Source organism: Eupeodes corollae, chromosome 3 (genome assembly GCF_945859685.1).
Source record: "Eupeodes corollae chromosome 3, idEupCoro1.1, whole genome shotgun sequence".
Classification (NCBI taxonomy): domain Eukaryota; kingdom Metazoa; phylum Arthropoda; class Insecta; order Diptera; family Syrphidae; genus Eupeodes; species Eupeodes corollae.
In genome coordinates, this window is record NC_079149.1 from 97,251,144 (window position 1) to 97,314,710 (window position 63,567).

At 38.0% G+C, this 63,567-nt stretch overlaps 1 pseudogene; it reads right to left on the reverse strand.

Moving 5' to 3' along the window:
• Positions 1-11,353: 11,353 nt before the first annotated feature.
• On the reverse strand, positions 11,354-58,486 carry LOC129950693 (60S ribosomal protein L8-like; annotated as a pseudogene).
• Positions 58,487-63,567: the final 5,081 nt, after the last annotated feature.

The window sequence follows — 63,567 nt, forward strand, 5'->3', positions numbered from 1 at the left end:
TGCTTCGCAACTTTGAAAGCTTTTACGTGGCCAGGAAGTCACCCCGACGCACAACCTCCAACCTGGAGGGCCAGATCCTAAGTATAACTCCAAGGATGGGGAGCCGGATAAAACCGCTCCTTACAGGCCTGGGCTCCGAATAAGTCGAAGAAGCCCTATAAGGTGTTCACTAAGTAGTTCAACCTTATTGGAACTACATGCTGAATGCCTGTATTTAAAAGACTACTTGAAACTTAGTTGACACGAAAATGAAAAAATTGAAAACATTCTAGAGCTTTATAATTTTTTAAAAACTAATGAAATTGAATATGAATTTTCAAATGTTGAAATTACACTAAGAATTTTCTGCAGTATGATGTTGACCAATTGCAGTGTGGAAAGTTCCTTCTCTAAATTAAAAAGAATCAAAAACGAACTCAGAGCTAAAATGATTCAAGAAAGATTGACATGTTTGTCGCTGATGTCAAGAAAGCGATATCCTCAGAGGCATAGATTTAAAGGATGTAATCAATGATTTTGCTATTCTCAAATCAAGAAAAAGACCCCTTCATTAAATTTTGTTCATTTTATTTTGAATTTTTATATGAAATATTTATTTTTTGTTTTTATTTTTACTTTGTGTATGTTTATGTTTTAAATGCTGCAATAACTAATTATCTTTTTAATGAATTAAAAAAATGTATTTATTTCAAAAACAAAAGGAATAAATATCAATTCAAATAAGCTATGTGATTTTTTCTGTATACCTTTATTACATAACTTAACATTTTTATACAATCATAAATGGGCCCCATTTTCAAAAAGTGCCCAGGGCCCTCAAAAGGGTAAAGACGGCCCTGTACACACGCACGCACAGACATCTTTCTAAAAATCTTTTATTTCGACTCTAGGGACCTTGAAACGTCGAGAAATGCCAACATTTTCAATTTGACAAATCGGACCAATTACAATAACTTCTTTCACGTTCCATTTTCATAATGAATACCAATTAGTTTTCTTAAGCTCAGAAGAAGCACTCAAGATCCATAAAGAATCAAAATGGACTAAGATTGTTCTTTTAAGAAGAACCAAATTTCATGATCTGAAGGCCTAAAAGCTATGGAAAGCATTACAACTAAAAATGTCGATAAAGTGAATTATGAATAAAGAAATATTCCATTGCATAAAAAAAATTCTTAAGACAACCACAAACCACCACTGCCCTAAAATCCAACACAAACAATGTCACATTGATAGAATTAAAAAAGTCAAAGCTTGGATTTATTTATTATTAGGTATAATAATCATCATCACCTAATAAATAGATATGTATATTCAAAAATAATTAAAACTAGTGAAATTGTAAGCCTTTAATAGTCTCAAAATGTCTCACTCGTCAAGCAATCACAATACCCTGCGATAACTTAAAAACTTAATCGCTCTTATAAAGCCGGTCATTTGGTAATAGAAACTTAGATAGGATTAACATTATTATGTATACCTATGCACTGTGTAGTGCTGGGGTATATCAACCCCTCTGTATAGTGTGTTGAAATTTTCGAGAAATTCCTCTGTTTAATTATTCTTGTGAAAAGTCCAATTTTCAAATATAATCTTCTATCTCTCTCAGTCTTCTTTTTCGAAACGATGTAATTTGACATAGCTCGACGTCGACCGAATGAAAAAAAAGAGAGAGGATTTCATAACACCACATCCAATCTTGAATACGTAATTATCATCATTTGCTATCATCATCGTCCTTAATGCATTATCCTTTTCTCTTTCCCAAAGGAGCTGATGATGCCCTGATGTTGTTTTAAACTATACCCCTGAGTAGCTGATAGTTGAACTTTTCCAATTCATGACACCATTAGGGGTAGAGAACACCCTTTAACTCCTACACAAATGAAGGAGTTGAAAAAACCAAAAAAAACATCAAAACATAAAACTCATCCAACACATTAGCAAATAGGAGTATTTAATTCCCCCCTCCCCCTTTCTCTATCCTTATCCTGATGTGTTACACTGCACTGCATGCATATATGCTTCAGACCACAATCATGTTGTACCTATAGCTGATGCAATGAGAGACAGACAATTGCAAGAATCGACTCTCTGGATGTTAGGACCCAGGTCCTAGGTCCCAGACCCAGTAGCCCACTAGTACTTCAGGAGATCCTTTATAGGAAATTAAGTAAAACCAGAGCCCCGACATATGGTGGTCGGTGATGGTGATGTTGATGGCGATGGCTATGGTGATGGTAATGCTGCTGGCTATAGAGTGTTTTTGGAGCCGAGAACCTCTTGCCTGACCATCATCACAATCAATTTTGTTGCCAAACCTCAGTTAGTAATTTGAAACAAGTTCCGCTCTTTTGGGAGCAAGCAGAAAGCAGCAAGGTAATGGTATATCTCAAGTGGTGAGAAGCAAGTGGTAAGTGGCTATGGCGACTGATGGTAAGTAAGCCATATTACATACAATTCCCTCCAAAGAGAAACTAGCTGGCTAGGCTACTAAGCAATGCAACTCCAATCTAAAGGCAGCTCATTAATATTTCACAAATCTGAACCTCCCTTTGGCAAGTCCGATTTCATGAGTTTCCAGCTTTTGCTTCAGCTTCAGATTCAGATTCAGCTTTAGGTACAAAGTCCTTTTTTTCTCTTCTGTGTCTTTTTTTTGTATTTTCTTGGCTTTGGCGAGATTGGAGTTGGTTTGGCTTGGTTTGGCATTGGTAACTGGGAATTTGCATAATAAACCTATGAAGCATCGAGGCGATGACGTACGATGGTGAATGCGGGAACAGAAGGTGTTTTTGTCTACAAGAACGTACAATGCATACCTTCACCTTAACATACATCGTATATAGAAAGTATATTAAGCTCATTCCTAAAGTTATTTTCTGGTTGGTTAAGTGGTGGGTGCAGGAGGAGCACATGGAAAAGTGGGGTTCCAAAAGTATTTTAATTAAACCTCTTTGAAGTAGGTACATTCACAAAAGGGGATGGGATAAGAGATTTGAGTTTGAGTTGAGAAGATTATAAAGCTTTTTCCTAGGAATCAATCTTTGCATATGGAAGGAAGGTTTGGTACAATCCGAAAATGAGTCTCTATTTTTCTGGGAATGATGCGGGATTTCTTTGTTTAGGTATATATATACGAATATATGTAGGATAAGGTTTGATGTGAAGTTGTTGCAGTCAAGTCGGCCACAAATTGTCGGCGTAGTTTGTGTTGTTGGATATGTGTTACCACAACTGCAACCACAAAATAAATTACCTTTTGTCTGATAAGTTCATACCCAACTACCAAATGATGCTACATCAATGTACATTCCAATAACAACAAAAACAAAAACAACAACAACAATAAATAGATATCTGCAACAACATTCACCTACATTTCATCGGATTTGGTTAGATCTTGAGATTCCTAAAACCACTAAGTTAATGGATGACAGGTCCTATCAAGGATGATGTATGCAATATTCATATACATATACATAGATGTGTGCATGAATATAGTATGTGCTGTGAAGTGCATATTTACCAGACACATATCATTATGTATGATGAGAGGATTGGTCGGGTCGTTCGTTGATGGGGCATGGAGCATGGGAATCTCTTCAATTTCATAAAATTCCTTTTATAATTCGGTTTTAATTTATTGTTTTATTTGAAAATTAAAGATTGCAATTTTTTTATTGTGTAATTGTTGTGGATAAAAGTATAATTATTTTATTTGTAATATTTTTTTTTAATGCTTTCAAGAAGAAAAACAAATTTTTGGTTTGGAATTTATTTAATTTTCAAATTCATAAATAAATGTTTGTGGCTAATATAATTACCTTGGATAACATGAAATTTCTCCTTGAGATTTGGAATATGCAATTTCATTTGAAGATAAATTATTGAAAGGTAGAACTACTAAGTGAACACCTTATAGGGCTTCTACCTTCTACTTATTCGGAGCCCGGGCCTATAAGGAGCGGTTTTATATGGCTCCCTATCCTTCGAGTTATACTTAGAATCTGGCCCTCCAGGTAGGTGACTTCCTGCCACGTAAAAACCTCATAGTTGCGAAGTGACTGCTACCACGTAAACCAAAAGCGCTTATTTGGATGCGGCTTCGTCATTGGAGCCAGACTTAGGCAAGAAGTCTTGAGCTATAGGTGCATCAATGAGCGCCTCATGACCATACGCATCAAGGCTAAATTCGGCAACATTAGCCTGATATGCGTACCCACAGAAGAGAAAGACGACAACACCAAAGATATGTTCTTCGAGCTCCTAGACAAAAGATATGAGCAGTGTCCTAGCTACGATATTAAAATTGTGCTGGGCGATTTTAATGCCAAGCTAGGAAGGGAAGACATCTTTTTTGGAAGACGGCCTGCACGACAACACTTTCGACAACGAATTCAGTCTCATAGATTTTGCTATGGGGCAAAATGTCATGGTAGCCAGTACGCGTTTTCCACACCTCAACATCCACAAAGGAACTTGCACTTCTCCAGATCAATCTAGCGTTAACCAGATTGACCATATTGTAATCGAGGATAGACACGCTTCCAGCATCATGGATGTACGAATTTTCTGAGGAGCTTACATCTACTCGGAGCACTACCTTGTTGTAGCCAAGGTAGCACTTCGGATTTCCACACCCAAGGCAAAACAGGGAGGTGCAGGCAGAGATCGCCAAATCCTTTTCCGACCGAGTTACAAGTAAACTCTCTCGAAGTTCTCTGCCACCAACACAATGCATCGAAAATCAGTGGCAACATTGCTAAGATGCAATCAGAGAAGCCGCCTCTGATGTGCTGGGTTTCAAGCAGCCACCAACAAGGAACCCCTGGTATGATGAGGAATGTCGGCAGACAAATGCAACAAGAGGCACGCAAAACGGTGGTGCATAAAATGACGAGAGCTGCTCATGACCTCTATGAGCAGAAGAGGCGAGAGGAACATCGACTTTTCAGAAGGAAAAAGAAAGGGCGAAGATGTTGGAAGGGAAGGAATAAAGTTCGAAAGTTTTATGAACAGGTGAAACGAAATTCACAGGTACATAAACCCAGAACCGAAGGCTGCAAAGACGAAAGTGGAAACATCATAGTGGAACCCCAGTTAATTCTGAGGATATGGAAGGACCACTTCTGAAGACTGTATAACGGTAACTGATTTACGCTATCAGGCAGGACGATCTATTCAACACATACGATGAAAGCCAACAATTCCGTCCTCCCGACTTACTCGTAGACGAAGTAAAGATTGCCATATCTAACCCAAAGCATAATAAAGCCACTGGAGCGGGTGGCTTGAATGCCGGGCTCTTTAAAGCAGCTGGAGATAAGTTCGTTAGGAGCATGCACCAACTTATCTGTAAGATATGGTTGGAAGAAAGCATATCCGATGTATGGAACCTCAGTATTGTTTGCCCGATCCTGAAAAAAGGAGACCCTTAACATTGCCTATAAAATCTTCTCTGCCGTAACATGTGAACGTCTTAAGCCCATCGTCAACAACCTGATAGGTCCTTATCCGTGTGGTTTAGGATTAGGAAAGTCCACGGTCGATGAAATATTCCCACTGCGGCAGATCCTGGAAAAAACCTAAGAAAAATTGATTTCAAGGCCGCATATGACAGAATCTACAGGGACGAGCTGTATAGAGCCATTCTAGTTTTGGCATCCCTGCCAAACTAGTCCATTTGTGCAGGATGACCATGGAGAATTCACGCTGCTCCATTAAGATTGGAAACAACTTAACAGAACTTTTCGATGTCAAAAAAGGTTTTAGACAAGGTGATGCGCTGTCATGTGATTTTTTCACATCGTGCTTGAAAGAATAGTGCAGAGCTCATACGTCAACACTAGAGGTACTATCTTTCAAAAGTCTGTCCAATTACTAGCATATGCTGATGACATTGACATAATCGAAAGAACTCAGCGTGATACAAATGGCGCTTTTGTGAGTATTGATGCAGAGGTGGCAAAAATGGGTTTAACAGTTAATAAGGGCAAAACAAAGTACATGCTGTCGTCAAGAAAGGACAAACAACACCGACGTCTTGGTCAAAACGTCACAATCGACAGACGTAACTTTGAGGTAGTCAAGGACTTCGTCTACCTACGATCCGCTGTAAACGGAGAAAACAACACCAGAGCTGGGATCAAACGCAGAATAACTCTTGCTAACCACTGTTTCTTTGGACTAAGAAAGCAATTGAGTCCTCCCTCGAGGGAACAAAGCGTTGATATATAAGACCTTGATCATCCCCATCCTGCTATACGGTGCAGAAGCATGGACTATTACAAAAGCGGATGAAAGAACCTTGGGTCGGTTCGAGAGAAAAGTTCATCGTGTGATCTACGGTTTTTTGTTTGTGGACATTCATCCAAGATTGAATCTTTTCAAGGATGCATTAAACTGATACCTACTGTAAACAATACTGAATGTCCATTTGGAATCAAGTTTGTTAAATCGGGAATAAAGAGGCACAAAAGTGTTGGTCCAAGTACACTACCTTGTGGTACTCCCATCTCAACTGGTTGCTTATGGCTGTTTAGTACGTCCATAAGCGTACTGATATCGATTTTCGAGGTAAGAATTTAACCAATTAAGAGAAAAAGCAAAAAGCTTTCGTAGCAGGATATTACGGTTGACGGTGTCAAATGCTTTTGACAAGTCTATGAATAGCGCGCTGGCAAGGTTGCGATTGTCTTTATTACTTTAAAGGTGTGATATCATGTCTACCAGTGTTGTTTTTGTGCCGTCGGGGTGACTTCCTGGCCATGTAAAAAATACCTTTAGTTGCGAAGAACCAACAAGCCTCGGATACGGACGGATTCACTGTTGACAACCACCGCAAGCGAAATAAGGACAAAGAACTTAGTGGAATGTTAGGTCCCTTAACAGACCACGTGCAGCCGAACAATTAACGGAAGCCCTAAACTGTTGCAAGGTAGATATTACCGCTATCCATGAAGTGCGATGGGATGGACCGGGCAAACGCAAACTAACTGCGATATATACTACGGCGATTGCTACCGAGAACAAAGACAGCGTCTATTTGGGTGTGGATTTATTGTTGGAACTAGACTCAGGCAAAAATTCTTGAGTTTCAACAGTGTGAGCGAGCGCATCACGACAATCCGCATCAAGGCTGAATTTGCCAACATAAGCCTAATATGCACGCATGCCCCAACAGAGGAGAAAGATGAAGACACCAAAGACATATTCTTCGAGCTCTTGGACAAGACATATGAGCAGTGCCTTGGCTATGTTATTAAAATTGTCTTAGGAGATTTTAATGGCAAGCTAGGAAGAGAAGACGCCTTTCGTGGCATAATCGGGAGATACAGCCTGCACGACACCACCTCCGACAACGGATTCAGGCTGGTCGATTTCACTGCGGGGCGAAACGTTCTGGTAGCTAGTACGCAGTTCACGCATCTTAATATCCACAAGGGGACATGGAAACCCCTGGTTTGACGACGAAAGCCGACAAGTGCACGCAGCGAAACAAGATGCATACAAAACGGCGCTGCACAAAAGGACTAGAGCTCCTAGCGAGCTCTACGAGCAGAAGAGAAGAGAGGAACATAAAAGGTAAAAAAACCTCTCAAGGGTACCAGCCACGAACCAAAGCCTGTAAAGACGATCAGGGGAACATCGTAGTAGAACCGCAGTCGATGCTGAGAATATGGAAAGATCACTTCTCCAAATTATATAACGGCGATGACGAACCGAATTCCGCTGTTAGGGAGATAGAACCCCTTAACCTCGGCGACGCAGATCAACAATTCCGTCTACCCGACTTTGACGAAGTGAAGATAGATAGTCAAACAAAGCTGCTGGAGCTGACGGCATCGCAGCCGAACTATTCAAAGCAGCAGGCGATGACTTGGTACGGAGCATACACCAACTCATCTGCAAAATATGGTCGGAAGAAAGCATGCCCGCTGAGTGGAATCTCAGCATAATGTGCCCGATACATAAGAAAGGAGACCCTCTAAACTGCGCCAACTACAGAGGCATCAGTCTTCTTAGCGTTGCATATAAGATCCTTTCTGTCGTGTTATGTGAACGTCTGAAGCCGTGTGGTTTCAGACCAGGAAAGTTCGATACCAAATATTCATACTACGGCAGATCTTTGAAAAAACCCAGGATCTTCAAATCGATAACCACTATTTATTAATCGATTTCAAGGCTGCGTATGAAAAAGAAGAACTGTAGTGGGCAATGTCGTATTTTGGCACCCCTATCAAACTTGTCCGTTCATGCAGAATTTCAGAATGATGATTGCACGCTGCTTTATAAAGTTCGGAAAAGATCTCACCGGTACTTCTGATATCAAGAAATGATTTAAATATTTGACTTCTTCAAAATAGCTTGCAATAGTGAACACTTGAGGCACAATCTTCCAAAGGTCCATCCAATTACTCGGGTACGCAGATAATATTGACATAGTTGGAAGGTCAAAGCGTGATGTCAGTGGAGCGTTTTTGAGCATTGCGACGGAAGCGAAGAAGATGGGTTTATTGGTCAATGAGGGCAAGACCAAGTATATGCTGTCATCAAAAAAGGACACTGAACGACGACGTCTTGGACAAAACGTCACCATGGACAGCTATAACTTTGAGGTAATTAAGAGCTTTGTCTACCTAGGCACCGCTTTTAATACAGACAACGACGCCAGCACTGAAATCAAACGAAGAATAACTCTTGCAAATCGCTGCTTCTTTAGACTTATCACTCATCATCAAAGTTCTCATTAATGGCGCTGCGGCCTGGACCATGTCAAAGAAAGACGAGAGCGTCTTAGGATGCTTTGAGGGAAAAATTCTTCGGGTGAATTTTGGTCCCGTACGGATAGATGGAGAATGGAGAAGAAGATATAACGACGAACTGTACGGGCTGTACAGCGACACTGACCTAGTTAGCAGAATTAAAGTCCAACGGCTTAGATGGCTAGGTCATGTAGAGCGTATGGACATCAAAGCTCCAGCCCGGAAGGTCTTCGAATCCAATCCCGAGGGACGGCGCAGTAGAGGAAGACCGTGACTCAGGTGGCGCACCCAGGTGGGAGAAGACCTCAACCAACTTGGCGTGCGAAACTGGAGACAGCTAGATAGGGCATTCCTCAATAAATGGGCTACTTAACAATGAAAGCATTTTTCAAATCGGAGCAAGAGTTTCTGAGACAAGTGCGTTCAAACAAAAAATGAATTCTTCATACTTATAATATTAGTATAGAAAAGAGAAGAATTTGCATTTTGGCTTTAACTCAATTCTTTTAAAATAATTTTGTATGTTGTTTTAATTAACGGTTTTTTGATGGTCATTAATTCGAAATATCAAAAAAAAAAAACAAAATTTTATCCCTCGAATTTGAGTCATGAATGTTTTACATTTTAAGTATTAACGTTAAATTTGAACTTTATTCTTATAATTTCTATGGCTTTGCGGTACTTTATAGTATCATTTGACCAAGTGCAGGATTTTTTCTCAGAACTGAACATTCTACAAAAAAAATTCATTACTTTTACCAAAAGTTCATATAATTCTCATTTTTTTGTCATTTACTTGAAAATGACTTTTCTCAAAGAAAAAATGTATGAACAAATTATATACTGGCAACATTCATAGTTTTTGAGATATTAGTCATTAACATTTTAATACCACCGAATTCCCACAACACATTTTCGAACTAAACATCAGAAAATATCAAAAATTCGAAAGATTTTTAACTCGAAAACAATTAATCGTAGCAGTATGGTGCTAATGCCTTTTTTGCAAGTCCTGAATACTATATATTAATATCAAAGGATAAATTTTGGGATATTGAACTATAAACTTTCCACCATACGACCGAAAAAAAATTAAAAATTTATTATTTGATTTTTTAATATTGTTCGAAAAGAAAATTGAAAATATCGAATTAAAATTTGTTACGACTAAAACCTTTATTTTAAATATTTTATAATATGTATATATCAATCGAATAAAACGCTACCATTCTTCGGATAACTCTTTTTCATTAACAGTCCCCACTCCCTCTCCGACGGTAGTTTGTGGTATAATGGTGGTGGTAGTGGTCATGTCATAATTTCATCCTTCATCTGCCACTTTTCCTGATTGACTCTCCATTCTCCAACTCTTGTCAGTACTACCGCCCGCCAAGCAGCTCCATCGCACTGCCTGAAAATATGTTCCTGGAAACGAACATAATCAACAATCCATAGAGCATAATATTGCCAATTAAACTGCCTGAAAAAATTTCATTTTCTATAAATAAAATCTGCGAGTTAATCAGGACCTCTCATGTCAACAATTAAAATTAACTTCGGTAATAAAAGGAAAGAAAACAATTATTATATCCTTTTCCTGGTTCTACCACGAGATTATATAACGTATATGTCTGCCAACACAACGCTCCAATACTTGAACTCGTCGCGGTCCCGGTATCATTCCCAGTCTCATTGTCAGATGTTTCGTGTAGGGTGGGAGGGTTCGCGTTCGGGCGTACGGTTGGTCCATGATGTTGTTTTTTGGTTTATTTTTGGGCCAGCGGCATTATTTGCCGTTGTTCCGTCACTATCATCTGTCAGTGGCTCATCACATGCAGCCCCAGCAGGAGTTGTATGTATACATAAGTATAACCAGAGAGTTCAGAGAAAACAGCAGCAGACGGACAAATAAAACAACTATGTACCTATCTATAACCTACTATGCGAAAGATTGCCTCTGTGCGTCTATAGAGTAAACAAACAGGCGTGAGCAATCAGCAATAAAAACCACAGCAGCATCAGTCTTTCTACGCACGGACAAACCGCATACATACAGATACAGAAGCACATTTATTATCCTATTCAATTCGTTATACCAGGAACGAATACTTGGGGAGGGGCTTAAAGCTATTGTTTTCAATTCCAGTCAAATTAAAGTCTTTAAATTTAAGTCAAACGAAATTCATTTCAAATATTATCGAAATATTGTAAAGCTTTTCTAATAGGGTTTTTATATCTTTACAAAATGTCAAAAGTCTGCATGATGTCCCCGTGAAGTATCCCAGGTGATAGAAATATAGCTTTTATATACGAAGATAACACCAGAAAACAATACGATGTATCGAAGACAGCACAAGTTTTTGGCCTTTTAAAAAATTGGGAAGTTCTTAACCTTCCTCGATTCTTGATATTGTTGTCAGGATAACTTTTTTTGGAAGCTCTTATACTTTGCTACAACTTAACGATTTCATTGGACCTTCTTTATCTATAGAGTCTAAACAAAGCCTGACAATACAGAAACCTACTATTTTTTTTAAAAAGATGTTTCAAAATCTTTGCAAATCCACAACAAAACTCATGGTGCACTTGTCTCTTTTTTAAAATAAAAGTACACAACTTTATTATTTACAGAAATAAATCTACTTAGCATCCTTCTTGGTGTCAACCTTACCACCACGTATCCTACCGGCACGATGGGCAGCAATGAGACTGACATTACGACCGGCAGATCTACCTCGCTTAGCGGTGGAAGCTTTACCAATATGTTGATGGTTATCACCTCCTTGGGGATGTTCCAGCGGGTTCATAGCAACACCACTTACCTTAGGCCAGATGATAGTCTTCACCTTGTGCTTGTGCTAGGCACTACCAGCTTGACAAGGGTCTTCTTAGTGTCTGGGTTATGGGAAATGATCACCGATCGTCTCTTCCTAGTTGCAAATGATAGTACCTTCAGGCTTCTGGGTCAGAGGCATAACTTTTCCGACTTGGAGGGTGGCTTTGCATCCACAGTACACGAACTGACCAGTGTGCCTACCCCCGTGGCCGATAAACATCTTCTTGCGGACCTTGTAGCAGTAGGGATCAAGGAAGTGAAGAACTGACAATGGAGCACCACTACCAGGATCGTGAATGATTTCTTTAACTATACCCCTGATGCAGCCATGACGTTCAGCGATGTCCAAATTCCTAAGCTTGGCGGTTCCCTTGCGCCTTTTAGCGTGGGCTTTATAATTGGCTTTTAATAGCGAAAGCCTTTTGAAAAACAACAGTTGAATATATGTAAGTCGTGCAGGATGGGTTTATGCTTTGATACTCAAAAAATAAACGATGGTGTGCCACAGGGCTTTGTCTTGTCTCCGACACTCTTTCGCATTTTAAATAATAATTTACTATTTCAAATTTCGTATTTATTTTCTTGCTGCTTGACTATAAATTCCATCTCTGGGCTTATGAACTAGTTACTTAAGTATCTTAATCAATCATTCATTGCATGAACTTTAAAGAATTATTGCATCTTAAGGGGATTCGTATAGTCATGAAAAACGCGTTCTTCCATTTTTAGGTCTCTCTGATCACAGAAAATGGTTTTTCAATTATCGTTTACCTTCAGCCCTTACTTACTTAGGTCTTCAAACCTAGTGCGAGTTTTTGTGCGCTCTACCCGAATCTTGACAATTGCTTTACGTCTGTTTTTCTCAATGTGCTTCTTGGTCCCCCTATGCTTCTGGGTTTTGGAGAGTGCCGTGAAATAAGACCAATTTTTAAAAATTGACTTTAATGCACTTTACAAAAGTGAAATAAGGCCAATTTTCAGCAGTTGGTCTTAATACAATTAACAAGAGTGAAATAAGGTAAATTATTTTGAGAAATAAGAGCAACTTATTTGTACGGTCTGGTATATAAGGCAAGCAGCCTGCTTGGGCACATAATAGGGTAGGTGCGAGGTTGAGTGTATGCAAAGTTTTTTTTATATTCATGACAAACCAAACTGTTGAAAGTGTCCAATTCACTGCCACTTTCGCCTTTATACATAAATGTCAACGGGTTTCTGACCAGTTATCATAGATAGTAAGATCCGCTTAACACGCGCCCCACAGAAGCCCCTTCAGCGGAAGGAAACGCTTCACTACCACTTATAATAGAAGTCGATGTAACACCACAAGCCTCAAACAATCCATCCGACGTGAAGGCTAAGACTTTAGTCGACAGCAACTCCGACATGGATACTGAAGACGATACCTTAAGGATCACTCTGTGTGAAGAAGACCTACTTCAGCCCTCCTCAGACGATGAAAACGCCGACAAAACAGTGGTGGAAGTTGATCTGACTAAAAGTAGCAATGCTGCGATTAGTACAGATCAACCTCCATCACGGCATCATGGCCGCAAACATCCCATCTTCTCCAAAATGGTGGCAGCCAACTCATGGAACAGTAACAATACTGGACATACTGCTATTTTAGACAATTTCAGATCTATCCCAGATCGCTTAGACTATACCACCCCAAAAATGGTATTCGGTAAAAGCTTCCATGTGTCCATCCCTACAAGATCCTCCTAGTAAGAGAAGAGAGACCCCTGGAAGACGATGCTGTACACTTCTATACAGTCGGTTCAAAGACCGATCATGGAGTTGGAAGTGGTATCTATTCGGAACAACTGAATCTCAGTCTATCATACAGACTTCCCAATCAATGTAGTAGTTTCCGGGCAGAAGTAATGGTGATTAAAGAAGTACTATCCTGGCTCAAAGAAACGTTATATCAGTTTAATATTCACTTCATTTGGGTGCCGGGCCACAAAGACATTCCGGGAAATTGCAAAGCCGATGAGCTCGCCAAAAACGGAACCCTTCTGCCTAATGTAAGACAAAAACATAACATAGGAACACCACTTGCTACATGCAAATATCTTCTTCTTCTCAAGCAATATGCTCTAGAAACAAAAAATTCTAGATGGTCACAGAGCACCACCTGCCTAGCAACCAAGCAAATATGGCCAAGTATAGACTTAAAACGGTCAAAAGGCTTGATAACCCTGAGCAGACAAAGTATAAGCTCTACAATTGGAGTAATAACAGGACACTGCCTCGTAGGAAGACATGCTCTGAGGCTAGGGGTCTACACAAATGACTTCTGTAGAAGCTGCATGGACGAGAAGGAAGAGGAAACAGTCCAACACCTTCTATGTACATGTCCAGCACTCTCTTTTAGAAGGAATTATTTTCTCGGTAATCCCTTCTTCGATAACACCAATGAACTGGCAACGATTGAAACAAAACGTCTCTCTAACTTTAATAAAAGTACGAAATGGTTTGTTTAAGTTCATTACTCTCCCATGAGTAACCTCATTAGTGGTATCACAATTGACCCTTGAGGTCTGCGTGCGTAAATGACATCTGGACAGCCACTCCAACCTAACCTAATCATATATAGTTCTTCATTGGACAGATGATTGGGCCAGAAAACCCTTTTCAATCTAACGATTTCTGCTTCTCTCTTTATGCTTATTGTCATATGATGGATATTCATTATCCTATGAAATAGCAAGCATTATGTCATCTGCTTAATCCAGATGATTCAGGTATGTTTTCAGAGTCCACTGAGTCCATATTATTCCTCCGTTTTCTGTCAAAATTTGCCCGCAACACACCACTGATCACCAATAAAGCAGCTTTGTCTGACTCCAATTCGGACTTCAAACTCTTCTGATAACCTAACACCTTGTAAGACCTTACGTTATGGACCCATTATAAGTAGGAATAAGTTTATCTGGGATATCGCTCCTTTGCAAAGCAAACCAGATAAACTTCCTATTGACACTATGAACAGCCCTCTCAAAATCGAAGGTGAAGTGGTAATTGATATTTGACGCATTGCTCGATGGCGATATACAAGTTGTTGATGTGATCAATGTTGAATTTTTTAGGGGACAAGTCCAAGTTAAGTTTCTAAATTCATCATGTTAATACCTGCGAAATGTCTTACAGACACTGACAATCTTTTTGGTATATCCGGTGATTGTAAACCAAACTCCGCAAGTAGATAATCATTTCGGTAGGACAATTATGAGGACTCCAAAATTGATGAAACAGGATAATTGTTTACTTCGAGAAGTATCCTCACGACTACCAAAAAATTGCCTACGTTCCTGTCTTTTACTATGCCCCAACCTACCCTCTATTTATAATAAAGTACGAGTACATGTATAACAATCACCACAGATGATGGTAGGGATGATGATGATGCGAAAGGATATAATGGGTGGGAAAATTATGTTCATATTGCTTGAACGAAGCTGATGCCTCGGTGATGTTTTTTGTCCCCCTAAATGATTTTTCATTCATCCGCACCTCTTACCTCCCACCCATAAACACCATCGCTGCCGTAGGGTATAAACATTTTACCATCATCATCTCCTTCCGCACTCTCACTGATTATTATTTGTTTTTGTAAACATTATAAAGTTCCGTACTTTGATTGGCAAATTTTTTTACTATCGCATGGTAAATTATCTTTCGATTCAATATCAACAATAATAATATTGTCCATCTGTAAGTATGTCATTCGGTTGATGGCAGAGAATTTTCAATCGATAACATCGAAGCCTATAAAAAGATAAATTTACTTGACGGACACCTCGCACTCTCCCTCTTCCTCTTATCAACATAAAACCACGAAAACTATACTGTCAATCTTAATGAGTCAATTACCTAGGACAGAAGAAATAATAATAATGCCAACAACAACAACTCCATCAACACACACACACATACACACTCATACAAAAACATATAACAAATAAACAAACAACAAACATACTCGTATATCCTGACAAATTTAATCAGCCAAAGTTGCCGCGTAATATCCTTGTGCGTTATAGTACTCGTTCCTCTATAGAAATGGGAATTATACGTCAACTGGAAAATACAATTAAAATTATTGAATTATTCAGCATTGTCGATTAAAATTCATGGCACCAGCAAGCCAGCACAACCGATAGCTGCAATAGCGTGGTAACCGTACAGCGAGTCCTGTTTATGGTTTTTGGCTGTTGGCTGTGCTGTGCAGGGAATCCTTTCGAGCAGAAATTCATTTTATAAAGTAAAAAATAAAAATAAAATTACGAGTAAAAGAAAAAAAAGGACACAAAAAAAAAAACAACAGAAAACATAAAGTAAAGTAAATTAAATAAATTGCCTATAATTATATAGGTGCGTGGATTTAATGCGCGTGTAATATAAATACAGTAATACACCTACAATCTACATGCAACAACACTTTCACATAGAAAATGATTTATTTTGACCAAACGTGATTGCTTTTAAGGACTCAATTGACTTTAGCTACCCCATCCCCAATTTTATATTGTCAATGTGTGCAATGTATAGTTTTACTTATATCCTTCATCATAAAATTGGAACACACCAGGAACAGGATCAGGACGACATGAAAATGGACAGAAAGAGGTCAAAATAATAACAATAAAATGAGATTCTATAGATACATTTATGAAGGTTGAGTGTCTGTTTTGATTTTGATCATTGCTTGTCACCTCCCATGAAGTCCACCCACTATCAAACCCACCACCCTCTATAGACTGCAAAACGTCATTCGCGTCGTCGTACAATTTACTTAATCGAAGGTGTAAAAATAAAATCTGTGTCACCGTAAAATTGTGGCAAATTTGTCAGTTGGAAAAGGACCATCGATTGCTGATGGTGGACAATTAGCGGGAATTACAGGCAATAATGTTCAAATTGCATATTAATGATGGTGTGGTAGTGAATCAACCACGAGAATGTCACCAAACTGGAATGCCTTAAAATGTATCTATATATATATATATATAAAATTGGATCATGCTTGTACATACATATGTACAGATATTAAGTTCGTCCTTTGTATTAATATAGGTACATAAATATGCATACTTTTAACAAAAAGCTAAAATTGAGTTTTAAACGGAGTTATTCAAAGTTAAACTATGTTATAAATAGAGGTGGATTTTTTAGAATGTTTGGAGGCTAGCTGAAAATAGTGACACAGTTTCTGGATTTTCGGATCGAATCAATAAATACAAATTATATTATTTAAAATGTTTAAAAAGTATATTAGACTTTATCTTCCAACCTTCTTCTGTCTAAATCTTCTTTCCAAAAAAATTCTCGGAGTTTCAAGGTCCCTAGAGTAGAAATAAAAGAGTTTCAGAGATATGTCTGTGCGTGCGTGTGTATGTACGTCCTCGTTCGTCCGTACGTTCGTTCATCCGTACGTTCGTGACGTTTTTTCGTCGTTCATAGCTAAAAAACCAAAAGAGATATCGACTTCAAATAAATTTTATTATACAGACAAAAAGGCAGAAAGATGCAGAAAGGGCTTTTAAGAAAATTGCGTGGGCGGTTTTTTTTACCATAGCAGTTTAAAAAAAGGTGAACATTTTGGTTAACACTAAATATCTTATGAATCGAAAACGCTAAAAAATATTGTTGTCAAAATTCAATAAAATTCTAAGAAAAATCGAATTGAGTTTTTTTTACCAAAAATAAAAACTTAAAAGAAAATTTAGCAAAAGTTGGTAAAAATTGATCTTTGATTGAAATATCTTTCCAAAAATTTGAAGCTATGGCTTTAAATAAATTTTAATTTATAAGAAATATTGTTTTCAACTTTCGGAAAAATTTTGAGAGGAATCGAATTGACAGTTTTTTTTACAAAAAAAATAAAAACCTTTACAAAAAAATTATTAAAAGTTGGTAAAAATTGATTTTCGACTCAAATATCTTTACAAAACTTTGAGATATTCGCTTTAAACTACTTTTATACAGTTAAATTTTGAGGAAAATCTATTTTTTTACAAAAAATAAAAGCCTAACAAAAAAACAATAGTAAAACTTGGTAAAAATTTACTAACGACTGAAAAAGCTTTTGAAAATTAAACATATTTTCTTATTTCACAGAAAGTATTTTTTTCGATATTCAGCTTTTTTTTTAAATACAAATCCAACAGTCCTTTTTTTCATAAAAAAATAAAATCTACAAAAAACAGTACACAAATTTGGTAAAAATTGATGTTTGGTTCTTAATATCTCTCAAATTATTTTCATTCATCCAATTTGTAAAATTTTAAGAAATGCTTCTAAAATTGGTAAAACAAAAAAAAAAAAACTAGATTTTCAAACTTAACTATTTATTTATATGAAAAATATTATTTGTAATAATAAGAATAATTCAACTAACAACTTTTTTTAACCCAACACGAAAACGTATAAACTTTTAAACAAGGCAAATAGACAGAAAGGATTAGAAGTAATCAGTGTGGGTCGCATCCTAACCTCTTTTAGAGGATGAGGATAATTTCGGATTTCTTCCATTGTTCTGAGATATCCTCGGTGACCAAAACTTGGTTGAAAACATCAATACTCTGCAGCAATTCCATCACTTTGGTTACATTTCTTGCTTTTTAAGCTTTGAATCGCATTTTGCTCTTCGCTTTTAAGAAATATGGAAACTATTGCTTTTCTTGCATTCACTGCTTGAGGGAGCATTCGACGGTAAATAAAACTAAAAACTATTAAGTAAGCTTATTAATATCTTATCTATTATGAATTTTGCTAAAATTATCGGATAAGGCAATGATCCCGTCCTTATGAGGTTGAAAGAAGTATTTGCTTTTTTAATTAATTTTGTTTTATTGAATTAGATAAAGAAACTTGCCGTTTAAAGATTGTATAATTTCTTAAGATTTTTTGACTTTTTTATCTCAATCCTGCAAATTACGTACTTGTTCACGAAGTTACTAAATTTAGTTTAAAAAAATTAAGTTAAGAAATATGTGGTTTGATTTACGTGTAAAAATACTTTTCAAATGAAGGTAAACTCAGGTAATATTCACATTACGGCAGATCCTGGAAAAAACCCAAGAACACCAAATCGACACCCACCATCTTTTCATCGACTTCAAGGCCGCATATGACAGCATATACAGGGACGAGCTGTATACAGCCATGTCTAGTTTTGGCATCCCTGCCAAACTCGTCAGTTTGTGCAGGACGACCATGGAGAATTCACGCTGCTCCATAAAGGTTGGATACAACTTAACAGAACTTTTCGATGTCAAAAAAGGTTTTAGACAAGGTGATGCGCTGTCATGTAATTTTTTTAACATCGTGCTTAAAATAATAGTGCAGAGCTCACACGTCAACACTAGAGGCACTTTCTTTCAAAAATCTGTCCAATTACTAGCATATGCTGATGACATGACATAATCGGAAGAACTCAGCGTGATGTCAATGGGGCTTTTGTGAGTATTGAGAAAGAGGCGGATAAATGGTTTTAACGGTTAATGAGGGTAAAACAAAGTACATGATATCGTCAAGAAAGGACTTACAACACCGATGTCTTGGTCAAAAACTCACCATCGACAGACGTAACTTTGAGGTATTCAATGACTTCGTCTACCTAGGCTCCGCTGTAAACAGAGCAAACAACACCAGCGCTGAGATCAAATGCAGAATAACTCTTGCTAACCGCTATTTCTTTGGACTAAGAAAGCAATTGAATGGTAAAATCCTCTCTCGAGTGACCAAAGTACTGCTATATAAGACCCTTATCATCCCCGTACTGCTTTACGGTGCAGAAGCATGGACCATGACAAAAGCGGATGAAAGCACCTTGGGTCGATTCGAAAGAACAGTTCTTCGTGTGATCTACTGTCCCGTATGCATCGAAGGGGAGTGGAGGAGAAGTTGGAGCGACTAGCTGTACGGGCTGTACACTGTACAGAGACGTAGACTAAGAAGAAGATTAAAAGTCCAACGACTTTGATGGCTGGGTCACGTAGAGCGCATGGAAACCAATGCTCCGGCCCGGAAAGTCTTCGAGTCCACACCCACAGGGCAGCGCAGTAGAGGAAGACCGTGGATCAGGTGGCGCGCACAAGTGGAAGGTGACCTCACCCAACTTGGAGCGCGAAACTGGAGACATCTAGCTAGGGACCGAGCTAGATGGAGAAGTTTGTTTGGTGAGGCCCTAGTTCACACAGGACTGTAGCGCAACCTTAAGTAAGTAAGTAAGTAAGTAACTCAGGTAATTTGTTTTTATATGTATCTATAGACTTCATGATGGAAATAAGGATGTTTTTGTAGAAGAGCTTTCTTATTTATTGAGAGATAAATCTTGCAGTTATGTTGAATATTGACATTTTAACTCAGAACTCAGTTACGGATATGACAAGATTAAAGGAAATTTCAAAAACTTGTTTAGATCATATTTTTGCTCGTTTGGATAAAAAATCAGTTTTTGCTATCACAAGTTCTATATTAAACCTTAAAATAACTGATTGTTGTAAAATCCGAAAACAAATAATAGTAGCCTTAATACTCAAACATCACAAAAAATTGATTTTAGTTCTTTAAATAATCGATTACTTCATGAAAATTGGTCAGAAATTTACGGACGAAATGATCTTTCTTTTGCATTTAAATTTGTTTTCTAAGGTTTTAGATTATCATGTTAAAATATGCCTTAATTCAAATACAGACAAAGTTCGTAGACTTCATAAATTGAAACCTTGGATGTCAGATTATTTATTAGGTAAAATACACAGGAGGGATAAGTTGCACTCTAAATGTAAAAAACAACTTAATAATCTTTGTCTGCAGAAACAATATTGAGAGTAATTAAAGGAAGTTGCTACTCAGGTAATCCTTGTGTAAATTCTCAAAAAATTGAAATAGCTAAAGGCGATCTCAAAAAATAGTGGGGCATCATTAACGAAATTTTCAATTAATGTTTCTCTTGATTCACCCAATATTATTTACTATTTAGACCAAGAAATCCACTCTTCTTTAGATAAGTCTAACATATTTTACAATTTTTTCACAGGGGTTGTCCTCGATACGCTTAGACTGCTGATTTTCCAACCTTAAGCGAAAGTTTCTGTTCAAGACATTGTTCTAAAAAAGAAAATAGGTCTTAAAAAAGCTTTTTTTTAGCCTATCGATTCTTATGAGCTAGATAAAATTATTAATTCCCTATATAGATCAAATTCTGCAAACCAAAACAGTTTTTCTAACATTTTTTTTTGAAAAGTATTGCTTTTAATGTCGTTGATGTATTAGCCCATATATTTAATAATTGTGCTTTTAGTGGAATTTTTTTCAAATGGCTGATGTTCAAATAAGTTTTAAAAAAGGTTATTCTATAAATCTTAATAATTATAGGCCAATTTCTCTCCTTCCTGTTTTTTCTAAACTTTTTGAAAAAGTGATGAAAGTCAAAATTGTATCGCATTTTGATAAAATTAACTTTTTTAGTAGCAATCAGTTTGGCTTCAGATCGGGCAAGATCAACGGAAGTCGCACTTCTTCAATTTTGCAGCCAGATTTTTACCCATCTTAACAGTAGAAATTCACAGCTGCTATCTATATTGATATTACCAAGGCATTTGATACTGTGGATCATGATTTGTTACTAATTAAACTTAAACTTGGGTTAAGAGGATTCATTATCAAATGGTTTTGTTCGTATCTTAAGGGTAGAAGGCAAAGAGTTAAAATAAGAGATTCGTTCAGTGGACCTTTAGATATAGCTATTGGCGTTCATCAAGACTCCGTTCTAGGTCCCATTTTATTTTTAAAATATATAAATTCTATCTTCTACTTCGACTTGAAGAGTTCTGTAATAGGTTTCGCTGATGATATTGGTTGTTCATTTTCGAATAATTCCATTGTAGACTTAATAGCTGATATTAATTACGATTTAAAGGTTCTTAGGCATTGGCTCGGTATGCATAAGCTTGTCATAAGTGATAAAACTAACTAACAGAATAAACAATGGGCATAAGAGATTGTTTTCAAAAACTAAATTGCGTGGCGCAACATTCCGTTGATAACTAGGGCCTAGTGACTTACAACTCTCAAGCATTCCTGTGTGCGAGTAATGTTGTCAGGAATGGAGGGGAACTACAGTTTATATGACGATTCCGAACGGCTAATTTGAGAAAGCACTCTTTCATGACAAGAGTTACTCTTGGAGAATTTGTCAATTCCTTGCAAGAGGCAGTACCCGTGAAAAGACTTTAAATGACATAGGCAGGGATCGAACCTTAGACCTCTGGCATGACAGTACAACGCACTAGCCGTCATGCCACGGGTACTACTAAGAGATTGTTTGGACATTTTTAATACATGAATGATGCCACACCGTCAGAACTGTTATTTAAGTTTTCGTGAAGACTCAGAATTTTGTCAAGAATAGAAGATTCAGAGATTCCTAGTTTATGTTTGTTAAGTTGGGAAATTCACTAGTATTTGTAATAAGTGCCTAACTATGACAAGTTTGAAGAGTCTTCATAGGCACTTTTATAGGAATAAGCAAAGTGCAACTTATCTGTTATCTGTCAAATTGGCTGTAACGATAAAGCTTCTAATATTGAATCTGGGACTTGAGTACAAACTACATAAGGACCTTCCCAGGCAGTCAAATTCCGAAATCATATTATGTTACAAACCGATTCTTTACAGTAGGGAACAATCAAAAATACACGGAACTAAATAAAATTGAAGCCGGTGTACCTCAAAGAAGTGGCTTAGGACCAATCTTGTAACTTTAAAATAAAAGGGATATTCCAGTGGATCCGTTGCAAAGGCTACACATAACTTGCAAACTGCATTTGAAAAAGTGAACGAAAAACGAAAAACTGGCGTATCAAACTAAACTAAAAAACTGTTTTCTTATTTCTGTAAACAGTTTAGAAGCAGAGCTATTCATTTTTAGAAGACAAATTCTGTATTCTTCTGTTTCTCAACTTAAATGTTCAGGGATCTTGCAAATATTGTATGTTACAAACTCAAAATTTTGCTATTTTATTAAATTTTCTGGATTCAAGTTCAAAACAATCCATTTGAGTACATGCTTGCATTTTAAGACCAATGTCAAAACTAAGAGTAACTTTCCATCATAAACAAAAACGGCCAAAAGCAAAATGCACATTTCAAAGATCAAGTTTTACGGACGCTGCCTGAACGACGCTGCCTGGTTATGATTATAAGTGATGCACTCGAGTTTATAGCCCCACACTGACGACAAAAACAACAACAACAAGAAAAAACGCATCCATATTCCAATTCAAATGCGAACTTGATTAAAATGCAACGCAACATGAAGCAAAAAAATCAGTCTGCAGAAAATTCAGAAAAATATGCAGCAATCTAAGCTGAAGTTGCAAGCTTCGATGGACTTCCATTCAATGCAACAACAAAACAAACAAAAATCCATGACCACATACTCATGTGAGACGCGGCTAAAACGACAGCAGCAGCAGCACCAACAACAACGACAACATTGCCGATACACAACACAATATTCAGGTTTTTATCCCGATGATATGAGGTCATGTAACGGCACCATGTTGATGAGATGGCTGCAACCACTTAACGACTCCACCATCGCATCGTTTAGTTCGTATGTCCGTCGTCGTCGCTGTAGTCGCAGTCATTCTCTACGTCGTCGTCGTTGGTAGCCAAAGCCGTGCTTGTGAAAGCATCGAGCCTCAACATCGCCACATCAATATACACAATTTTCATGATAAGTTTACTCACTCACTCACTCTTGCCTTGCCTTGCCCTGCCTTGTCTGATGTTGGACTATCATCGTATAGGCTATGGACCTCCACCACCACCGACGAGATGAAGCTGGAACTGGACTGATGCTGCACCAAGCCAGATCCCCTTGGTCGTCCGATGTTCCACTTTCAAATGAATGAATGCCCTTGTGGTTACATAAAATTAAAGCTTCATCTGCTACGCATAAATTAGCGACGCGACGCAACGCTTCGTGGTCCAGCAATCCAGTTTCCAGTTTTTTGTGTTATTGTTGTTTTGTCGGGTTTTTCTCCCCGAACTTCGATAACGAACAGGAGGCGTGGTGGAATTTAACGGTGCGGTGGTGTGGAGAATGGAGAAGTGCGTTTTGGAAATGAGTGTTAAAAATCACTAACTCCAGGAAGCATTTGGGACACTGCGATTTCGTGCAGTGCGATGATGGACCCTGGTGATAAAATGCCAATACACGCACGGGCGCGACGAACCCTCCCCAATTCGCTCCAAAAACTCCAACGACAACAACAAGTACAAAATATCGACAGTCCAAAAAAATAAGCTCCTACTGCATTCAAAGACGGCATCAGGAATGCGTGGAATAAATTAAAACCAAGTGCCACTGGGTGCAACGTGTTGGCCCCATTTTTTTATTTTTTTTGAAATTTCAGATTTTTCCTCTTTTTTTCTTGTCCTTTTTGTTGGATTTTTCGGAACGAACGGGCCAGGCCAGGACCAGTGGATGTTGAATGTTGTAGTTGTGTACTTGCTTGCCTATAAATCATCGTGTATAGAGCGGCCGGGCAACGGCTATTGCGGTCAGGCGAAACTACAAATTGGAATTGGGAGGAGATGTAATTTTCTTTTCTTATTTTTCACTGTTCTGTTCCAGAGAATGAAAACAATCACGATTTAAAAACTGAAACGCTTGATGATCAAAATGTGGATGGCGATGGCGATGATGATGATGTTGTGTGTGTGTGTGTTGTTTTCTGTTTCTGCACGAGTATTGGATTGTAATTTATTGAAAATTGTTTGTAAATAAAAATAAGACCGTGAGGAGGACTACAACCGACTGTCATTACGATGACCACCCGTGGATGTTGAATTAATCAGGATTAAGGACGGGGGAATTTTTGTTTCTCTTGCGGAAATGTAGGAAAACAAAATCATTAAGAGTTCTTGTTTTGACAGTGTTTTTAATTGTAACCAAGGAAGGGATTTTTCACACTTGTGGGTATTGGTTTTGTGTAGAAACAAAATTACGAAATTTGATTTGAATTCAAATGTCAAAGACGCATTGTGAGCATTATTAGGAAAGGTAGAGAAGGTTAGAAAGGAGCGGTGTCAGTGGATAGTGGTTTTGAATTCCTGAATATTGAAAGATAGGGAAAAAAAGATGCTAAAATACTTCACATTCACGTAGTGCAGCTAAAGAACAAATCTCTGTGTTGGGCTTGGGCTTGAGGACATACTTCGATTGAATGGTAGTTTTGCAATTGGCTATTTGATAACAGCAAAATAAGTTAAAAAAATAGTGAGATGAGAGACGGTGTTCCAGAGACGAAAATGGATCAACATTGTTGCCACCTCTTATTTGAATATTATAAAGAAGACTTATTGAAATTACTGGAGTACCAGCTCAGAGATGAGAGTTAACTTAATTACTAACTTAAGGTGCCGCTACAGTCTTGTGTGAACTAGGGCTTCACCCAAAAAACTTCTCCATCTAGCTCGGTCCCTAGCTAGATGTCTCCAGTTTCAAGCTCCATGTTGGGTGAGGTCACTTTCCACTTGTATGCGCCACCTGATCCGTGATCTTCCTCTACTGCGCAGTCTTGTGGGTGTGGATTCGAAGACTTTTCGGGCCGGAGCATTGGTTTCCATGCGCTATACGATGTTACAATGTTAGACATTGTTCATTCAAGAGGACACAAGCGTCCACAGGTTTTTCTCAACACCCACCTATGTCTATCAACTCCTACTCTCACCTCCCCGTGGTGAACATCGGGTGCGTAGTACCTCAACTGGAGATTGGGTTCTAAACCCAGTGAAAAGTCATTGGGGGTTGTAAACGAGAGATGGGGGAGAGGTGTTTCAATTAAGGCACCTCTCCTTATCCAGACTGCAGCGGAGGAATTCCCGAGATGGAATCAACAGTTACAGTAAGATAGAACTACTTAGTGAACACCTTATAGAGCTTCTATGACTTATTCAAAGGCCAGGCCTATAAGGAGTGGTTTATCCGACAACCCTCCTTGGAGTTATACTAAGACGCTGGCCCTACGGGTTCGGGGTTGTGGCGTCTAGGTGACTTCCTGACCACGTACAAATATCGGAGTTACGAAACTAGTTTTTTATAATCAGCGCACATTCAAAGGGTTTTGAAAACCCTAAATATGATAGAGACACAGTTTGATCATTAGGAAAACAGCGAGGGGTTGTAAAGGAGATGTCGTTGTACATTAGTTAAAAGGCAAAGACAGTGTTGTAAGGCATTCCACATTAGCGTAATACGGGTAAGAAACGCTTATCTGTAGTTCACAGTACGACCGACGTTAGACTCAAAGGTAAACTGATAGGAATTTTTAGATGAGTGAGTATTACGGTAAAAAAAGGATGAGGCATGATACATTCCGATGATGTTCGAATGTTGTAATTTACTTTATGGCATTCTTATTATGAAGCATTTCGTTATATACTGTCTAAAAGGCTAAGGGTAATTAATGGATCCTAGAGTTGGGAGTTATAATTAAGCTTTGGACGTATTTATGAAACATAGATTGATGCCCGATCAAAAGGAGGGAAAACATTTTTGAAATGGAGAGAAATGTAATTCTTCGTAGTTAAACGGTATTCTGAAGGTATTGTAATTTTTTTCGTTAAATGTTCGATATGGCAAATATTTGGTTCAGTTTTTTTTTTTATATATAAAAAAGTCGTTATTTGGTTATTTTCTCAAAGTAAAATATGATTGAAAATACCTTTAGTTGCGAAGCACCAACAAGTCTCGGATACGGCCGGATTCACTTTTGACAACCCTTTCACACGAAATAACTACAACGAACTTCGGATCTGTACGTGGAATGTTAGGTCCCTTAACAGACCACGTGCAACCAAACAATTAGCGGAAGCCCTAAACTGCTGCAAAGCAGATATTACAGCCATCCAAGAAGTGCGATGGGATGGACCGGGCAAACGCAAACTAAAAGACTGCGATATATACTACGGCGACTGCTACCGAGAACAAAGACAGCGTCTATTTGGGTGTGGATTTATTGTTGGAACTAGGCTCAGTCAAAAAGTCTTCAGTTTCAACAGTGTAAGCGAGCGCATCACGACAATCCGCATCAAGGCTAAATTTGCCAACATAAGCCTAATATGCGCGCATGCCCCAACAGAGGAGAAAGATGAAGGCACCAAAGACATATTCTTCGAGCTCTTTAACAAGTCATATGAGCAGTGCCCTGGCTATGACATTAAAATTGTTTTAAGAGATTTTAATGCCAAGCTAGGAAGAGAAGACATCTTTGGTGGGATAATCGGAAGATACAGCCTGTACGACAACACCTCCGACAACGGATTCAGGCTGGTCTATTTAGCTACGGGGCAAGACATTCTGGATTACGGATATCCCGATCCAAGCCAAAACAAGGAAGTACTGTGAGAAGATTCGACGTTAGACGGCTACAATCGCAAGAGACTGCCATGTCCTTTGCCGATCGAGTCTCTAATTGCTTTTTTTATAAAGTATGTTAAAATTACAAAAAATTGTCAGTTTTGTAGTTTAAAAATATTCATCTTTTCAAGCAAAATAATAATTAAAACCCATCACTAAATATTTATATACATTTGTCGCTCATTTATGAATTTATCTCTACATTAAAAATAATACTAGTAATACTTGTTTAGGCCTCTATTTAAATGATATAAGATAATATGATATGAAAGCGGTTATTATTTTAAAGAAAATGGTCTTTGTAACTAATTTAATGGCTAAGTATAGGTAATCTAATTCTTAAAACATATCAATAATTTACAAAATAAGAGTTCTGCTCTTTGTTCAGTCTCTATGAATATTCAACATTTTTGTCTTCGAATTTTTAATTACACACATAGCAAAGACGTCTTCTCGTTCTATAGGAATGAAATGAGTTTGAAGTTCTTTTTTCAGCTAATTTATATTTATCACTTATGTTTGTAAACTAAACTGAAAAAGCCATAAATTAGAAAACAAGCTTCTCATTAACAATCATTTATATGTAAGCAGTTTTTTCACTTTCAATTAATAAACAAAATATCTTAAAAAAATAGAACAAACAAACATTAACAAAGACCAAAAACCGAAAACCAAGAATCAAATGGAACACGTCAACTCATTTAATCAAAAATGAAATCCATAGTTCATCGGATTGTTTTTCAGTGAATACACAAACCATTTCCAAAATGAACTTGAAGATCGAATTTGAAACCTGTTGCATACTATTGGGCTGTATGCTATGACACAACTCAGGTTTGAACATTATTGAATAGTTAGAATAACATTGCTTGCATACTTCAGGAGTAATAAATACGTGAGTACAAAAAGTTATTATTGAAAAGCTTTGCAGACCAAGAGCTGTAATTAAAAACAACTTTCCTAAATTTTTTACTACTAGGAAGCATTTAGAAGAATGGTAGGTGTCGATTCGATGTTCTTGGGGTTGTCCCAAGATTTATCGCAATGTGTATGCTCGACTGTAGACTTTTCTAAACTAAAGCCAAATAAATAAAGACCTTTCAGATTGTTGAGGATAAGCTTAGGACGTTCACGTATTACAGCAGAGAAGATTTTAAATGCGATATTAAGGAGACTGATTCCTGACTGATTGGTGCAGTTTAGAGGATGTCGTTTTTTCAGTTTCAGTCGAACTGAAGTTCCATTCATAGGGCATGGTTTTTTTACGAACATATTTTACAGATAAGTTCAAACTCCAAACAAGAAAACCTTGTCATTTAAGCCATCTGGTCGAACCGATTTGTGAAACTTCAGCTTAGAAATGGCAATCTTCACTTTTTCTAAGTCGGGAAGATGGGATTATAGGCTTTCATGGTCTATATTGAATAAATCATCCTGCCTGACAGTGGAACTCAGTTCTTCTTCCCCATAATACAGTCTGCATATGTAATTGGTCCTTCCATATAGTCAGCATTGACTGGGGTTCTACTGTGATGTTTGCACTTTCATCCTTACAGCCTGCCCATAAAACTTTCGAACTTAATTTCTGGTTCAAAACTGCTCAACATCTTCTGCCGCACGCTTCTCATACTCTCTCTTTTTCTTCTCAGTAAACTTTGAGGTTTGGGGGAGTGAACGTATATTAGGCTTATGTTGCCGAATTTGGCATTGATGCGGATGTTCATGAATCTCTCGTTGATGCACCTATAGCCAAAACTTGTTTCCAAGTCTAGCTCCAATAAAAAAAAAACCGCATCCCAATAGGCGTTTTTTTCCAGTGGCATTCCATATAATTTATATCGAAGTTTCGAATAAGTGTTAGAGAGAGTAAAGTGGATCAAAAGTGTTTGCGACTGAGCTCCGTTGTTTATAAAAAAAATACTCCTTAAAATGCCGAAATAAATTCGCTTAAGTGCGCCAATTGAAACTTAAACTTATATCCTTGTAAGGGTGAGTCGTAAACGTTTCATATTGTAAGTGAAATCGCAGTTTTGGAGAGTTAAAACTTTTAAAAAATGGAACGAACACCGCCACCGAATAAAGGCTTGGAATTTTCCACTTATACCATTCAACAACCGAAACGGGGGCTGCACCATACCTCGCCCAAATTCCCACCAGTAAAACAACGGGTAGGATCAGGGGAAGTGGCGAAAAAGAAGGAAGTTTAACATTATTAGGGGTGCTGCGTGCTCAACGATAGATTACTGCTTCATTAAAGGGATATGACTTGAGTGTGTCGATGATTTTAAGGTGAATGATTTAACACCAATATCTTCAAATATGATAAACAGCTCTGATGATGGCAACACCATCGATCGCAATTATCTATTATTAAAGCTATTGCAGGAGAGAACATATAAAAAAGAGATACGGATTAAACCTAGATGAAGAACTTATGTTAGTAAATCAGAGACTGATCGAAACCATTAATGGAACAGGCGAGCTAACAGCCTGCATAGTTACAGCCGCAAGACCACTCTAATCGAGACAAAGGGAAAAGGGAAAAGAACCTTGGTATGATTGGGAATGCGAAGCAGCCAGAAAAAAGTCATTCGCATTCTTAAGGATACTGAAAAAACTGGAACCACAAACACGAAATACCTGAACAAAAACAAAAAGCTTACACTCTCACACTAGCATTGAAACTAAATGATGTTAACGATATCAGATCCTTTTGGAAGATCGTGAAGACAATAAACGGCACAACTCTTGGGCAGAATATAAAAGTTGATGCTTCTATGTTAGCAACCCATTTCGAGAAACAATCTCAATGAAAACGACCTTCGCTTTGCGCTGCCATTTTTAGGAGTAGAAGAGCTAGATCGCCCAATAACTGCCAAGAAGTAAGCAGAGTCATTTACCGCTGCAACACTAACAAAGCCCCCGGTGAAGACCGTTTTCCATATGAATTCTTCATAAATTTAACCGAAACCTTTCTAGAAGAGCTTACAAAGGCTTACAACTCTATTTTTAATTTTGGAAAGGCACCGGAAAGCCTTGTTGGAGAGACTGACGAACTGGATCGGAGACAACGATCTAATCAGTGAGTTCCAAGCAGGTTTCCGAAAAGACTACTCCACCTTGGACAATATTTTCTCCCTTACCGCATTGCGCAATCGTTCTTGGATAGAGGAAAGAAACTTTACGCATCCTTCGTTGACTCTTAGGCTGCCTTCGACTCGATAGATAGGAAAGCTCTATTTTTGAGTAACCTAGAGATGTCAACGAAAATGCTCAAGGTATTGCAGAATCTGTATGAGGATAATCTTACGGCGTTATGGGATGGAAACACTTTGTCTAGTTGGTTCCAGACGAAAACAGGAGTCAAGCAGGGATGCCTTCTGAGCCCAATACTCTTCTCAATTTTTCTTGATGATCTCAAAGACTCCCTAAATGGTGGTATGATGTTTGATGTTCTTGCAATAAAGCTGTTACTATATGCTGATGACATTGTTATAAAAGCAGAGAGCCCCAACATGATGCAGTTGCTACTTATGGAATCTTCAACTCAATACGAGCAAATCGAAAATCATGATTTTTCGCAACGGAAGAGGACGATTTGCTGGAAACGAAAAATGGACTTGGAACAATGAAGTCAAGGAGTATCTTGGTGTACTCATGACACTACAACTTACTTACTTACTTAAGGTGGCGCTACAGTCCTGTGTGAACTAGGGCCGCACCCAACAAACTTCTCCATCTAGCTCGGTCCCTAGCTAGATGTCTCCAGTTTTGCGCTCCATGTTGGGTGAGGTCACCTTCCACTTGTGCGCGCCACCTGATCCGCGGTCTTTCCCGGAGCATTGGTTTTCATGCGCTCTACGTGACCCAGCCATCTTAGTCGTTGGACTTTTACCCTTCTGGCTAAGTCTACGTCGCTGTACAGCCCGTACAGCTCGTCGTTCCATCTTCTCCTCCACTCCCTTTCGATGCATACGGGACCGTAGATCACACGAAGAACTTTTCTCTCGAAGCGACCCAAGGTGCTTTCATCCGCTCTTGTCATGGTCCATGCTTCTGCACCGTATAGCATTACGGGGATGATAAGGGTCTTATATAACAATACTTTGGTCCCTCTTGAGAGGATTTACCACTCAATTGCTTTCTTAGTCCAAAGAAACAGCGGTTAGCAAGAGTTATTCTGCGTTTGATCTCAGCGCTGGTGTTGTTTTCTGCGTTTTCAGCGGAGCCTAGGTAGACGAAGTCCTTGACTACCTCAAAGTTACGTCTGTCGATGGTGAGGTTTTGACCAAGACATCGGTGTTGTAAGTCCTTTCTTGACGACAGCATGTCCTTTGTTTTGCCCTCATTAACCGTCAAACCCATTTTTGCCGCCTCTGCCTCAATGCTCACAAAAGCCCCATTGACATCCCGCTGAGTTCTTCCGATTATGTCATGTCATCAGCATATGCTAGTAATTGGACAGATTGCCTCTAGTGTTGACGTGTGAGCTCTCCACTATTCTTTCAAGTACGATGTTAAAAAAATCACATGACAGCGCATCACCTTGTCTAAAACCTTTTTTGACATCGAAAGGTTCTGTTAAGTTGTTTCCAACCTTTATGGAGCAGCGTGAATTCTCCATGGTCATCCTGCAGAAACGGACGAATTTGGCAGGGATGCCAAAACTTGGCATGGCTCTATACAGCTCGTCCCTGTATATGCTGTCATATGCGGCCTTGAAATCGATAAAAAGATGGTGGGTGTCGATTTGGTGTTCTTGGGTTTTTTCCAGGATCTGCCGTAATGTGAATATTTGATCAACTGTGGACTTTCCTGGTCTAAAACCACACTGATAAGTACCTTTCAAGTTGTTGACGATGGGCTTTAGACGTTCACATATTACGGCAGAGAAGATTTTATAGGCGATGTTAAGTAGACTGATTCCTCTATAGTTGGTGCAGTTTAGAGGGTCTCCATTTTTCAGGATCAGGCAAACAATACCGAGTTTAAATTCATCGAGCATGCTTTCTTCCGACCATATCATACAGATAAGTTGGTGCATGCTCCTAACCAACTTATCTCCAGCTGCTTTAAAGAGCTCGGCATTCAAGCCATCCGCTACATCGGCTTTATTAGACTTCAACTTAGATATGGCAATCTTTACTTCGTCTAAGTCGGGAGGACGGGATTGTTGGCTTTCATCGTCTATATTGAATGGATCATCCTGCCTGACAGCGGAATTCAGTTCTTCGTCGCCGTTATACAGTCTGCAGAAGTAGTCGTTTTATATATCCTCAGCATTGACTGCGGTTTTACTATGATGTTTCCACTTTCGTCTTTGCAGCCTTCGGTTCTAGGTTTATGTACCTGTGAATTTCGTTTCACCTGTTCATAAAACTTTCGAACCTCATTCCTGCTTTTATACCTCTCTACATCTTCGACCGCACGCTTCTCATGTCCTCTCTTTTTCCTTCTGAGAAGTCGGCGTTCCTCTCGCCTCTTCTGCTAATAGAGCTCACGAGCAGCTCTCGTCCTTTTATGCAGCGCCGCTTTGCGTGCCTGTTGTCTGGTTGCATTTGCCTGCCGACATTCCTCATCAAACCAGGGATTTCTTGTTGGTGGATGTTTGAAACCCAGCACATCAGAGGCGGCTTCTCTGATTGCATCTTGGCACTGTTGCCACTTGTTTTCGATACATTGTGTTGGTGGCAGAGAACTTCGAGGGAGGTTACTTGTAACTCGGTCGGAAAAGGATTTGGCAATCTCTGGCGATTGTAGCCGTTTGACGTTGTACCTTCTCCCAGCACCTCCCTGTTTTGCCCTGGGTCTGGAAATCCGAAGTGCTACCTCGGCTACAACGAGGTAGTGGTCCGAGTAGTTGTTAGCTCATCGGAAAGTTCGTACATCCATAATGCTGGAAGCGTGTCTGGCGTCGATCGCAATGTGGTCAATCTGGTTGACCGTAGATTGATCTGGAGAAGTCAAAGTACCCTTGTGGATGTTGAGGTTTGGAAAACGCGTATTGACTACCATGACGTTTCGCCTCGCAGCAAAATCTATGAGCCTGAATCCATTGTCAGAAGTGTTGTCGTGCAGGCTGTTCTTCGCGATTATTCCACCAAAGATGTCTTCCCTTCCTAGCTTGGCATTAAAATCGCCCAAGACTATTTTAATATCGTAGCTAGGGCACTGCTCATATGTTTTGTCTAGGAGCTCGAAGAACATATCTTTGGTGTTGTCGTCTTTCTCTTCTCTGGGGCGTGCGGGCATATCAGGCTTATGTTGCCGAATGAAGAGCTGGAACAACTTCTAAGATATTTTGTCAAAAAAATCTTCAGATTAAGATACAACACTCCAAACAACATGGTACATCTGAAAACAGGTTTACCTCCACTTTATATACACACTCTCTTACTTCATTTCAGCTATATGCAGAACGTCATGGCACTATCGAGCAACCGTCTCCCTCACAAAGTACTGAAGTATCTCCAAAGGGGAAATCTGCATTTTTTAATGAAGAAAAGCAGCGTCATTTTGGAATACAATAACGAGATGCCCTCGAGGAGTAAGATACAAGATCTAATATCAAAAATAGAAGAGTCTACACGAAATCAATTTAAGAACCAAAGCGAACAAGGCCAGTCAAGAACAATATACAGACTACTGGAGCATGACCTTGGTCTGAAGAATTATTCTGATGATAGATTTAACCTAGATATTATATCTACCATTTTTAAAACCAGGGGATAACTACTATACCTAAATTACCTGCCATACATCAATGAAACAGATGTGGAGTGCACTATGTGCAACTTAAGAGAAAGGAAAGATGTACAAAACCTCGTGGGTTACTGTCCCATACTAAGCCCAATAAGAAGAGCAATCTGGGACAAAAATACACTGTCGTTGGACGAAATCCTGCAAATCTTCAACGGAAAAAAACTGAAGTCTTCTATATAGCTTCTTAAAAACTGCTACTAGGGGCTATCCAACATTAACTTGATTTAAACTTTAAGGCAATTGCCGTGATCCGAATATGTCGTAGAAGCCCTATAAGATGTTCACTAAAAATTTCAACCTAGCTGGATGCCACTTCGGGAATTTTACTCTGCCACTGGTTCGAACCCAGTCTCCAGTTGATGTACTAGGCTCCTATTGTTCAGACCGGGAAGATGACACTAGGAGTTGGTAGACGGGGTAGGTTTTAAAAAAAAAACCTGTGGACGCTTGTGTCTTCTTGGGTGCACATATGTATCTATCATTTGAACATCAAATTATCAACAGAACACACCTTAATAGCTTTTTTCAAGTTACTTTTTATTAAATTCAATATATTTAAATAAATAAAATGTAAAACTTAAGGAACAAAATATTTGTTCAATTAAATTTCTAATGAATCGCAGTAAATTAAATAATTTAATTTCAGTAACTCTTCTGCTTATTCTGACTATAAAAGCGGACTTTGGCGTTTTTAATTGAATTTTGAAAAATTCGTTGGTCCAATTGAAATTCTGCACTATCGTTTCATAGAGAATGTTAAAGGTCAAATATAACCTATGTGTGATTTATTTTTTATCAATTTTTTCTATAATTGTTATTCCATGTACAAAACTCATGTAGTTTAGTCTATTGTAAAATTTAATAACAAAAGCATTTTCATTCTATTTTTGCTTCAGCAATTTTAAATCAACAAAAAGATATTGTTCCATTCAGAGTTCATAAATAATATCAACTGTCAAAAACAGCTGTGTGCGACATTTTGATTGTTATTACGGATATTTAATTATTTTTTATTATTATATTTAGTTTAATTTCTAAAAATCAATTTATGAAGATATTGTACTGAGAATTTTTGTTCCTTATCAACAGAAAAAATAAACCAACAAGTCACTCTCTTTGATGTCAAACTCGATTCGTCAAAAATCATACAAATCCCTGTGATGCCCAAATACAATTGTCCATTTTTTCTTCGTTTTTTTTTGGAATCATAACATCTTCAACATCATCAACTTACATCATATATACTCGTACCTATACTGACTTTCTAATTGAAATTCAATGAATTGCTTCTTTAAGCAAAATAAAAATAAAATATAAAACATACAACAATAAAACCAAACTCTCATTGATTTTCTTCTTTTTTAAAAAATCCTTAAGAAAAATTTAGCATTGTCACAAATTGATTTCTTGTCACAGGCAGGTTCCTTCCTAGTCTTTGTTTCGCAGTTTCATATTTTTTTTTTTTTAAGTAAGCCTCACAGCCCCTGCCCCATGCGCATCAGCATGCCACCGCCCGCGGGCTTCACAACTATAACAAGAGAACCTATTTATTCTATTTGACTTAAAATGTGCCATGCCATCCTGCACCACCTCTGTCAGTCACTCAAAACACCCTGCGAGACAAATTCAATGAATTTGACTGACGCTTATGTCCTTTTGGGCAGAATAACAACCTTTGACAGATAGCTCCTGTTATGGCTGCCAACATCAGTGTTGGTGGCAATGGAGTGGGTGGGGTGGGGTGTTGTGGTGGAAGAAGCAACGAAGTCGTGGCTCTGGTTTCGTTGGACCACATCAAAAAATACCAAAGAATAAGAAGGAACAACAAAATAAACTGATGGCCCAGCAGCCCTCCACAGAAATGTCTCCTTGGATATATGTATTTTTAAAGGCCGAACCCAAAATAACAAGCAATGTGATTGACAACTTAAGTACTGCCTTGCTTCCAGTATTTCTGTTTTTTTTTTTTATTTTGCTTCAGCTTTTCTCGCTAGCGAGGCCGTGAATGACGTTTATAATAATTTTCTTAGGGCATTCTAAGAATAACAATCCCTGAGCTTTAAAAAAATATACAAAAGCGATAAAAAATATTTCAAATGTCATGTAAAAGGGCGATATTTCCCTTGCCTAACGCAATTAATAATAATTTATCTCTCAAGCCCGCAGAGAGCGAGAACGGGTGTTGCAAAAAAAAGCTTGGTACCTATCTGCCCACGTTATGAAGGTACACCAGTTATACACCTCTATACCTTCATTACTGATGGCAACCGAACCTAACAAGGCGCATAATTAATGGTTCGATGTTCATCAACAGTCAGCATGTTCCCATCCACACACTCTCTAAATCTGACTCTATACCCTCACCCGCTGTCTAAACTTACCCCTGCATCGCACCTATATGAAATATTATCCACTTTCACATTCAGATTCAGATATAAGGGTAAATAAGGGATAGGAGTATCCATTTATAGGAAGGTTTGAATATACAGGTTTGGGGTTAAGAGAGAGAAGGCGGCCGCTTTGGAACTTTTGAACGGAGCCATTCGTATAAAGTAGAGGTACATAGCGGAACTGGCTGATTTAGCTTACCCTTAAATTCAAGCTGAAATTTCCTTCCGGCCAGCATTATGGCAGGTAGAACATAATTTTGTTCTCGCCCTCATTTATATAAACCATACCTGTAGTTGAAGCTCAGGGTATCCAATCCACCCCCTCCCAAAAACAGAGGTAAATTAATTTGCATATCTGGCGGTTGGTCGTTAAAGGTTTGATGCAAGTCGTGTTGCGATATGTAGTGTATGGGGCTTTATAAAATATCTATCTCTGATGTAAAGTACAGAGTACAGTGTGTGCAGAACATTACATTATAGGTACATACTCGTATATGAGTGAAATGGGTGGTTTTATCTGGTGTATGTAGGCGTAGGGTGTGCGTTATGGTTTCAGGGTATACGCCACACCATGTCGAGCTGAGCTGAGCCGAACAGCAGCACCGTGCTGCTTGGAACGTGTCAGTTAGCACTTGATTCCCCGGTTGATGGTGCAAAGTTAATATTTTGTGCATTTCGCCATGATGAGATGAAGCTGCTGACCTGGAATTCAAAATCTATTGAGGTAAAGGATTTTTACATAAAATTGAAGTTGCTTTTATTTTGTTTCTACTTAATGATAATGGATGTGACCTACAGGGTGATCTCAAATAAGGCGTGAAAAAGACATTTGTTATTTTTTGACATCAAACGCAAGGTTCACGCTAACACTGTTCAAAAATGATTATAAAGGTCTTTAATTTTTTGTTCTCTGTTAAGAAAGTTCAAAGCAAGCTTCTTCGGTTTTTTAGGCCGATTAGGCCTATTTTAGCGGCTACTTGGGCTACTGTGACTTAATTTCGCACCTAATTTATTTATAAAAGAAAGCTTAAAACATTATGAAGTAACCAAGTTTACTAGTGAAAATACGCAAGCAACAACTATTAGTATTGGTATGAAAAAGAAAGAGTTTAAGAAAGCAACTATATACTGCCCACGAAGCGCTCCACGACATAAGATGACTATACAGATCTATTTAATCTTCTTGGGCATAACTTTCTTTTTGGTGGAGACTTCAATGCGAAACACACCAATTGGGGTTCAAGACTTATATCAACAAAAGGCAAAAGACTTTTCCAAGCAGGCCGTAAATACAATTGTGAATTCTATTCCTCCAGGTTGCCAACTTACTGGGCTTCCGATACTAACAAAATACCAGACCTTATTGGCTTTTTCGTAGCTAAAGAAATCAAACGAAATCACATTAGTGTCGAAGGTAATTATGACCTGTCATCAGATCATACTCCAGGGATTCTATCACTAAGTGAATCGGAAGTAGGTACTAGAAAAAAGTAATCCAAAGTTTGTAAATAAGAAAACAAACTGGAATGAATTTAGAGAAATGCATTTAAGCTTTATAAATTTAAGATCTCCCATGGATACAATCGAACAAATTGACCATGAAGTGGAACAATTTATTGCTGATGTGCAACAGGCCGCTGATAAAAGTGCTCCAACATTTTCTAATAGAAGACAAAATGAAATAAAATATCCTTTAGAGATAAAAGAGTTGATAATAGAGAAAAGAAGAGCTCGAAGAAAATGGCAAAATACTAGATTTCCACATGATAAAACAACGGTTAACCATATTAGCAACAATCTTAAAGAACAAATTTACAAATTCAAAAATGAATCACTCAGTACATTCCTAAGGAATTTAACGACTGATGCTTCAACCGATTTTTCGCTATGAAAAGTAGCCAAGCGCCTGAAAAGACCGCAGTTACAAAACTCGCCCTTGAAATCTCAAGATGGAAAATGGATCGGTAACCCGAGAGAAAAATCTAACCTTTTCGCTGAACAACTTGTGAATGTTTTTAAGCCAAACTCATCAAACGCTGTTGAAAATAGCTTACAGTTTGTTGATAAGATAGATGAAAGTGAAATATCAATTGTAAGACTTCAAGATGTAAAAAGTATGTGATTACATCAACTATCAAATAAAAAATCACCAGGTTACGATCTAATTACTGCTCAGGTTATGAAAGAAATGCCATTGAAGGCCTTCATAAAACTCCAATATATAATAAATGCATGCCTCAAGCACCGGTATGTCCCGCACCATTGGAAAATTGCTGAAGTAATTGTCATACCAAAGCAAGGTAAACCACCTACAGAAGTGACGACTTACAGACCAATATAGCTTATAGCAATTATGGCAAAAGTTTTTGAAAAACTGCTTCTGAAGAGACTTAGCAAAATCATAGAAGAAAGAAGGTTAATCCCAAACCATCAGTTTGGCTTTAGAAATAAACATTCCACGATAGACCAAGCTCATAGAATATCGGATGTAATAGAAAAAGCATTAGAAGAAAAACAAGTATGTTCAGCTATTTTCTTAGAAGTTTCGGTAAGCTTTTGACAAGGTTTGGCACAATGGATATTCCAGTTGGTAATCACACTATAATGGCAACTTTTGCAGATGATATCGCAATTTCGGTACCCGACAAATGCGTCTCTAAGGCAGCAGTAAAACTACAAAATGCCGTCGACACAGTGAGAGCTTGGACCGAAAAATGGCGTATCAAACTCAATGAAACAAAATCTTCACATATAAACTTTACAAATAAAAAGATAAACAATATTCCAATAATCATTAATAATCAAGCTGTACCTTACCCCAATACAGCCAAATACCTTGGAATGACTTTGGATGCAAAGCTTAAGTGGAAAGACCACATGAAAAAGACAAGAGAAGAACTAAACTTGAAATACTTGGTACTAAAGCCTCTTTGGACCTATGGAATCCAATTATTGGGCTGTACAAAGAAAACAAATACCGAAATCATCCAAAAAATCCAAAACAAAGTCCTTCGTGGAATAGTTCATGCACTTTAGTACATAAGAAATACCGATCTACATCGTGACTTAAAAATGGAAATGGTTACAGAAGTTGTTAAAAAATACGCAGTATCGTAAATGGAGTCCGTCTTGAATATAAGAAACCATATTCGGAGATTAAGAAGAACCAAGCCTCATGAGCTTATGGTCTAAAAAATACATGGGAAAATATTAAAAGTTTAAACTTCCCCAAAGTGATTGTACAAAGTTAAGACAGAAAAATCGGGAGTCGATCCTTCAACATTGGTCCTGATGAAGAGGTGGTTTAGTGGTTAAGAGTCCTGTCAAAAAAAAAACAAGATCATGCTTCCGTAGGAGGCCAACTGAGAAAAATGTACAATGCATCAGCCAGTTTTAATGATGACCATAAATTATCGATTCGGCACCGTTTGTAGACTATTTTGCGGATGGATTTGGTTGATCCCAAGACCGTCCGAAACGCTCAATTTTTGGTGAATCGGCTCCCGAAAAGTTGGCCGAAGATTCGAAAATGTGTTTAGCGACCATATCTGATTCAATGGATATGTGAATAAGAATAACTGCCGTATTTGGAGTGAAGGTCAGCCAGAGCTATCAATGCATTCGTTTTGATTTATTCAATAACATTAGAATTTTGGAAGAAATTACTAAAGAATTCCGTTTGTTTCAGTTTCGGTGCATTGATAATACTAATCCAACATCGTAACACCATCAAATGACTTCATCAAACTACTGTTGCATCATAGAAATCACGGTTTCAAAACGCATGTGTCTTGCAACAATAGCTATAGATGTCGTCTCCACATCCAAAAAAAAAAGTAGAAGCACATCCGTAAAAGGATTAACAGAATTGGACCAAATGTTTACTCTTGGGGTACATCGTTCTTTCCTCTCTCCATGAAATTCCAACTTTGACCTCGAACGTTATTCCTACGAGGTAAAAAGGGCTATAATGTCAATTGTTTAAAAGTCATCAAGAAGTTTTTCGTTACTTAACGACAAGTCCGAGAACATTACATAACATATTAACAAAATTCTCCCAAAAGTGTTCCAGTACTCTTAGATTGTTGAAAAAAAAAAATATTGATTTGATTGCAAAAATCAGTATTTTTCTTTAAATTTGTTCAGTCACCTTGCAACAAACTTCTTCCAAACAGTTTAAAACATACTGAATTTTGTCCATAGTTCTGAAGTTCGCTATTTCTTCCACCTTTATTGATGGGAAAAATAAGTGATATGCTTCAAAATTTAGAAACGCACCCTTGTGTGAAAAAGCTTTTCGCAATCTTATGAGTGATTGGTGTTAGAAGGTTAGCATTGGTATTTCCGTGATGTTTATAAATTACAAATTTGTGCAACTTAAGTTGCAAGTTCTACTGTTTTTGATAACAATAACGAGGCTTTTCGAAGATATAACATAAAAACACTTTCTCGAGATTGCGTTATCAAAATCTTTCGTATCAATAATTATGTCTCTAATTATAAACATTTTTTTTAATGCAGCTCTCCCTACAAATTGTCAGTAACATTTTCTGCCTTTTTTCTTGGAGAGCAAAATCAGACAGACAGACGACTCTGACGATATTAGAGAGTCAGCCAAATTCAAACTACTTTAAAGTCAAATATGAGTACGTCCAACTCAAGTTTTTTATGTAAGTTAATGAATCACCAACAATACAACATCCAAGAATACAAAAATCTTAATCTCAAGAAGAGTTACTCTACGAAGCAAGCAACAATTACTTGACCAAGAAAAAACTAAACTAAAAGAATTAAGAAAAACTATCAAACTAGAAATAAGGAAAGATATCAACAAGTTCAACGAAATAACAGCTAGAGATACGATAAGACAAACAAAATCAATAAGGAAAACAAAATCATTACCTTACAATCAACAGGAATGAATTATTAGCTTAAAAAGCAAAAAAGCAAGAAACATAACAAATAGAAAAGAGTTAGACTAAAATGCTACTAAGTTCTTCGAAAAACTATTCTCCTCGACCAAGCATATAACTGAAGAAGAAAATATTGAAATCATAGATTTCAATCTCCTAACAACGCAAACTCCCATGTTTAACAAAGAAAATATTGAAAGGACCATAGATGATTTGAAAAAGGACAAATGCACTAGAAATGATGGAATCTCTGCAGAAATGGCAATATATGGAAAAGAATCGCTTTCTGAAATCTTAACATTTACGTTTGACGAACTCATAAGAACTCAGCAAATCCTTAAGCAATGGAGAGAAACAACCATTACACTTATACATAAAAAAGGATAAAAATACGATTTGAACAACTATAGACCTATAAGTAACATTTCGACAATTTTTGTTTTTAAAAACAATCTACAGGAACAAGCTGGATTCAGAGAAGGTTTCTCAACAACAGACCACCTACAGACGATGAATCAACTAATAGAAAAGTTCAATGAATTTCAACAACCAATATATTTTTTATTCATAGACTTCAGTAAAGCATTTGACAGCGTTGAACACGAAACAATATGGACATTGGACATCTCTAGAAATTCTAAATATGGGCCCAAACGTTATAAGGACTATCAAAAACATATACAAAAATAATGTCGCACAAACAAACACAAAGAGTACAGGACGTAAATTTAAAATAACAAGAGGCGTCAGACAAGGAGACCCGCTTTCACCACCACTATTTAGTGCAATCTTAGAGGATATTTTTCAAAAGATGAACTGGAAGACAAAATATGGTATAAGGATATGTGGACAACTTCTAAACAACTTAAGATTTGCGACGATATAGAACTAATATCTACAATAGATAAACATATGCAAGAAATGACAACAGAGCTTACTAGCTTGTTCAAGAACTATGGACTACAAATCAACAAATCAAAAACTAAAGTGATGACAAAACACATCAGAGAAAATATAATTCTGGACCATGAAGAAATAGAATACATAGAGGACTACATAAACTTGGGACAACTGAAATCTTTTAAAGACCAAGAGAAAAAAGAAATCAACAGACGCATCACAAACAGCTGGAAACAATTCTGGAGCCTCAAACAGATTTTAGAACTGGGCCAAAGTGCAGAAACACGAAAATATCTCTTCGACTCCTCCATTTTTCGGGTGCTTACTTATGGACTACAAAGCCTGAGCTTGACTACAAAATCTCTTGACCAGCTAAGGATCTGTCAATCCAAAATGGAAATGGACCGAACAAAAGATGAAGCGACGATCTTTGCCAAATAAACGAAAATTGGTACAGTGAGGCGAAAAATCGAGACCTATGGGCCACTTTGGGGGAGGCTTACCACAAAGTAATAATAAATTTTTAGTTAACAATTAAAAATTGTATCTATAGATGTATTTAAAAATATTTAAAATGATAAGGCAATAAAAAGCTTATAATAATAACGAATCACCCTGTTTAATAAAATTCTTATGCTTGTTTTTGTTTCACCATTGATGCGTAAGTGCTTATGATCGGGAAAAAAGTGTTTTTTAATGTTGGGTTGGTAGTATAAGCAATAATTATGTGGTTTCAAGTGTTTTTTGAACATGTTTTATAAAAATTAATTATTAAATATTTTTTGAATTTTTTTTTTTAAACCACATCAACAGTTTACGTATAAATGAGCAATAAAATATAATACATCAGCTATAAAAGCTAGGTACCTACTTCAATGCATGTGAATAAATATTGCTATAGTGCTTTTTTTAAGAGCAATGCAAATTAATAATATGTTTTTTTTTTTAATATTAAGGATTAATGTTAACCCTTAAATGAAAAACTTTGTATTTATCTTAAAAATATCGTATGGAGTTTGAATACTCAGGAAGAAGAAGTTGTTGCATAATCTTTTGAATAAGAGCCCCTTGTCGGCTTTTCTTTTGTTGGGTTGTTGCGATAAAGGCTTTAACAAGCGTCTTAATTTTAAATAATTCCGAAATCAAGTTTTATAGAAAATATAATTAAAAAAAAAAACTATTTTAAAATAAATTTTGATTCGGGGCAAAAAGTCTTGGTGCAAAGTATAAGCGTTTTACACCTCAATATCGACAAAGAAACTTAAAAGCTCTCTATGTCAATCTGCATTCAACTTGTTTCACAGTATACCTCTTTACACGAGGCACGTTTCAAGCATGAGGAATTTCCGAACATTCTGAGGAAAAGGAGCATCAATTCATTGAAGCTAAGGTAGAATTTCTTGCATATCCAGACCAAACGTAAGGATATGCTGGAAGAATCTCTGAAATAAGACGTTAAATCCTTCTGCAATCGAGTAAAAAGTATATCAAGCATTGAGAACCAAATGCAATACTGATAAGATGTCATCAGGAAAGTCACCCCCGACGTGCCACTAACTAGAAACTTCTGTTTTACTGAGAACTATCGGCATTCAAACAACAGGTAATCAAAGCGTTGTTTCATACAAGGATGAGAGCTGCTCACGATCTCTACACGAGTCGAAAAGTCACTAAGATCATCGTACATAAACCTGGACCCTAAAGCGACAGAGAAAAATTGGAAACATCACAGTAGCATAGCAGTCAATTTTGAGGATATTAAGGAACCACTTCTACAGACTTCTGCAGAATATTTATCTCTACCAGACTTAAACAGAGTTAAGCTAGCCGAATATAATCTGATGTAGAAACGACCCCTATAGCTGATGGCCAAACATGTAGAACTTTTAAAAGTAAATGGAGATAATTTGGTCTATTAAATAAAGTTGGAAAAAAGCAATGAAAGCCAAATGCAAGGACACTCACTTTTGTTTGCTTCTAAAGTGCAATGACTGTAGAAGACTTAGTATTCTTAGAAACTCCTCTTCGTAAGCAAACATATAAATCCCTCCTGCTTCCTTTTAAATGTATGTAGTGTTCTCATTTCGCCAAAAACCCAAGAACACCAAACTGATACTGCACTAGTTTTTTCATCTCTGTCAAAGTTATTAGTTTGGGTAGGATGGCTTTGAAGGCAGCTTTAGCGAAGTTTTTGATGTCAAAAAATGGCAGAAAAATGTACAAAACATCAAATCTTCGCAGCCACAAAACTCATATAGCCTTCACTGGACCTAAAGCGCTCTAAAGACTTGTTATCCCAAAGCAGACTTCATATTGCTCCCTAATAGGTGTCCTTACGGGACTCTGTCTTATAGGCCGACACGCAATACGACTTGTTGTAGCCTCAAATTACGTCTGCAGGAGCTGTATGGACGAGGAAGAAGAGGAAACAATCTCTCACCTCTTCTGAACTTGCCCTGCTCTTTCCTTAAGACGCAAACTTCATCTGGGAGATTCTTTTGATAATCCCAGTGAACTAGCTAAAAAGGATATCAAATATCTTCTTCGCTTAATAAAAAGCTCAAAATGGTTCGACTAGTAAGAAGTAATTGTCTAGATTCATGTGGTATCACAATGGGCCTTTCTTTTGGCCTAAGTGTGTGGATTATAAATCCACAGCCACGTTTACTTAACCTAACCTAACCTAAACATCAAATCTAGAGGCGGTTTTTTTCAAAACTCTAAATGGCGTCAAAATAGGTTCAGTTGTTAAACAAAGAAGACAAGATGTCATGAGAAAAGTAACATTAACACCGACTTCAGTAGTTTAGGACTAGGTCGACCTGGGACCCACTATAAATACTCCGACGTTTCTTCAGGCCTTATTTTCAAAAGTGACAGTTTTCAATTCGTTTTTTGACGATTTCTACAATCGCATAAAATACTCTGCTTTAAAATAACAATGTCTTCTGGTTTCGTTTACTACCGAAATTTCGGAAAAATTGAACAATTCCCTGGAAACGAAATTCGAGAGCAGTGTTGTATTGGCGACTTTATGATCTTCTCTATTTGAAATAGCCAACTAAGGTATGTGGGGTTAAGCTCCTTCTGTCTAGAGGTTCTTAACTTTTAACAAAAAAAAAGCACTAATAATTAATATTTAATGAAATAAATAGTTCTTTATTTAATTCGAGCAAAACTTCGAAACGACTGATCCTCTGGGCGGATGGATTGTGAATGCGTGACGGCTCTTTTTATTCTGTCTTGCTGATGCTATATACAAAATACGAAAGGATAGAAATAGAAGGGACACTAGTTTTCTGCACGAAGTAAACACTTTAAAAAGCTGTTCACTATTTTTGATTCGAGTTTAGACACTTTAAGAAATAAGATATTTAAGGCCTGCTTGAAGTCTTTTTGACCTATTTAAACCTTTTGTACTTTCAATTAATTTCTAATTATGAGTCTGATATAAGAATGAACACCCAAATATTTGGAGTTACATTATTTTATTATTGAACGTACATTTGAGGATATAGAGGAAGTATGACCTTTCTCCTTCATACTATCATTTATGTCTTATATTTCTTATTGTTTTTTGTTTCTTTCAACGAGTCTCTGAAAGTTAACTGATCTTTGGAAATATTCGTATTAAAATTCTCAATTTTATTCAGGTGCATTGGAAAAACATTCTCAAGTCCATTGCTTCTATACAAACTTTACCAAGGTATTTGACAAATTAAGTCATGAAATTCTTCTTAAATAAAAAATGGAATTAAGGCCTGTTAAGCTAGGTGGATTGCATCTCAAAGATAGGTATTATACAATGTTCAGGAGTAACTCTTCATATCAATTTAAAGTCAATTCTGTGATACCTCAAGGGAGTCAGTTTGGTCCATTGCTGTTTATTTTATTTATTTATGATTTGTCTTCTGTTTTAAATAATTGCATATTGGTAATTTCGTAATTTTGGTAAGTCGTAGCTTTGTTCTTAAGCTGATGGAGTTATTCCTCCAAATTTTTGACAGCGGCAGAAGATATCTTATTCGGTTCCGCCTACGAGAAAATATTTATTTGAGAGAATGGTCGGGTTCGAAGGCTGATCCTTTTTGTTTTGCCGGAATTAATTTTCAGCCCCACAACTTCTGCTTCTCTCTCCAAACTTGTTGTCATTTGATGGAGATCCATGATCCTATGAGAGAGTAAGCAAACATCGTCCACGTAATCCCAAACGATGCCAAAATCCATTGGATCTCTCTGGTACCTGACAGAGCTGAGCGCAGTACATCGCTTATCACCAACAAAAACAATACAGCCCTGTCTAACTCCGCTTCGGATTTCGAAATCATCTGACAACCTATCATCGTGTAGATCATGGCACTTGGATCCACCATATGATCAATACAAGAGGATCCAGCCCGGAAACCTTGTTGTTCGGTATCGAGTGTGGCCTCAAGGTGTTCTATGATGCGTTCCAGTAAAACTTTTGCTACTATTTTGGCAACGGCTGCTGGTAGAACGCAAATTCCTCTCCAGTTTTCTTACTTTGTAAGGTCTCCTTTTTTTGGTAGCTTGACGATAATTTCCTTCTTCCAGTCATGCGCGAAGTTTTCGGTGGTCCAGGCTTCTTTTACGAGCGGATGAAGAAGTTCGCTTGATGACGTTGGCGCTGCTTGTAAAACTCTGCCGATATTCCATCAAGTCCTACCACTTTGTTGCTTTCAGCTGTGTGTACTGGTCAGCTCTGTGGTTATTCTGTAAACGGTCCTGCTGTCGCAACTGTTTGCAGCATCTTCTTGCGCCAATGCGTTGATGTAGTTACGCTTGTCGCGACGCACACTGCGGTGAACCTCTCTCTTTTTCATGCGATATGTGGACTCCAGCTCGTTTCTTTCTTCCTCTTGTGTAGCAGTTATTCGAGCCCTTAACTGTTTGCGTTCCCTGCCCAACATTCTTTTGAAAGCCAAGTTTAGTTGCTTCCTTTTTTCCGACCGACTATTTTGTCAGCAGCTTAAATGAAAACATTTTTCACAGCATTCCGATGGTTTTCGATATCGTTATGTACTGTGCTGCTGATTGTTTCCATTTCATGTGACAGGTGGTCCCTAATTTTTTAATGGGTCGTGGGATCACTAGGGTAGCTATTATTAAGTGGTTGTCACGGGCAAGTCCCATATCGGCACCTCTTCTGTTTCTTTAAATTTTAAACATTGGCAAATGGAAAACAATACAATTCCGGTCATATTCATAAGAGTAGAAAGTATTAAACGTTAATTTATAAGATTTTCTCTTTGTTTTTTCGCCTATCTTGACTTTTACTATCTCCATTCACTCAACGGCTTTCCTTGATAAACTTCAAATCGTTTTCTGGTCACAAGTAGTATTTGCAGATATGCTTTATAGCTGGTGTACTAAATGGAACGATTTTAAGATTTTATGTCCATCTATTCTTTGCCGATTGGCAAAACCATTTAATCATTCTATATCAAGAAGAAATTTATCAATTAGAACTATTTCGAGCAGATAAAACTATTCCATTAACAATCCTCTTTATCACTTTAATGGTAGATTCAATAAAATCTCTTAACCTATTGTTGATAGAAAGTCAACAAACAAATTTGTAGAATTCATCCCGCAAAAGTCTATACTTGCTGTGCATTGGTTTATAAAAGAATGCAATCTTTTTTGAATGCAATCATTATAAATCATTTATTGAATGTAACTGGAAGATTGCATTCATTGGTTTCAACTATGCAATCAATTGAATGCAATCATTTGAAATTTTCAGTTGAAGTCTTTGCGTTTACATGAAATCGCTAATGATTGAAATAAAACGAGTGCAGTCTTTTTATGGTCAAATGATTGGTGATTGCAAAATTTGAAGTCAAAATATTTAGACGAATTTAATGAATGCAATCTTTACATTTTGCTCACATAAGATTGCATTCCTAAACGAATGTATTCTTTTACAAACCAAGTTGCGACTCATTTAGCCCATATTTCTTTAATATCTTGGTTGGTTGAGCTGGGCAATCACAGCTATCCCAAATTATATTCGCCTGATAACATAGAAAGAGTCATAGTACTCGTAAGTTTTGGCTATTTCCTTCAGCAGATCTTAACTCTTTTATCTCCGTGAAATCAACATTAACTTAAAAAAACAAAATTGGAATTTTATTAACATTAATCTAAAAAACAAATATATAATATTCCAATCTATTTTTAAAATTTGAACATACGTTAAAATTTATATCATAACTTACCGAAATTGGAGACAAAGAAATGGTTAAAACCGCGTTAAGAGGGATCTATGAAAGAAAGATAAACCACAAACCAAAAAATTAAGTTTCTATTTTTCTACTTTAAAGCTTTTTTTAATATTATATTGTATATATGTATACTTTTGGTCTTGGTACACTTTAAAGAAAATTTAATATTTTCTACGAAAAGAGTTGCAATAAGTATACATAATTATTATTCATAAACCAAAGATCTACCTTTCTATACCACTCTTAATATTATATAAAGTTGATATAGCTTCATTGCAAAAGATACAGACAAAAAAAAAAAAAACAAAAAACAAACTTTAGATCCAGAGTAATTAAATACGAGAGAGCAATTTTATAATCGTTCTTCATCATGCTTGGATCAAACTCAAACGAAACGCAAGGATATAACTAAAACTATGTTCATAAAGCTCTATATCACCCCTTTATTCATCCACATACTTTAAATACCTACTGAAAATAACACACCATATACTTTTTTGCATATATAAGTAAAGTATGTTTGTATATAAAGGATACCTATACAACACACCATTTATGTCCTTCAAATAGAAATAACAACTGCACTTAACCCCTTTTCAAACTGAAAAGCTAATGAATGCCAACGATATTTTATGACCCATCACAATTTACCATCAACAAAACTGGAGCACCTTTCAGAAACTGAAACTATCTATCCAACGTGATAGACATTTAAATTGCACTGACTCGCTTATAGTCGAAACCAAACGACTCGACTCGACCCGGCTTGACTTGACTCTCCTTGCTTTTTCCAATGCATCATCAGCACACTGAGCACTGCACACAGCAAACAGGGACATCCGGGCAAAAGACTAAACAAAAAAATAGGGGGGTCTATAGATGGGGTTTAACTTATTGCGAATTGTGATGGGACTAGGATGGGCCGGGCCGGGTTGGGTGATGTGTTTGAAATCACTTATCCTTTGCAATAAATAATACAAACCAAATGCAAACACAGAGTTATAGAAGCTTGTCCGCAGTCAACTCTGTTCTCGATTGGTTTCCACCTCTCAAACTCCAACTCCTACCATCTAACCGACCAAGGACTTCAACACCAACCCTCTCTCTCTTAATTCACCGTCAGATACAGCTCCAACCTCAAAGCTCTAGAAAGCAAGAAAGAACGAGTATATTATTTAGGTATAGGTACCTATTGCAATCAAAAGGAAACACGCACCGTTCGTTACAAAAACCAATTACGCCAATCGATGTTCCGAATTAACACAATGTCCTTTCACTGCGGTGCGGTGGCCATCATCATCATTCTCTACTTGGTGAGGAAATAACCATTCCCAATATCACAAGTAGAAAGGTAAACCCACCCCATCATCATCGTATTCAACCCCCTTATGTGTCATTGAAAAATAAAACTGCGAAAGCAAAAAAAAAAGGATGTTGTCCAGCGAGGAAGTAGTACGAATACGAAAAACTGAATGACGCTAGAAGAATGCGAAATAAAGTGAAAACCAATCCTTGAATCGCTTCGAATCGAAATCAAACGCGCCAGCAATTATCAACAACCATTGTCTGACTATAAAAATCAATTGAATTGTGGTGCACCCTTAGTGTAGTCGTACCATAAATTTTGTATGCTTTTGTAATGAAAAAGCTCAAGGAAACACATGGAAGACCATCAAAATAAAATCAAGGATTCCTGTTTCCAGCTACAAGTTTTTTGAATGCAATAGTAAGGTTACACTTTCAGCTTATTGAAACATGTGTATAGAGCTTCTTACGCTAATTACTCTGTGTGAACATAATAACGATTTTTAGGTAGTGCGAAAGATCTTAAAATTCTAAGCTCTTCAGTCATTAGTCTGGGACGGACCTGGGCATTAACCAACATACGTCTCAAGCCAGCTCGGGCCCTTGCTAGCTGTCTCCAGTCTCGCACGCCATGTTGGTTGAGGTCTTTACCCACATGCGTCACGGTCTTCCTCTACTGTGCCGGCTGGAACGTCGATGTCCATTTGCTCTACATGACAAAGCCAGTCTCCAGTTTCGTACGCCAGGGTGGTTGAGGTCTTTAACCACCTGCGTGAGCCACCTGAGTTGCAGTCTTCCTCTACTGCGACGGTCGGTCGGGAATAAATTCGAATACCTTCGGGGATGGAGTGTTAATATCTCTTCGCTCTGCATGACCTAGCAATCCAAGTCGTTGCACTTCAATTATGTTAACCAGGCTAGGGTCGCCTTACAGCCCATACAGTTCGTCGTTATATCTTCTCCTTCGTTCTATATCTATGCAGACGGGACCAGAAATCACATAAAGAATTTTTCTCTCGAGGCATCCTAAGACGCTCTCATCTTTCTTTGACAGGGTCAAGGTCTCAACGCCATTAATGAGAACCAGGATGATGAGTGTCTTGTAGATGGTGATTTTGGATGCTCGAGAGAGCAGGACTTTACTACTCAATAGCCTTCTAAGTCGAAAGAAGAGTTATTCTTCGTTTGATTTCAGCGCTGGTGTCGTTGTCCCTGTTTAAAGCGGTCCCTAGGTCGACAAAGTCCTTAACTACCTCAAAGTTATAGCTATCCATGGTGACGTTTTGTTTTTTTTTTGATGACAGCATATACTTGGTCTTACCTTCATTGACCACTTCGCTTCGGTCGCAATGCTCAAAAACGCTCTACTGACATCATATTTGATCTTCCAAATATGTCAATATCATCGCCGTATCGGAGTAATTGGATGGACCTTTGGAAGATTTTGCTCCTAGTGTTGACGGTTTTTCACAACTCTTTCCAGAACGATGTTGAAGAAGTCGTATGATCGCATCGCCTTGTCTAAAACCTTTTTTGACATCAAATGCATCGGTAAGATCTTTTCCTACCTTGATAGAGCAGCGTGCATTCTCCATTCTGCACAAACGGATAAGTTTGACAGGAGCTTTTCTCTTCTTCGGTTAAGAGATGGTTGGTGTCGGTTTGAAGCTGCTGGTTTTTTTTTCAAGAACTGCCGTAATGTTAATATTTGGTCAATAGTGGACTTTCCTGGTCTGAAGCTACACTGATAAGGTCCCTATCAGGTAGTTGACGAACGGGTTCAGACGTTCACATAATACGGCAGAAAGGATCTTATACGGAATGTTCGATAGACTTAGGCCTCTATAGTTGGAGTAATATTGTGGGCCTCCTCTCTTATGTATAGGGCAAACTATGAAGAGATTCCACTCAACGGGAATGCTTTCTTCCGACCATATTTTGCAGATGAGTTAATACATGCTCCCTACCAAGTCATCGCCTGCTGCTTTGTATAGTTCGGCAGGGATTGCCATCAATTCCAGCAGCTTTGTTTGACTTCAGTTTCGATATAGGTACCTTCACTTCGTCGAGGTCGGGTAGGCGGAATTTTTTATCTGCGTCGCATAGGTTGAGTGGTTCTAGCTCCCTTACAGAATTGGGTTCGTCACCGCTCTAATATAATTTGGAGAAGTGGTCTTCCCATATTCTCAGCATCGACTGCGTTTCTACTACGATGTCCCCCTGATCGTCTTTACAGGCTTCGGTTCGTGGCTGGTACCCTTGAGAGATTTTTTTTACCTTTTGGTAAGATTTACGAACCTCATTCTTGTTGTGATCTCCTCGATCGCCTGCTTCTCATGCATTCCTTTTTTCTGCTAACAGAGCTCGCAAGCAGCTCTGGTCCTTATTTGCAACGCTGATTTGTACGCCTGTTGCATAGCTGCGTGCGCTTGCTGGCATTTGTCTTCAAACCATGGGTTTCGCTGTGGTGGCCGTTGAAAACCCACTTCAGGGGTCGCATCTCTGATGGCTGCAAAACAATATAACCACTTGTTTTCAATGCCTTAATGAAGGCAGCATAGGACTTCTAAAGAGGTTATTAGACACTGGATTGGAAAAGAATATGGCAGTCTCTAGCGATTGTAGCCGTCTAACTTCAAATCTTCTCACAGTACTTCCTTGTTTGGCTTGGATGAGGATATTAGTAGCCGTACCTTGGTGGTGGTCCAATTCAATGTTTTATGATCAATTTTTTGCATGGGAAATCTAAGGTTTATACAATTTTCAAGTTTATCTCTGAAATCGTTTTCATTCCCGAGCTTAGGATTGTTTTTTTTATTGAAAGGTATGAAAATTACTGCAGTTCTTTGTATGGCAAACAAATTGGAGTTTCAATCTCAAAAGTAAGTCACAAATGGAACTTTTAACACTTTTAACAACCGTGTTTTTTGGCTTATTCGACAAATCTGCCAATTATCGAAGAAATAATGTTGCTTGGATTCTTATGTTAGCTGAACTTTAAATTCCTTGGGATCAAAGGCTACAAAAGCAAGTTTCGATTTTTCACATCACAAACTCGTAAAAACTTCTCAAATTTGAATATTACCTTGACTGAAAGAAGCTGTTAGATGACCTAAAAGTGCAATACTTTTACGAACTGTGCATGCCAGTAATTTGATCAACTTTAATGCGTGATAGAAACTCCGTATCATATAAGTCAGGTAGCAAAAGCATTTGCCAAATTTCAGCAACGTTTTAACGACTTGTGAAATGTTAATAGATAACAGCTGTAAAAGCAACAGCTGTTCAAACAATGAGCTGTAAAAACCCTTCTCTTGTTTTGACATTGATAATTTACAGAAATTTCAATTAACAATTAATTTCTTCTTAATATGATTCGAATTGACTAAACCTTGATCTTATTTTCTAAGAAAACTATTAACACTATTCTGTTAGTTCTTCTGATAATAATTGATGTGAAATACCTTTATGCATTGAAACTATAAATCCATTTAACCTCCTGCTACGTGTTGGCCGCATAACCTTGGAACTTGCGAAACTTTTTCTCCATAGGTACATTCTATCATCACCAAAGGTGGCATCATCACATCAAAAAAAATCATTTCACATTCTATATTGAAATAAAAAATTTATATTTTCTTCCTTGTCCGTATAGATGACGACGCGAACCACCAAGACGTGTTCCAACAGATCCTACTTATCCTTCTTCCATCATCATCATTGTGGTGGCCAAAAAGAAATTTCCTCGAACATCTTTAATATTCTAGAAATGTACTTGGTATTTCCTCTTGACATTCAAATCTTCCAACTGAGCTCCCATAGCTAAGTTTGTAGGTATATAAAAGAAAAAACAGTAGAATAGCCAAAAAAGAAATCTTAGGTCCATCATCAGGATGGATGTCAATGCGTACGCCTTGTCGGTTTTATGTACCATCTCCATTTCTAATACCGCAGCAGCATCATCAGAAGATCACAATCTCACCTCTACATTGTTGGCGCTCGCTGTGTCGGAGGAATCATTTGCTGAAGTTGATGTTCGTGCTTTTGGCCCGGTGCTGAAGCCACGACGACGGGCGGTCGGCACTCACTATAACGTACATATTTGAATATTATTTGTCTCCGAGCTAATAAAACTTTTAACAAGTTCTTGGATAATATAATATTACGTACGTGACGGTTATTAGTTTGTTTGTCAACAAGACACGGGAAGCTTTGACTATGGTACACAAGAAGAAAGAAATCAGTAAATTGATAAACAGAATTTTTGGTACGGGAATAGACGACATGGAAGTGAAGTCGTCATTTTTTGACGAGACAAATGTGTGGGCATGTTTTGGACTAAAAAAAAAATACGGAGTTAATAATTAAAATCAATTAAGAAAATTTCAAAATACAAATTTTAGTCGTTTACAATGCAATAGAATAAGAAAGAGGAACATTCAAGGAATGGTATGGCCGAATTGCTTATGGTAAGGGGCTGTACCTCAGAATTGTTTTAAAAACATCAGTTTTTCATGTTACCTCACAAGAAAGTCCATTGGTGTCAAATAGCAACATTTTTTTCTGGCTAAACTCTAGAACCTGCACTTGACTGTAGCTCTTTTTGAATCCATTGACTTCTTGAATCTCTAGAAAAACCAGGATTTCGGATGCTACAATTTTGTTTTGTAACTTTTTTACTTCATCAGAGAACACGATCACCCAAAATTTTCTCCAATTCAAGCTACTCCTAGGCACCAACTAGCAATTCTTAAAAGGGAGGATAATTTTTGAGTCCACTAAATACCAAAAGGTAAAAACAACCTCCCAAGTGTACCAGCGACGAAATGAAGCCTGTTAGGACTATCATGGGTATATCGTAGTAGAACGGCAGTCTGAACATTGCGTATAAGGTCCTCTCTGCCGTATTACGTGAACGTCTGAAGCCGGTCGTCAACAATCTCATAGGTCCTTATCAGTGTAGCTTCAGACCAGGAAAGTACACTATCGATCAAATATTCACAATTCGGCAGATCTTGAAAAAACCCCAGGAGCTTCAAATCGATACCCACCATCTCTTTATCGATTTTAAAGCCGTTTATGACATCATCTATGCAATGTCTAGTTTTGGCATCCCTGTCAAACTTATCCATTCGTGCAGAATGACGATGGATAATGTACGCTACTCTAAAGGTCGGAATGTAGACAAGGCGATGCACTGTCATGTGACTTCTTCAACATTGTTCTTGAAAAAAATTGTGCAAAACTCAACCGTCAAAACAAGAGTCAGAATCTTCCAAAGGTCCATCCAATTACTCGGATACGCCGATGATATTGACATAATTGGAAGATCAAATCGTGATGTCAGTGGAGCGTTTTTGATCATTGCGACGAAAGCGAAGAAGATGGGTTTAGTGGTCAATGAGGGCAATACCAAGTTTATCCTCTCATCAAAAAAGGACACTGAACAACGACGGTTTGGATAAAACGTCACCATGGACAGCTATAACTTTGAGGTAATAGAGGACTTTGTCTATCTTAGCACCGCTAAACGCAGACAACGACATCAGAGCTGAAACCAAACGAAGAATAACTCTTGCAAATCCCTGCTTCTTTGGACTTAGAAGGCAATTGAGTTCTAAAGTCCTCTCTCGAGCATCTAAAATCATCATCTATAAGACACTCATCATCCGGGTTCTCAAAAAGTCTTCGGGGGATTTTTGGTCCCGTGTGCGTAGATGGAGAACGAAGGAGAAGATATAACGATGAACTGTACGGGCTGCACAGCGACACTGACCTAGTTAACAGAATTAAAGTTCAATGGCTTAGATGGCTAGGTCATATGGAGCGAATGAACATCAACGCTTCAGCCCGGAAGGTCTTCGAATCCAATCCCGAAAGACGGCGCAGAGGACGACCGCGACTCAGGTTGCTCACGCAGGCGGATGAAGACCTCAACCAACTTGGCCGTACGAAACTGCTAGCGAGGGACCGAGCTGGCTGGAGACGCTTGTTGGTTGTGTAAGTAAGAAAGATTCTCTAAGGGAATAATCGGACATCCTTGTAAAGACTTATATACGTGAAGTATTGAAATTTATGGAATGTTAATGGTTGTGAATTGAGCCTCACACTTAAACTGGCTTTTAGCAACCGGATCCGTTTGCATAATTTCTTGCGAAACTTATTTTCGGTTTCGGTTGCACAGCAAATAACTTCGTTCAAATGTAATGCAACTCGTTTGGTTCCGTTGACAAGGTGACATTCTGTCCAAATTTTGATCGGGTAACAATTGTCAATGTTAAAATTACTTATAGTTTCAAACGAACTTCTAGGTAGCCAATCTATGTATAAATAAAAAAAAAATTATTAGACACAACAGTTCGAAGACAACTAGGGCCTTTCGACTTACAAATCTCAACCATTACTGTGTTCAAGCCATGTCAGAGATGGAATGCGGATGTTTAACCTGAGGAAACACTTTTAATGACAACAATTTCTTTTGGAGGATAAGTCAATTGCCTGCCAGAGGCAATACGCTTGAAAAAATAAAACTGTAGAAGACACAGGCAGGCATTGAACCCAAGACCTCTGGCATGACATTCCTACGCACTAACCAGAGAAAATAAGCCTTAAACCTAGAATCACCAGTACCATTTCTCAAGTACTTATTTCCTGAAGAATTGTTCTAGGATATAGAAGAGGAAAACATATACTCCTATAAAAAGAGTCCTGGATAGAGTTTCTGTGTGGAAGCATTAGATGTTGAACAATTCGTTGGAATGCGCCTTATTACGTAATACATCATTGGAAAACCGAAATTATTTTGTGATTTAAAGAAATGAAATATTTCTAGCATTTTTGGTCAAAACGACCCAAGGTGCTTTTGTCATAGTCCATGCTTCTGCACGAGGGGATGATGAGGGTTTTATATAGCGACACTTTGGTAACTCGAGAGAGGACTTTACCACTCAATTGCTTTCTTAGTCCAAAGAAACAGCGGTAAGCAAGAGTAATTCTGCGTTTGATCTCAGCGCTGGTTTACAGCGGAGCGCCCAGGTAGACGAGGTCCTTGACTACCTCAAAGTTACGTTTGTCGATGGTGACATTTTTGACCAAGACGTCAGTGTTATATGTCCTTTCTTGATGACAGCATGTACTTTGTTTTGCCCTCATTAACCGTTAAACCCATTTTTGCCGCCTCTGCCTCAATACTCACAAAAGCCCCATTGACATCACGCTGAGTTCTTTCGATTAAGTCAATGTCATCAGCCTATGCTAGTAATTGGACAGACTTTTGAAAGATAGTGCCTCTAGTGTTGACGTGTGAGCTCTGCACTATTCTTCCAAAAATCACATGACAGGGCATCACCTTGTCTAAAACCTTTTTTGACATCGAAAGGTTCTGTTAAGTTGTTTAAAACCTTTATGGAGCAGCGTGAATACTCCATGGTCATGCTGCACAAACGGAAGAGTTTGGCAGGGATGCAAAGACTAGACATGGCTCTATACAGCTCGTCCCTGTAGATGCTGTCATATGCGGCCTTAAATCGATGAAAAGATGGTGGGTGTCGATTTGGTGATCTTGGGTTTTTTCCAGGATATACCGTAATGTGAATAATTGATCAACTGTGGACTTTCCTAGTCTAAAACCACACTGATATGGACCTATCAGGTTGCCGACGATAAGCTTTAGACGTTCACATATTACGGCAGAGAAGATCTTATAGGCGATGTTAAGTAGACTGATTCCTCTATAGTTGGTGCAGTTTAGAGGGTCTCCTTTTTTCAAGATCGGGCAAACAATACTGAGGTTCCATTCATCGGGCATGCTTTCTTCCGACCCTATCTTACAGATAAGTTGGTGCATGGTCCTCATGGTCTCCAGCTGCTTTAAAGAGCTCGGCATTCAAGCCATCCGCTCCAGCGGCTTTTTTAGACTTCAGCTTAGATATGGAAATCTTTACTTCGTCCAAGTCGGGTTAACAGGATTGTTGGCTTTCGTCGTCTAAGTTGAATAGATCATCCTGCCTGACAGCGGAATTCAGTTCGTCGTCGCCGTTATACAGTCTGCAGAAGTGGTCCTTCCATATCCTCAGCATTGACTGCGGTTCCACTATGATGTTTCCACTTTCGTCTTTGCAGCCTTCTTGTTCATAAAACTTTCGAATTTCATTCCTGCTTTTAAACCTCTCGAGATACTCGACATTTCGCTTCTCATGCCCTCTCTTTTTCCTTCTTAGAAGGAAACATTTTTGCCTGCCGACATTTCTCATCAAACCAGGGGTTCATTGTTGGTGGCTTCTTGAAACCCAGCACATCTTGGCAATGCTGCTACTGGTTTTCGATACATTGTGTTGGCGGCAGAGAACTTCGAGAGAGGTTACTTGTAACTCGGTCGGAAAAGGATTAGGCGATCTCTGGTGATTGTAGCCGTTCGACGTTGTACCTTCTGACAGCAGCTCCCTTTTTAATAATAATAAAGGGATTGTTACTTCTACCTCACCACTCATGTGTTTCTGAGAAGCAAGGGTTATTTTAATAAAAGAAGAATACTATAGTGTTTGCAAATGTATCATCGGCTACTCGTCCTCTGCCACACTGCGATCTTCACCTGATTCCAAAAAGCCCTCACATTGACGAAGAAGAAATAACACCTACACCTTCACCAACAATTTCTTCAATGTCAGAATTCGAAGTACCTAGGACATCATCACAGCCACATCGGATAACACAAGCTGAATAGAATGATCTTGTTAGGGACTTAGAATTGCCCAAGAACAAAGCAGAACTTCTAGGCTCGAGGTTGCAACAATGGAATCTTTTAGGAAGGAGTGTGGTTATTACATCTTTCCGCACTCGACAAAAGGATTTCCAGCGATATGAAATGGATGAAAGTTGAGTTTTTTGCAATGATGTCAGTTCTTTGATGGTAGCCTTTAACATAACGTATAAAAGGAGTGAATGGAGACTTTTCATTGAAAGCTCTAAGTTAAGATTAAAAGCTGTGTTGCTACATAACCGCAATATTTTACCTTCGATTCCTATTGGTTGAGCAGTTCATATGAAGGAGTCTTATGAAAATATAAAAAGTTTTCAGCTGTGGATTAAATATGAGGAACACCAATGGCAAATCTGCAGGGATTTGAAAGTCGTAGCTCTGTTGCTTGGACTGCAATATTAGGTTACACGAAATTTTGTTGCTTCATCTGTGAATGGGACAGTCGTGATAGAAAACAGCATTATATTAAAAAAGTTGTGGCCTCATCGCCAGTCGCTTTAACCTGGGCAGAAAAATGTCAAAAATGACCCTCTAATTGATCCACAAAAGCTGTTACTCATGAAAAACTTGGTAAAGGCAATATACAGAGATGGAGCTGCTTTTCAATACCTTCGCCAACAATTTCCAAGAATAAGAAGGCATATTAATCGGCCCGCAAATAAGAGATTTATTTAAAGATGTCAACTTTGACTTGGTTCTAGAAGGTAAGGAAAAAAAGCCTGGGAGGATATTCGCCTTGTAGCACAAAACTTTTTGGGACATAAGAGTGACAACAATGTTGAACTTGTCGCAAATATGCTTTCGTCATACCAAGAATTGGGTTGTAATATGTCTTTAAAAATCCACTTTTTACATTCCCACTTGGAAACTCCAAGTAATTCATTTAAACATAGACCCAGACATAGATTGAAAAAAGAACCAATCTTTTAGCAACGAGGGTCTTAGACTTCAACATTTTCGCTTTAGGACAAAACGCAAGTCCGAAAAATCTTCTGCCTTGAAAAACAATCAATAGCCGAACCGAATCTAAACTAAATGGAATTAAGATGATTGGAATACTCAAGTGCTTCTAAGCTTATAAAATCATTTTTCGTTGAAAAAAAGCTCGAATTTCTTGAAAACCAAAGACCTACTATATTCCTGCAAACGTGTAAGTGTTGTCTGTTCTCTAGCAACCACACAATTGCTTTATCCTCCAGCATTTTATATTAACAACAAATGAATACTTCAAACATCCGCATACTCAACTACGTATACGAGTAGTTATAGTTCCAAGCCTAAGCCCTCTTCAGGCCTCAGTTTTTATTTCAAATTCACCCCAAATAATTCCATGTTTAAGTTCAACGTGTAACGAATTTAAAGAATCAATTTGCCAAGAAATAATTTTCCTTAATCTGACAAAGCACAAAAGTTTCCCTTCGAATAATTTTACAAGTATGATGTCATCAATAAACTGTTACATAACACAGGATAAAAATGCATACATAGATACATATATTTTTTTAATCACTTACTCACACACAAACACACACTCATGAACAATCACCATCAGCAGGAAGTGAAATACTATCCACTTAAGTCCTTTTTGGCAAAATGAAAATAGCATCAGTATTAAACCCAGCACCCTTACAAAAAACATTGAAGAGGATGCGTGGCTTTGAAGGACCCCACATACAGTTAAGTAGTCCGAAATGCAATTCACTATGACAACACGTTTGTCATTTTGATGTATAACCCAGAACCAGAACCAGGACCAAAACCAGCAAAAGCAGATAGTCCACCCTCCTGACTAAAAATATAAAAACGGTTATATAAACGTTATACGAAATACGACCATAGTAGAAATGCGTTCCTTTGTGACCAAAAATAATTCTATTTTCCTGAAAATCTTATTACGTATTCCCTGTGGAACATTTGAGAAAGGCGCCATCCATAGTAAAATTAAGCTCTATAGCTCTTTAGATATACATACATATATATTCGACAATCTATAGTCGAGTAGAGTTGAGTTAGTCTTCAGTTTTCAGTATAGTCAAGTCAGTATAGAAAGGTCCTGTTAAGAGTGTAGACTCTTGGAAAATTACACGCGCACTTGGAAACGTGCAAGGTAGAACATTTTGTAACAAAGATTGAAATATCCTTCAAAGGATATATGCTATGCAATATAAATACGTTTTACTTTTTTCTTTCTTATTCTATAGAAAGGTACTGTTGCCCTAGATGATTATATACCTTTTGAACTTATAGACCTATATACTTTATGCATTGGCTGATAGCTGCTGACTGTTTGAGAAAGGAATTCAAATTAAAAAACACAATTAACAGAATCCTCTTGAAAAGAACAAAAGGCTTATTTTTTTTTTGCTGTTGCTGGATGGGAAAATTGCAATAGAAGGAGTAAAAGGATGTGTGCGAGATTTCGTTGGAAAATAAATGGATGAATCTTTTTCGTCCATATTCCAACTTCAACTTTAACTCCATATACATCACTTGTAGATATATGGAAGGGTTACAAAATCTCTTCAATTTTCTGGGAATTTAAGGGTGATGTGCATCAAGTGAGTGAGTCCTTGTCCGTGGTGTCTACGGTAGTCAGCGTTGATGTTGATGTCGAGACGTTAATTGAAACTGTTCTTTAGAAATTATAATTTGAAAAAGTAAGTCCTGGCATGATTGACCATGACCGTGTCAAAAGGACCGGGAGTTTGCAATTAAAATCATGCAATTTTTGTAAGGACCATTAAATAAAAGGTTTTAAAACGTTTATAAGGATATTTTTCAATTTGTCATTTGGAAGAGGTAAAGCTTCGGGGTGAATCCTAATTCAACTAAAAAGATTTCGTGTTTGCTTTTAAGAGCATTTTTGAACAGTTTGTTCTTGTTTCTTTTGAAATATCGTTTTCAAGCTGCACGCATTTTATCTTGCAGAACATTTTCGTATTTTGGAAGTATTGGAATATTTATATCGGTCCAGCTTTCTGTCATTTATTGGATTGATTTTTACCTTCTGATTTTTCGTCGTGTGGTGGATATATTTTAGTTCACTAATTCAATAAGTTTTGTTTTATAACCTAACAATAGTTGTTCACTCATTCCGAACGATGTCGAACTGAACGTTTTCAAATTTTTCAACGTTTCAGGGTTAACAAAAGTATGTGTGATAAATTTTTTCGTCGGAAATATCTCAAGAATTGAGAAACAAAGACTTATATGCATTTAAAGCGAAAAACGCACTGTACAACTCAAAGTAAGTGCTAGGAACAACAACATTATTTTAAGTCAAAGTCCATGAGACTGAATACAGGCTATGCGACCTAAAATCAACAATTGTCAATCTTTTAACATAACTGGTAAGTAAGTAAGTGTCTATGAAGTAATACACTCGCCTCCCTGTGGTGAACATCGGGTGCCTAGTACTTCAACTGGAGATTGGGTTCCAACATCAGTGGAAAGTTGTTGGGGGCAGCAAACGAGAGAGGGGGGAGTGGTGTTTCCACTAAGGCACCTCTCCCTATCAAGACGGCAGCGGAGGAGTTCCCGACATGGAATCACTGGTGGCGTCTACAGTTCCAGTAAGATTGAACTACTTAATGAACACCTTATAGGGCTTCTACGACTTATTTGGAGCCCAGGCCTATAAGGAGTGGTTTTATTCGGCTCCCCGTCCTTGGAGTTATACTAACGATCTGGCCCTCCAGATTGGGGGTTGTGCCGTCGGCGTGACGAAATAAGGACAACGAACTTCGGATCTGTACGTAGAATGTTAGGTCCCTTAACAGACCACGTGCAGCTGACCAATTAGCGGAAGCCCCAAACTGCTGCAAGTCAGATATAACCGCCATCCAAGAAGTGTAATAGGATGGACCGGGCAAACGCAACCTAAAGACTGCGATGTAAACTATGGCGACTGCTACCGAGAACAAAGATAGCGTCTATTTGGGTGTAGATTTGTTATTGGAATTAGACTCAGGCAAAAAGTCTTGAGTTTTAACAGTGTGAGCGAACGCATCATGACAATACGTATTAAGGTTAAATTCGCCAACATAAGCCTAATATGCCCGCATGCCTCAACAGAGGAGAAAGATTCAGACACCAACGACATATTCTTCGACCTCTTGGACAAGACTTATGAGCAGTGCCTTGGTTATGACATTAAAATAATCTTAGAAGATCTTAACGCTAAGCTAGGAAGAAAAGACATCTTTGATGGCACAATCGGGAGATACAGCCTGCACGACACCACCTCCGACAACGGATTCAGTCTAATCGATTTCGCTGCGGGGCGAGATGTTCTGGTAGCTAGTACGCAGTTCACACATCTTAATATCCACAAGGAGAAATGGAAATCTTCTGATCAATCAACTGTCAACCAGATTGAACACATTGCGATCGGCTCACGACACTTCTTCAGTATACAGGATGTCCTAACTTTCCGAGGGGCTAACATTGACTCGGTCTACGGATATCCCGGACGTTAAACAGCTATTTATTTATTGACCTAGAAGTCATTAGAAATGCCGCCTCTGAAGTGTTGATTTTCGTGAATTTTACCAAAAGGTAAAAAAAATTCCCAAGGGTATCAGCCACGAACCGAAGCCTGAAAGAACGATCAGGAGATCCATGTTGAAAATATGAAAAGACAACTTCTCAAAATAACGGCGACGACGAACTGAATTCCGCTGTAAGGAAGATAGAACCACTCAACCTAGGCGACGCAGATCAACAATTTCGTCTACCCGACCTCGATGAAGTGAAGATAACCATATCTAAACTGATGTCGAGCAAAGCTGCTGGAGCTGACGGCATCACTGCCGAACTATTCAAAGCAGTAGGCAATGATTTGGTAGGGAACATGCACCAGTGCAACTGCAAAATGTGGTCGGAAGAAAGCATGCCCGTTGAGTGGAATCTCATCATAGTTTGCCCTATACATAAGAAGGGAGACCCTCTAAATCGCGCCAACTACAGAGGCATCAGTTTCCTGAACATTGCGAATAAGATCCTTTCTGCCGTGTTATGTGAACGTCTGAAGCCGTTCGTCAACAACCTGATAGGTCCTTATCAGTGTGGCTTCAGACCAAGAAAGTTAACTATCGACATATTCACACTACGGCCGATCTTGGAAACAACACAGGAGCTTCTAATCTATACTAACCATATCTTTACCGATTTTAAAGGCGCGTATGACAGCATTCATAGTAAAGAGCTCTACAGAGCAATGTCTAGTTTTCGCATCCCTGTCAAA